This window comes from Budorcas taxicolor, chromosome 6 (genome assembly GCF_023091745.1).
Source record: "Budorcas taxicolor isolate Tak-1 chromosome 6, Takin1.1, whole genome shotgun sequence".
Classification (NCBI taxonomy): domain Eukaryota; kingdom Metazoa; phylum Chordata; class Mammalia; order Artiodactyla; family Bovidae; genus Budorcas; species Budorcas taxicolor.
This window is the reverse complement of record NC_068915.1, coordinates 80,753,817-80,825,905: the sequence shown is the minus strand read 5'-3', so window position 1 is coordinate 80,825,905 and position 72,089 is coordinate 80,753,817.

Genomic DNA, 72,089 nt, shown 5'->3' with positions numbered 1-72,089 from the left:
TTACTGTGTTTTAAAAGCTGAATGAAGAAAAGTGTATGAAAGATGAAGTAGCGACTAACTATATCAAATATTGCTCATAGGTGAAGTAAAGTAAGGTCTGAAAATTGGCCATAGATCTAGAAAGGTGACTATGAAAAGAATTACGATTAAGTTTCTGAGGAGTGATGGGTTTCAAACTCCAGTGCAGGTGAGTTCAACACAGAATGGAAAGGGAAACATTGGATACAGTAAAAAAATGAAAATTTATTTCAAGAGCTTTGGTAAAAAGTAAAGAAAATAAATATAGCAGTAGTTCAAGTGGAAATTGGTTCGTTAGGTATCTAGCAATGAACTTCAATCTCTATTTCAAAGTTTCTTGCAAAGATTTTACTAACCATGGGACCAAAAATGTCAAGAATAATCTAACATGTATAACACTAATAGTAAACAACATGTGTTAATTTGACTGGGCAAAAGACTGTCCAGCCAGATTGTAAAATATTTCTGGGTGTGTCTATGAGAACATCTCCAGAAGATATTAACATTAAGATTAGTAGACTGAGTAAAAAAGATTGCCTTCTTCAATACAGGTGGGCATAATCCAATCTCACTAAAGCTCTGAATAGAACGGAAATGCATAAGAAAGGCACATTTTCTCTTTCTGTTTGAATTGATATATGCACCTTCTGCCCTCAGACATCTTTGCTCCTGGTTCTTGGATCATCAGACTCAGACCAGGACTAAGACCATGGGCTCCTCAATTCTTGGGTCTTTGGACAAAGACTTACACCATCACTTTTAATGATTCTCTGGACTGAATAGCACTATTTGCTTTCCTGATTCTCCAGCTTGCCAAAGGCAGATTTTAAGACTGCTCATGCTCCATAATCTTGTGAGCTATTGCGTAAAATCAATCAGTTAATCCATCTATCAGTCTCTGATTGATTTTATTTTTTCTGTAGAACACTGGCTAATGTCAGTACAATAACTAAATTTGAGAGATGCTTCAGGGAGAAAAAGCAGAAATTGTGGAGCTAGAATTTTTTGTTTCAACTAACAAATATCTTCTGCAGTAATGTTAAATGTGTTATATGGGTACTTGGTACAAGTACAAGGGAGAACTGTTCATATGAAAAGATACATTCCGTATTCAAAATAAATGAATATGCTGTATTAAGAATGGTTCTTGTCAGAACCTAGTCTTAGCCAGTAGAAATGGCTGATATTCAGAAACAAAAACAGTCTCATTAGGCTAAGGCAGACAATCATGAGAATCAGTAACAAAAAAATGCTGAGAAATCTTATCTGTTAAATATCTGAATTGAGAGGCCAAACATAAACAGCAGACAACACTCTGGAGGGTAGTAGTCCTGTCGAAAAGGTATGAATGATGGCATGAACAACCATGAAGATGAGGATTGAAGGGCTGAAGTATTAATTCAAAACTCCAAAAAACAAGGTGGGACCTTGACCTTAATTCCAATATTTAAGGAAGATCCTGGCTAATGAACCAAAAGAAAGGTGAACCAGATGATAAGAGTCTAAACTATCAGAATCCTTCTGTTTCTGCAGGAATCCTTGTTTCTCTTCCTGTGGGAGACGTGGGAATATTAAAGGCAGAAGCACTGTCATATATTTCACTCTTCTAAGAAGAATGTTACCTTTGTAAAACAACTCATTTTCTCCATTGGGACTGTCTTGCTCTGTCTTTCTTCCCCCTGGAGGGCAGAGCAATGACTGTGTGTATCATCTTGGTATCTTTTGAAATTGTTAGCAAGCTTTAAACAGAGTAAACTCTAAATGAACATTTTTAAAAGCACTTTTAACATAGTTCTCACACATATACATAGTATATACATCTAATGAATGCCGTGTCATTAGATGTCATTATAACTTCTAATTTCATAAAGCTGTGAATAGATGATTATATGGAACATGAAAACTATGAACAGCCTACATATATTATGGAAGTTCCCATTGAAGTCAGAAACTTTTATTTTTCCACCTCTTTTTTCATTTGATGCCCTCTCTGCTTCATTTTTTAATCATTTCCAGCAGTTCCAAAGTTCCCTCCATACAGTACCTTCTTCATCTTATTCTCATCACCAGCAGCAATGCCATACACTCAGCCTAATGCAAGATTCAAAAGTGTCTCAAAAAGTGAAATTTTTACTCCCACAATTTCTCCAGTCCCAAGACTTAGAGATGAAATTCCAAATATCCTAAATTTTGATGGATTAGATCAAGAAAATCTTGTGCTGAAGTAATAGTTCATGTAAAGAGATGATAAAGTGTGGTAGGCAGAATAGTAATTCCCAGCAAAATGTTTATGTTCTAAGTCCTTAAATCCCAGAACCTGTGAAGATGTCAGGTAAGATGGCAAAGGGCAGAGATGTCAATAGGCAGAGAGAATTAAGGTTGCTAATCAACTGACCTTGAATAGGGAAATTATCCCGGATTTTCTTGGTGGACTCAATGTTACCTCAGGGTCATTATAAATGAAAGAGGGAGTCAGGAGGGGAGGTAAGGGTGATATGAGATCAGATGATTTGGCCTGCTATTGTTCACCTTGGTGTTAGAGAATGAGGTCCACAAATCAGAGAAGGTGTGTGGCTTCTAGAATCTGAAAACTGTTGGCAATCCATTATTCTATAGAGCTTCCAGAAAAAAATACAGCCAGGAGGAAATTTGGTTTTACTTCAGTAATTCAGAGATGTATTTTGAACTTTTGAACCATAAAATTGTAAGATTAATAATGTTATATAGTGTTAAATGGCTAGGTAAGCATCACTATGAACAAAGTTACTCGAGGTGATGGAATTCCATTTGAGCTTTTTCAAGTCCTAAAAGATGATGCTGTGAAAGTGCTGCACTCAATATGCCAGCAAATCTGGAAAACTCAGCAGTGGCCACAGGACTGGAAAAGGTCAGTTTCCACTCCAGTCCCAAAAAAGGCAATGCCAAAGAATGTTCAAACTACCAAACAATTTGCACTCATCTCATGAGCTAGCAAAGTAATGCTCAAAATTCTCCAAGCCAGGCTTCAACCCTGTATGAACCATGAATTTCCAGATGGTCACACTGGATTGAGAAAAGGTAGAGGAACCAGTGATCATATTGTCAACAATCGTTGGATCATCAAAAAAAGCAAGAGATTTCCAGAAAAATATCTACTTCTGCTTTAGTAACTATGCCGAAGCCTTTGACTGTGTATCACATTAAACTGTGGAAAATTCTTAAAGAGACAGGAATACCAGACCACCTGACCTGCTTCCTGAGGAATCTGTATGCAGGTAAAGAAGCAAGAGTTAGAACTGGACATGGAAAAACAGACTGGTTCTAAATCAGGAAAGGGGTTTGTCAAGGCTGTATATTGTCAACCTGCTTATTTACCTTATGTGCACAGTACATCAAGAGAAATGCTGGGCTGGATGAAGCACAAGCTGGAATCAAGATTGCCAGGAGAAATAGGCATAACCTCAGATATGACACCACCCTTATGGCAGAAAGCAAAGAACTAAATAGTCTCTTGATGACAGTGAAAGAGGAGTGTGAAAAAGGTCGCTTAAAGCTCTACATTCAGAAAACTAAGATCATGGCATCTGGTCCCATCACTTCATGGCAAATAGATGGGGAAACAGTGGAAACAGTGACAGACTTTATTTATTTATTTATTTATTTAGGCTCCAAAATCACTGCAGATGGTGACTGCAGCCATGAAATTAAAAGATGCTTACTCCTTGAAAGAAAAGCAATGACCAACCTAGACAGCATATTAGAAAGTAGAGGCATTACTTTGCCAACAAAGTTCCATCTAGTCAAAGCTATGGTTTTTCCAGTAGTCATGTATGGATATGAGAGTTGGACTATAAAGAAAGCTGAGCACCAAAGAATTGATGCTTTTGAACTATGGTGTTGGAGAAGACTCTTGAGAGTCCCTGGACTGCAGGGAGATCCAACCAGTCCATCCTAAAGGAAATCGGAAGGACTGATGTTGAAGCTGAAAGTCCAATACTTTGGCCACTTGATTCAAAGAACTGACTCATTTGAAAAGACCCTGATTATGGGAAAGATTGAAGGCAGGAGGAGAAGGGGATAATAGAGGATGAGATTGTTGGGTGGCATCACCGACTCAATGGACATGAGTTTGAGTTAGATTCAAGGGTTGGTGATGGACAGGGAAGCCTGGCATGCTGCAGCCCATCGGGTTGAAAGAGTCAAACAGAACTGAATGACTCAGCTGAACTGAAATGTCTATGTTTACATTAATTTGTTTCAGTAGGAATAGTAATCTAACACAAAAGGGAATAAGACAGCTAAAAATTAACTGAATACACAGTCCATGCTAAACAATACTGTGCAAACTATTTTTAAACACTGAGGAAGCTATGGTACATATGCTCAGTTCAGTTCAGACTCTCAGTTCAGTCTGACTCTGTGACCCCATGGCCTGCAGCATGCCAGTCTTCCCTGTCCATCACCAACACCCAGAGCTTGCTCAAACTCATCAGTGATATCATCCAACTACCTCATCCTTTTCATCCCCTTTTCCTCCTGCCTTCACTCTTCCCCAGCATCACGGTCTTTTCCAATGAGTCATTTCCTCATATAAGGTGGCCATAGTATTGGAGCTTCAGTTTCAGCACCAGTCCTTCGAATGAATATTCAGGACTGATTTCCTTTAGGATTGACTGGCTGGATCTCCTTGCTGCCCAAGGGACTCTCAATAATCTTCTCCAACACCACAGTTCAAAAGCATCAATTCTTCATTGCACAGCTTTTTTTTATGGTCTAGTTCTCACATTCATACATGACTACTGGAAAAACCATAGGTTTGACTATATAGAGCTTTCTTGGTAATGTAATGTCTCTGCTTTTTAATATGCTGTCTAGTTTGGTCATAGTTTTTCTTCCCAGGAGCAAGGGTCTTTTAATTTCATGGCTGCAGTCACCATCTGCAGTGATTTTGGAGCCCAAGAAAATAAATTCTTCACTGTTTCCATTTTTTCCCATCTATTTGCCATGAAGTGATGGGGACCAGATGCCATGAATATGGTCTTAGTTTTTAAATGCTGAATTTTAAGCCAGCTTTTTCATTCTCCTCTTTCACTTTCATCAAGTGGCTCTTTAGTTCCTTTTTGCTTTCTGCCACAAGCGTGGTGTCATCTGCATAGCTGAGGTTATTAATATTTCTCCTTGCAATCTTGATTTCAGCTTGTGCTTCATCCAGTCCAGCATTTAACAGGATGTACTCTGCATATAAGTAATAAGCAAGGTGACAATATACAGCCTCGACATATTCCTTTCCCAATTTGCAACCAGTCCTATGTTCTATGTCTGGTTCTAACTGTTGCTTCTTGATCTGCATAAAGATTTCACAGGAGGCAGGTAAGGTTGTCTACTATTCCCATCTGTTGAATAACATGGTACATGTACTATGCAGTAGGTTTAGTACATAGTTATCATTACCTGAGTTTAGCAGATATGAGGATTGGAGACAAATTGTGTCTACAATGTGTGAAATCCCATGATAAGGGCAAGAGAGATTCAAGATCAAAATAATATAGGAAAGAAAATGGAGCCAGAACTTTGAAAATGCCAGTCTGAAGTGTGAAAGCAGGAAAGTAGCTATGAAAATAGACTAAGACAAGAAAAAGTGGGATAAAAATCAGCTATTTCAAAGGTCACTGTCACAAATAGGAATAAGGGCAGCAAGAGGAGCATGTATCCAGCCACACCAAGTACTTCTGAATCAGAAAAGTACTGGTAAGTGGAAGGCCATTTTTTAAAATAAATAATTATTATAGTTGTTTTAAGATACTGTGTTTCTGCTATGCAGCAAAGGGAACCAGCTGTATGTATACATATATCCCTTCTTTTTTGGATTTTATTCCCATTTAGGTCAATACATCACTGAGCACAGTTTGCTGTACTATAGAATAGGTTCTCATTAGTTATCTATTTTATACATAGAACCAATAGTGCATATATGTCAATTCCAGTCTCCCAATTCATCCCATCTACCTTTTCCCTCTTGGTATCCATACATTTGTTCTCTACATGGTGGCCATTTTTTATCCTTATTCCAGAATTTTAGTAAATTATTTATAAAGGTGGGACTTTCCAGGTGGCACTAGTGTTGAAGAACCTGCCTGTAATGCATGAGATGTAAGAAATTCAGGTTCAATCCCTGTGTGGGAAAGATTCCCCTGGAGGAGGAAGTGAAAACCCATTCCAGCATTTTTATAAACAGAGGAGGCTGGTGGGCTATGGTCCATGGGTTACAAAGAGTCAAACATGACTGAAGTGATTTAGCACACACATTTACAATGACAATGATGGCTGGTACAGAAGAAAGGGTAAGGAAATGGGTTATGGATTGAAAAGACAGTGGACAAGATAACACTGAATTAAAAATATTTACATAAAACATTTATTCATGTTTGTTAAATGTTAAATAAGATTTCAGTGTTAAGTGTTAGATTTGCTAAATGTTAAATAAGATTTCATAAAATGGCTGAGGGGCAAAACTCTCATCCTCAAGAATTTCCACCTGAAATTTTGTTGTGTAATTTGTAAATAGCTATAGAGACTTGGTACAATGAGATACTGCTTACAAAAATTAATGTCACAGCTAAGGGAAGGCACTTAAGTATTGGCAAATTGAGTAGGCAAGGGAATTTTTAGAATGAACAGAGTTTTCAAAAGCTCCATGATATAAACCTTCTCTTGTAATGTATCCAATTTATGAGTCATATCCAAATACAAAAGACTTCTTAGAAATAAGAAGGTAAGGAGACTTTTCTTTGAGAATCTTATCTTGACCAGTTGTCTGTGAATGTTGACAAAACAAATCTGCAGGCTGTCCCACTGATGTGCATACAAGGGCCAAGTTTGTCCAGATGTCTAATATGGCACAGATGGACAGGCAAGGCATTTGGCTGTGATTTTCTTGTAAACATCAGAGAAAGCAGTACCCAAAGCTAACTTTTGAAGACAGTAGCCTTCCAACTGGGGAGATGTACCAAACTGGCTGACTGTCACAGCTCTAATTGCCATCAGCACCCTGCTGGTTTGCTACTTGGCATCTGGAGAGAGGTGCAACCCCTAGGCACACAGCAGAGCTACAGCCAGGAAAAAGAACAGCTGTCAAAACCTACAGCCACTCACTGACTGGGTTCCATGACCTAGTTAAGAACTTAGACAATATTTTCCTCTTACGCATAGGCCTTTTATGTGTAAAGTATCAGATATGGAAGGTTAACTTCTGTGGTATACAGCACGAGAGGAAAAGCAGAAAGAAAGTGAGAGGAAGGTATTCGCATTGAGAGTTCTGCATGAATTTCTATCTCATTCAGCTAGGAAGACAGAACAAATCACTGGAAGATAGATGTAAGTATTTCCAAACTTTGAAGTCATGCTCAGAGTTGAAAGGTTGTTGTTGAATTACGACGCCAGGATTCTTGGCCCCCAGAGGAGAAGAATTCAATCCGGGGCCAAAGACGAGGCTTGATCATTCATAGCTTTTGTAATAAAGTTTTATTAAAGTATAAAGGAGATAGAGAAAGCTTCTGACATAGGCATCAGAAGGGGGCAGAAAGAGTACCCCCCTGCTAGTCTTTAGCTGGATGTTATATAGTTACCAGCAGTCTGTTAATGAAAGAAAGGAATGTCTCAAAACTTAGAAGGGCACCAGGCCCCTCACCCATAAGATGTATTTTGGGATAATCTTGGCTTCAAATGGTTCATCTTGGGCCATTAGAAGATTAACTTGAATCTTGAGGAAGGACAGAGCACCATACAAATAGTGTTATTTACATAGATTAGAGGAACAATATTGGTGTATAACATCAGAGTTTGGGGTAAATGCATAGTACATTAGCATAGCCTAAGATAAACATTTCCATAAGAAAAAGGCATTTGTTAACTTCAGGTGAAACCAGGTGTCATGGCAACACAGAATTTTAAGAGAAACCTCCTTTTAAATTTGTATAGAGAAGGAAAAATATCGCTACTTTGTTTCCTCCTGCCTCTTAAGAGAGAAAAAAATGTCTGACACTTGCAGGCTATTTCCTCCATTTGGAGACCCCTGGCCTTCCTGCCTGTTACCCTCTCAGAGTGAGTGTGTGTGTGTCTTTTGGGCCGGAGAGGCGGGGGTTTGTGAGGGGGAGGGATGTATTTGCTATTGGTTTGTTACCTTTTTACTCCTAAAATCATCCCCCCCCACCTCCGCACCCCCTCCCCCCACCCCCCCACCCTCCTCTCCCCACCCCCCCACCCTCCTCCCCCCACCCCCCTCCCCTGCTAATGGAAAGAGAAACAATATTTATCACTCTTTAACATCTAAAGTCATTTAATTTTGTTGTTGTTTAGTTTCTAAGTTGTGTCAAACTCTTTGTGACCCCTTGGACTGTAGCCCACCCAGCTTCCTTGTTCCTCACCATCTCCCAGAGTTTGCTCAAACTCACGTCCATTGGGTCAGTGATGCCATCCAACCATCTTGTCCCCTGTCATCCCCTTCTCATGTCTTCAATCTTTCCCAGGATCAGGGTCTTTTCCATTGAGTCAGCTTTTGGCATCAAGTGGTCAAAGTATTGGAGCTTCAGCTTCACCATCAGTTCTTCCAGTGAATATTCAGGGTTGTGGGAAGCAAAAGGTATTACGTGTATAGATATATTTTCCCAGGCTACTTGCCAAGATATTTACCTTAAATAAAAGTAGCTTTATCTAGAAAACAACAATACATTTGTAAATAAGAGTTGTAAATTTTCATTTTTTGGATAGTTGTAGTTCTGAAAGAACCCTTATTTATAGATTTTTTTTACCCAGCTTATTAGAAAATAGAAATAAAAACATCATAAGAAGAAACATCAGAATACTAGTGAAATAAATATAGTTATAAAGTTCTCAAATTTTAGTGTCCTTCATCACATAAAGTAGCTATTAAAGCATTTGTTTCCAGAAATGTACCTTGAGGAACAAAAAGGAGTATAATTGAGGAGAACCTCTGTTAGAAGGCTCTTTTTCTAACCAGGACCATGTTTTGTCTTGTTTGGTTTTTCTTTACTTGGAGAATTAGCAGGTTCTGTTTCTTCAAGCATTTCATGTTTATCACAGTCACTTATTACTAAATCCAGATCTTGTCACAGAAAATGACATACACTTCCTTGATTTCACATTAGATAATTAGAAGAATTTAAAATTAGGTAATTTTTGATTAGATATATTTCCAACTGTGTACCCCTATCAGATGCTACAGATAATAAGGAATGTGGAACAGGCAGGAAAGACAGAGAAGCAGGAGCTTCATATCGCAAAGAATGCGTTATTGTATTTCCAGAAAACTGGGGCCTTGGAGAAATTGTGCTGTTAAATGGAATAAACCCCTATACAGTGTTCTTCAGTATCTGAGATTTTTGTCTTTCCAGTTAAATATAGATATCTTTCTTATTGTGGTTAAGAGATGCTATCTTTTGTCAATAACACTTTTCAATACATTTAAAAGAGGATTTACATATGTGTAAATTTAGGATTATGCAGATATTTTTATTTTTATACATTGTGGATAACTGTATATTAAACATTACTTGAAGAAATTATTTGGGGAAGTAAAGGCCAGGAAATAATTCAATTTTACCTTTATCTATATTATTTTATCAGTGTATTTACTTACATATTCAAACCTACTTTAGCACAGTAAGATTTCAAAATTCCTTTTTAAAATTAGCTTAGAATATAAAATATATACTTATGATCCCTTATACACTTAAAAACATCTTTGTGGTGTAAGTTTTTCAGTAATCTAGGAAGGTCATATATACCATAGAATGGGATTTGCATAAATTACCCATATTAGATGATTACCGTGTTTTAGCTGGGTTTTGAAAGGCAGAAGAACCAGAGATCAAATTGCCAGTATTCATTGGATCATACAGAAAGCAAGAGAATTCCAGAAAAGCATCTACTGCTTCATTGACCATGCTAAAGCCTCTAACTGTATGGTTCATAACAAACTGGAAAATTCTTAAAGGGATGGGAATAACAGACCACCTTACCTGTCTCCTGAGAAATCTGTATGCAGATCTAAAAGCATCAGTTAGAGCCAGACATGGAACAATGGACTGGTCCAAAATTGGGAAATGAGTACGTCAAGGCTGTATATTGTCAGTCTGTTTATTTAACTTATATGCAGTGTACATTTTGTGAAACACTGGACTGGATGAATCACAAGGTAGAATCAGGATTTCTCCTAATGGAGAAATATGAACAACCTTGGATATGCAGATGACACCACCCTAATGACAGAAAGAGAAGAGGAAGTAAAGAGCCTCTTGATAAAGGTGAAAGAGGAGAGTGAAGAGGCTGGCTTGAAACTCAACCTTCAAAAATAGGATCATGGAATCTGGCCCCATTATTTCATGGCAAATAGAAGGGGGAAAAGTGGAAGTAAAGTCAGATTTTCTTTTCTTGGTCTTCAAGATCACTGTGGATGGTGACTGCAGCCATGAATTAGACATTTGTTTCTTGGAAGGAAAGCTGTGACAAACCTAGATAGTGTATTAAAAAACAAAGATATCTCTTTGCTGACAAAGGTGCATATAATCAAAGCTATGTTTTTTTCAGTAGTCATGTACAGATGTAAGAGTTGGACCATAAAGAATGTTGAGTGTTGAAAAATTGATACTTTCAAATTATGGTACAGGAGAAGACTGTTGAGAGTCCCTTGGACTGCCAGATCAAACCAATCAATCCTAAAGGAAATCAAACATGAATATTTACTGGAAGGACTGATACTGAAGCTGAAGCTCTGATACTTTGACCATCTCTGCAAAGATCTGACCCATTACACAAGACCCTGATGCTGCAAAAGATTGAAGGCCAAAGGAGAAGAGGGCAGCAGAGAATGAGATGGTTAGATAACATCACTGATTCAATAGACATGAATTTGAGCAAATTCCAAGAGATAGTGGGGGACAGAGGAGATTGGTGTGCTGCATTTCATGGGGTCGCAAAGAGTCAGATAAAACTTAGCAACTGAAGAACAACAACAACAAAAGATAGTGACGTACTAATTGAGTCTATTGTTTTGCACTAATTGTTTTTTAAGTTACTCTGTTATCTAGTAGAACTACTGTATAATCTTGAATTTTCACTTCTGTTTATTTATCTAAAACAAGTGAAATCAAGATATCAAAGAGATATTAGCATTTCCACGTTCATTGAGAGCTATCACAATAAGCTGAGATGTAGAAATAACCTAAATGATCATCAACAGATATATGATTAAAGGAACTGTTCCATATACTTACAATGGGATATTATTCAATCTTAAAAAAACAGGAAGTTCTGGAAAATGTGACAATGTGAAAGAACCTTTAGGATATAACATTTCACTTATTTACTAAGTGAAATAAACCAGTCATAGAAAGGTAGGTACAGACGATTCTTCTAATAGGAGGTAGCTAAAAGAGTCAAAATTATAGAATCAAAGATCAAATTGCCAACACTGGTTGGATCACCGAAAAAGCTGGAAAATGCCAGAAAAATATCTACTTCTCCTTCATTGACTGTGCTGAAGCTTTTGACTGTGTAGATCACAACAAATTGTGGAAAATTTTTAAAGAGATGGGAATACCAGACCACCTGACCTGTCTCTTGTGAAACCTGTATGCAGGTCAAGGAGCAACAGCTAGAATGGAACATGGAACAATGGACTAGTTCAAAATTGGGAAAGAGATAAGTCAAGGCTGTATATTGTCACCTTGCTTATTTAACTTATATGCAGAATACATTGTGTGAAATACTAGGCTGGATGAAGCACAAGCTGGAATCAAGACTGCAAGGAGAAATATAAATAACTTCAGATATGCAGATGACACTACCCTGATGGCAGAAAGCAAAGAAGAATTAAAGAGACCCAATGATGGTGACAGAGGAAAGTGAAAAAGTTGGCTTAAAATTCAACATTCTGTTAACGAAGATCATGGCATCTGGTCCCATCACTTCATGGCAAACAGATGGGGGAAAATGGAAACAGTGAAGACTATTTTCTTAGGCTCCAAGATTACTTAGGATGGTGACTGCAGCCATGAAATTAAGAGACATTTGCTCCTTGGAAAAAAAATAACATAGACAACATTTTAAAAAGCAGAATCATTACTTTTCCTAGAAAAGTATGTCTAGTCAAAGCTATGGTTGTTCCAGTAGTCACGTACTAATGTGAGAGCTGAACAATAAAAAGGTTGAGAGCTGGAGAATTGATATTTTGAACTGTGGTGTTGGAAAAGACTCTTAAGAGTCCCTTGGGAGCAAGGAGATCAAACCAGTAAATCTAAAAGAAATCAGTCTAAATATTTAGTGGAAAGACTGAGGCTGAAGCTGAAGGTCCAAATCTTTGGTCACCTGATGCCAAGAGCTGACTCATTGGAAAAGACCCTGATGCTGGAAAAGACTGAAGACAGGAGGAGAAGGGGAGGACAGAGGATGAAATGGTTGGATTCCATCACCCACTGAATGGATATGAGTTTGAGCAAATTCTGGGAGATGGTGAAAGACAGTGAAGCCTGGCTTGCTGCAGTCCATGAGGTTGCAAAGAGTCGGAAACGACTGAGCAGCTGAATGATAACAAATAGAATCAAAAAGCAGAATGTTAATTTACAGATGTTGGCAAGAGAGGGGGAAATCTCTAGTTTCTAAAAAAATAGGCATAAAATTTTAGTTATGTTAAGAGGAATAGTACCTAAAGATTTACAGTACAACATTATACCTAAAGTCAACAATAATGTATTGTATATTTAAACATTTTTAAGAGGGTACATCTCATATTTAATGTTATTACAAAAATAAAATACAATTTAAATAAAGAAATAGGGGTACTTGTAGAGTGACAAAAATTGTGGTGCTCAAACAGAAGGAAGTTTGACCTTCATAAAGATGTAGCAGTCTTTCATTTTGAGAGATTGCGTCTGGGGACATTGAGTCTTTTTTAATTAGTCATAGACTAAGACTGGGAGTGTTCATGGAAATCAGTGTCTCCCAATTTCTCTCCCTCCAAAACAAGGACTCTTAATTTGAGTAAATTTTAAAGTATAGGCAAATATCAGATTGTGAATAGTATAGATTTAAAAATAAAATTTAAAACCTTAAGAGAAGTGGAAGTGGGCTAAAATATACATTGGTCTTTTCAATTTATGATATAACAGAAGGAGATCTTGGCAATTTCAACTTTTTTTTTTCCACTTCTAAAATGCTTATGTCAACCTTTGCTTTCCTGTAACCTCTAATGAAGTGTTTTAATCTATGTACAATATTTTATTTGTCAGAAGTTCTGTGAAAATGAAACAATAAAAAGTGACCTTAGCTTAAATAAGCTGAGTTACACCTTATAGTCACAAAACTGAAAAACATCTGACTAGTCTAGAATAAGAGGAAATCAGTAATAAATTGAACTTACAATATTTATAGACATTTTCCAAGTACATTTTTAATATGAAGCTTTAATTTACTGGATATCATAAAATATTGTTTTTACTTCCCCTTGAGGATGATTTAAAGAAACTATTCTCTGTAGTATATTTTGGATTATTGCTTTAAAAAAATAATGTCTTTGAAGACTGTAACTGTGTTTGTTTCCCCGGTAATGATTTGATTATATTGGATTGTTTGTTGAGAACTTTCATGATTGACATTCATGAGGAAATTTATCTTTTGATATTCAAAAGCTATCCAATATAGCTCACTCTACGAGAAATTGAATCTTTTCATGGTAGTGTGGCTTCTTTGTTGCTACCTGACATTATGCAACATTTACTAACTTGGTATTAATAAAGATTACTAAAGTAATATGTAGCACACTGACACCAGAAAAAAGCTCACTGTCATATTAAAATTTGTGCAAATGAATTATATATTATATATAATATAATTAGCATTACATTGAATTATGTTTAATTAAAATTTTTGATAATGGTTCACTAAAGTGCATGTTCAGTGGTTATTATTCATCTGTTATTAAGAGATTTCTGAGTGCCTAACAGTACAAGTTATAGGCTAGGTATTCAATAAAAACGACTTGGAAATATAAAACAGAAAATAGTGGTTTACAGTCCAAAATACCATGTCTCAGTAACTTACCTAGTTAACAAATACTGAAGGAGCTTCTTTTACCTTTTTATTCTGATATAAATTTAGACTTTCAGAAAAGTTGCAAAAATAGTACAGAGTTCTTTTCTACCCTTTAATCTGCTTTCTATTCTGCAATCATCTTACATAATCATAGTACATAACTGAGAAGTTAACACTGGTACAATATTATTAACTAAACTACTGACTTTATTCAGATTTTACCAGTTTTCCCAAATATATATATATATATGTGTATATATATATATATTTTTTTTTTTCCTGTTACAGAATCCAATCCAGGATCTTACATTGCATGTAGTTGTTATGTCTCCTTAGCCTCCTCTAATCTGTGAAAACTCCTTCATTTTTTCTTATTTTTCATGGCTTTGCCATTTTGAAGATCAGTTATTTTGCAGAATGCCTCTCAGTTTGGATTTGTTTCTGGTTTTTCATGATGAGACTAAGTAATGAACTTTTGTGAGGGTACCAGAAAAGTGATGTGCCCTCCTCAGTTTATCCTTTCATGAAGTGCACAACATCTATATGCCATATTACTGGTCACGATACTTCTGACCACTAGGTTAAGGTAATAGTTCAGGGTTCTCCATTGTATGAGGATTTTTTATACATGGTTCTTGTCCTCAACTAGCTCATTGTCTGATAGAAGAGGAAAAATATAATGCATCATCAATTTGATAGTGATATGATTATTGTTAAAGCACACGTAACTCTCTATTAGAGTTAGTCAACATTTCCTGGAGGGTGTGATGTGTAATCTGAGATTTGATTTGAAAACAAAGTAGGAATCAGGCAAGTGAAGGTGGACTAGAAAGGAAAATAAGTCCCAGCCATAGGAAATGTAAAGCCAGGGATGTGATGTAGAACCATAATTAGATAAAATAACCTAACATACATAAATTATTTATTGGCAAATCTAGGTGATTAGGTTGAAGAGGGTGTCAGAAGTCAAATCTTGAGTGTACTGTATGTTCTTCTGAGACTTTGGACAATATCTTATTGTTTTCTCATTTTCAGCAAAAGAAAAAAATCTAATTTTTTAAAACAGTCTACACAATTTCTTGAACAATATTATATCAAACTAATTTTCCAGACTCGTTGTCTATTAGATACCACTGTGCATGTTGCGGGTGACAATACTTATAGCACTCAAAGTTACCACATCCTTTAGCACTTTGTGGTGTTACTCTGTCCAGGGATATTACTTTTTCCTGCCTGGTAAAATGCTACTTATTTAATAAAGTTCAGAAAAAAAATCAATTTCTCCCTGATAACACCCATTCTTTAAAATATGTTATTATGTTTCTCAGTTCAGTTCAGTGCAGTTCAGTAGTTGTTGTGTTTGACTCTTTGCAACGCCACGGACTGCAGCACACAGGGCCTCCCTGTCCACCCAGCTCCTGGAGTTTACTAAAACTCATGTCCATTGAGTTGATGATGACATCCAACCATGTCATCCTCTGTCTTCCCCTTCTCCTCCCACCTTCAATCTTTCCCAGCATCAAGGTCTTTTCAAATGAGTCAGTTCTTTGCATCAGGTGGCCAAAGTATTGGAGTTTCAGCTTCATCATCAGTCCTTCCAATGAATATTCAGGACTGATTTCCTTTGGGATGGACTGATGGATCCCCTTGCAGTCCAAGGGACTCTCAAGAGTCTTCTCCAATACCACAGTTCAAAAGCATCAGTTCTTCGGTGTTCAGCTTTCTTTATAGTCCAACTCTCACACCCATACATGACCACTGGAAAAAACATAGCCTTGACTAGAAGGACTTATGTTGGCAAAGTAATATCTCTGTTTTTTAATATAATGTCTAGATTGGTCATAACTTTCCTTCCAAGGAGTAAGTATCTTTTAATTTCATGACTGCGGTAACCATCTATAGTGATTTTGGAGTCCCCCAAAATAAAATCAACCACTGTTTCCACTGTTTCCCCAACTATTTGCCATGAAGTGATGGGACCAGATGCCATGATCTTCGTTTTCTGAATGTTGAGTTTTAAATCAACTTTTTCACTCTCCTCTTTCACTTTCATCAAGAGGCTTTTTAGTTCCTCTTCACTTTCTGCCATAAGGCTGGTGTCATCAGCATATCTGAGGTTATTGATATTTCTCCTGGCAATCTTGATTCCAACTTGTGTTTCTTCCAGTCCAGTGTTTCTCATGATGTACTCTGCATAGAAGTTAAATAGGCAGGGTGACAATATACAGCCTTGATGTACTCCTTTTCCTATTTGGAGCCAGTCTGTTGTTCCATGTCCAGTTCTAACTGTTGATTCTTGACCTGCATAGAGATTTATCAAGAGGCAAGTCAGGTGGTCAGGTATTCCTAACTCTTTCAGAATTTTCCACAGTTTCTGGTGATTCACACAGTCAAAGGCTTTGGCATAGTCAATAAAGCAGAAATAGATGTATTTCTGAAACTCTTGCTTTTTCGATGACCCAGCAGATGTCGGAAATTTGATCTCTGGATCCTCTGCCTTTTCTAAAACCAGCTTGAACATCTGGAAGTTCATTGTTCATGTATTGCTGAAGCCTGGCTTGAAGAATTTTGAGCATTACTTTACTAGTGTGTGAGATGAGTGCAATTGTGCAGTAGTTTGAGCATTCTTTGGCATTGCCTTTCTTTGGGATTGGAATGAAAACTGACCTTTTCCAGTCCTGTGGCCACTGCTGAGTTTTCCAAATTTGCTGGCCTAATGAGTGCAGCACTTTCACAGCATCATCTTCTAGGATTTGAAATAGCTCAACTAGAATTCCATCATCTTCACTAGCTTTGTTCATAGGATGCTTCCTAAGGCCCACTTGACTTCACATTCCAGGATGTCTGGCTCTAGGTGAGTGATCACACTATCATTATTAACTGGGTCATGAAGACCTTTTTTTAATAGTTATTCTGTATATTCTTGCCACCTCTTTTAATATGTTCTGCTCCTGTTAGATCCACATCATTTCTGTTCTTTATTGAGCCATCTTTGCATGAAATATTCCCTTGGTATCTCTAATTTTCTTGAAGAGATCTCTAGTCTTTCCCATTCTATTGTTTTCCTGTATTTCTTTGCACTGATCACTGATGAAGGCTTCTTATCTCACTTTGCTATTCTTTGGAACTCTGCATTCAAAGGGTATATCTTTCCTTTTCTCCTTTGGTTTTCACTTCTCTTTTTTCACAGCTATTTGTCCTTACAAATACACAAATACAAAAATACAAATACACAAATATACAGCTATTTGTCTCCTCAGACAGCCGTTTTGCTTTTTTCATTTCTTTTTCTTGGGGATGGTCTTTATCCCTGTCTCCTGTACAATGTCACAATCCTGCATCCATAGTTATATTATATTATATATGTTATATTATGTTTCTATCACACTGGATTAGAACACTCATCATTGTATGATTTTTGCATATATGTATGCTGACCCATCATATTATGAGCAATTTGAGTGTAGGAATAACACCCATATATTTTTCTATTCCCTTTCTCCATTTCAGTATTTGGCTTATGGTCAGAGTCCAATAAATAACTGATGAATAAATGAATAAAATATAAACAAATAAACAGTACTCAGTTGACTGAGCCAGTTATTTTTAGTCATTATTGTAAGAGTTAATAAAATAATTCAGTTCAAGAGCATTATTCATGTTATTACTGTGGATAGAAACAGCACAGAGAGAGAAATTAATATGACTCCTAATTTCCTGTCATAAATATTCAGTGACATTTGGTGAGACTGCAAATGCTTTTTAGTTTCCTTCATAGTTTAAACACTAAAATCAACATTTATAATTATAATAAAATAAATATGCAGTACGGTATTACTGAGGTTGTTACATAGCTAAAGCAAGGAAGTGTAAAACTTTTTTTTAGTTTTCCCTAATTTTTTCTGTACTTTAACATAATAATCATCATTAAAATTTAGGACTTAAACTCTTTTCAACTGATGAATGAGGTAATTTATCTGATATAAAACCCAAGAAAGAAGCAGTCTTACATGGAGGATATAAATCTGTACATTTAAGCAGTAGTGCATCAATAGTAAAATAATATTGATCTACTTAGAGGTTTGAGTGAAGTGTTTATTTTGGGCAGTTTCTGGAAATTTCCCCTCAAATTAAAGAAATAGATTAGCTCAATTTGTCTCTGAACTCTCTTAAATTTTTTACAGAACTGGATTTGAATTAATGTCAATGAGTTTCTTATGAAACTTTATATTGTTAGGCCAAAAATTTCATTTGGATTTTCCATAAAGTCTTACCTAGTATTATCCATGTGGGCAGACATTAAAATTAGAGATGAAAAAAAATGAATCTGTTGATCAAAATTCCTACAGATCCTATAAATGTCGCTTCTTAAAATATAGATTGGCATAGAAGTGACAAGATAAGAAATTTACATGATACTTAAAATATTATTAGAACTATAAACCTGTTTTTGCTAAACTGACTTAACAGCATGTCTCAAAAACTTTGTTCTGTGTTAATTATTCTTGCAGGGAAAGTCAGAGTACTAATAATGATACTAAAAGACTCAGGGCCAAGGAAAAATGTTGTATCATATCACTGTTTACAGTAGGATAACTAATATGTAAGGAAAGCAAATAATGAGGGAAAGCATATGACAGAAAAAATAAATATATAAGAATCATTAAACAATCAGGAAATGATGTCATTATTTCCAATGGTACAAACAAAATATTCTCAGGCTGGCAGAATCAAAGAAAGGCTAATGGAATAAGATAGTTATCACAGAGCAAAAATACTGAAAAATAAAAGTAAAATAATGCCAAGTAAAACAGGAAATCCAAGGCAGAAACTACATAAAAAGACAGTAATAATTACTGAATTTTCATCATCTTGGGGGTTCTTAAACAGAAGATGAGTGTGGTCTGTACTTAACTCCTAAGTTCAGTTCAGTCACTCAGTCGTGTCCTACTCTTTGCAACCCCATGACTCACAGCACACCAGGCAGCCCTGTCCCTCACCAACTCCCTGAGTCCACCCAAACCCATGTCCATTGTGTTGGTGATGCCATCCAACCATCTCATCCTCTGTCATCCCCTTCTCCTCCTGCCCTCAATCTTTCCCAGCATCAAGGTCTTTTCAAATGAGTCAGCTCTTCACATCAGGTGGGCAAAGTTTTGGAGTTTCAGCTTCAACATCAGTTCTTCAAATGAACACTCAGGACTGATGTCCTTTAAGATGGACTGGTTGGATATCCTTGCAGTCCAAGGGACCTTCAAGAGTCTTGTCCAACACCACAGTTCAAAAGCATCAATTCTTCAGCACTCAGCTTTCTTTATAGTCCAACTCTCACTTCCATACATGACCACTGGAAAACCATAGCCTTGATTAGACAGACCTTTGTTGACAAAGTGATGTCCCTGCTTTTGAATATGCTATCTAGGTTGGTCATAACTTTCCTTCTAAGGAGTAAATGTCTTTTAATTTCATGGCTGCAATCACCATCTGCAGTGATTTCAGAGCCCAGAAAAATAAAATCAGTCACTATTTCCACTGTTTCCCCATTGTTTTGCCATGAAGTGATGGGACCGGTTGCCATGATCTTAGTTTTCTGAGTGTTGAGCTTTAAGCCAACTTTTTCACTCTCCTCTTTCACTTTCATCAAGAGGCTCTTTAGTTCTTCATTTTCTGCCATAAGGGTGGTGTCATCTGCCTCCTAGAACAAGCAAAAATCCATCCACATGCCACTGTTCTAATAATAAAGACATGGTAATAGAGTTCTAAATAAAGGAAAAGAAAGCAAAATGAAAAAAGATAAGCTATGGTAGGTCTCTAGGGGAAAAAATAAACCCTGAGTTGAAGACACAAAGCAGAACAAAAAAAGGAGCAAACTTACAAAGGTTATGACTCCTTCTAGACTGTGTATTCTGATAGGCATAAACAGCATGCTTTATTATAGGTTTGACTGTTCTTATAGAGGCAGTGTTCAAGTAGCACAATTAAAAAAGCAAAAGAAATAATTCAAGCTTTTGTAGAGAGAACTTATTTACAGAAGATAATTGTTTTACAGTGCCTTCCCACAGAAAATATAACTGCATGAGAATTTTCTGTGAGGCATGCTTGAAAGGTCAGGAAGGGAAAACATAATGATGGTGATGGATATGACGATTCTATGTATTAAGTTGCAGGTAAAGGAGAATATAAAGTTTCTCCCTTATGCCCAATTCCTTTAAAATATATCTAAAAAAGAATTTATTTTAGATTACCTTTATAACCATTTTCCATGAAATTAAAAGATGCTTACTCCTTAGAAGGAAAGTTATGACCAACCTAGATAGCATATTCAAAAGCAGAGACATTACTTTGCCAACAAAGTCCGTTTAGTCAAGGCTATGGTTTTTCCAGTGGTCATGTATGGATGTGAGAGTTGGACTGTGAAGAAAGCTGAGTGCCAAAGAATTGATGCTTTTGGACTGTGGTGTTAGAGAAGACTCTTGCGAGTCCCTTGGACTGCAATGAGATCCAACAATTCCATTCTAAAGGAGATCAGTCCTGGGTGTTCATTGGAAGGACTGATGCTAAAGCTGAAACTCCAGAACTTTGGCCACCTCATGTGAAGAGTTGACTCATTGGAAAAGACTCTGATGCTGGGAGAGATTGAGGGCAGGAGGAGAAGGGAAATACAGAGGGTGAGATGGCTGGATGGCATCACCGACTCGATGGAAGTGAGTTTGAGTGAACTCCAGGAGTTGATGATGGACAGGGAGGCCTGGCATGCTGCGATTCATGGGGTCACAAAGAGTCAGACATGACTGAGCGACTGAACTGAACTGATAACCATTTGCCCAGAACATGCGATTTTGATGAAAAAAACCACATAGTGACTATTTCTTAGGTTATTCCAAACTGTGTTAAATAATCAATGAACATTAAATAGTTACTTCAAATTATGTTTGGGCTTAAGACTATGTGGTAGAAATGTCAATGCCCTACAGAGGAGCTTGCTCAAATAAGGTATACTCAAAATACATCATTTTTGTCACACAAAAAAAGAAATGAGAAAAGGAGTCATTTCCTCGTTTAATTTTAATGCTCTCCACCACAGGGCTTGAAATTAGGCTAAAGATGTCAAAATATAAACTGAATATTGCATTATTTCTTTTTCATATAGTAGAATTTGGGCATGTATATAGACAAAGGAGTACATCAGTATGAGATTTTCATGTTAACACATGAATAATGAGGTGTTATAAAGTATAATTGTGTCAATTTGATATGACAGGTTTCTAAGAGATAGTCTCCTGACATCATTGACTATTTCCATCCTTTAGTCGAGAAGTTATGGATAATTTCAAATATACCTAATTTTCAATTAAAATGAATTTTTTTTACAAGTTATGTATTTTAATCTTTTGCCACCTTTTCCTGTTGATATTTTCCTCAGTTGGCTTCTATCTTTTGTTTAAATATTTTTCTTTTTTCCCCAGTACTCAGAATCAGAGCCAGGGCACCTGTGAAAGGAGCTTATAGCAAATTACAAAAATAGAAAATACAAGCAGAGTATGAAGTATTTTTGATGATAGTTAATATGCATTTTATGCTTCATATATGCCGAGAGTTTGACAGTTTTGTCTGTTCTATATTTCTCTGTTGTCATTTGAGATACCAGCTTTCTTTCTATTTTATAGGTTAAAAAACAGGCTTAGAAAGCTTAATTGGCTTTCCCAAACAAAATATGATAAATGATGAAGTTAAGATTCAATTGTGGTCCACCTGTCTCCAGAGACTGAGTTCATAGCCACAGCACAGCAGAGAGGAGGAAATAAATCTGAGGAGCCTTTGGTCATTTTCAAGGCTTATATATTTTGGAATGTGAAACTGGATAAAAACTTCTCCAAATATATTTGATACATTTGGCCATCTACAAAAAGAAACTCAAAGGCAGATTTTCTGCATTGCAAATCACTAAGTTGAAGATTGTCTTCAAAATACTCCTTAGGAGAGCCAAACTGATTCATCAAATATTTCTTAGGAATTAAGTAAGTTTAAATAAATTGCTTCAACCTGTAGACTAAAGTTCTGCCTAATATTTAGGATAGTTCTAAATCTGCAGGGACCTCTATAAAGCATGGAAATTTAATTGCTGTTCTTCTTAAATGGCAAACCACTCCAGTACTCTTGCCTGGAGAATCCCACAGATGGAGGAGCCTGGTAGTCTACAGTCCATGGGGTCGCAGAGAGTCGGACACGACTGAGCGACTTCACTTTCACTTTCTTCTTTCTCAGAAGATGTTTTAATAGCCTTTGGAAGTGCCAATGAGTACTAATGTATCTGGAAATAACTGTACTTTTGGAAGTAGGTCAACACTGCTTCTTTGGCTAATCATTAGCAAACTCCCTCAAGCCCAATCTACATTCTGATATTAGTCTTTGCATATAATCACATGATCAAGCCTTGTGTGCCCACCTCCAGAGATATTTGTATTGAGTCTATCTCTAAATTTTTTTTCAAGTTGACAGACTCCTTTCCATCTTCTCCTCCTCATCAGCTCTTGATACAACTTTAGAGAGTCACTTGTGCTTATTTGCTCCTGCTTTAGTTTTTTGTATAGCTCAGTGAAGGAAAACATAGTTAACAGTCAGCGTGGTGTTTAAGAGTAGTGACTCTAGGATCAGAATGTCTGGGTGTGAAGTCCAGCTCTGTCACTTACTAGCTGTGGGACCTTGGGAGAGTGACTTCCCTCTTTGTGTGTAAGTATCCTGTTGATATTAATATTACCCATGCCAAAGGCTTGTTATGAGGATTGAGTGAGTCAATGTATGTGTGCTAAGTTGCCTCAGTCATATGCGACTCTTTGCAACCCTATGAATTGTAACCCACCAGGTCCCTCTGTCCATGGGATTCTTCAGGCAATGCTGAAGGGGCTTGGCATGTTCTCCTCCAGGGGATCTTCCCAACTTGGGATCGGACCCATGTCTCTTATGTCTCCTGCATTGGTAGGTGGGTTTTTACCACTAGCACCACCTGGAAAGCCTGAGGTAATACGTATAAAGTGCTTAAAATTTTGAAAATAAATAAATACAATTTAAAATTTTGTTTTATGCTAAATTAATTTTAGGGATCTATCAATTGGTCTGGGAAAGTCTTTCCTTTAATTTAGAAATCATTCATATCAAGCCAATCTAGGCACCTGAAAGTCTCCAAAGAGAGAGAGTAAGTGTGATGAGCAGTTAGTTTTTGCATGTATGTGCAAACGAGGATGAAAATTAAATAAGACGAGAAAAACAAACAGGTCACAATATATGATTTTCAATCTCATTGCTATTTTAAGTGGAAAAATTTCCAGATCTAGAAATTCAATGAGGTGCTAAATCTCACATTTCCATTATGCAGAGTTCCATCTTGGCTCTGTTTTTAGTTTTGGTTTCCCCTAAGTTCTCTACTTGTTGAATGACCCCTACATGTAATTCAAACTATCAATATTCTCCAAAATATCTGATACTATGCAAGATCTCCACATAAATAATCTGCTGTTATCAGTATCACATATAAAATCTGAACTCCTCATCTTTCTTTAGTTTTTTTTTTTTCAATTTTTGTATATTCAACATTTGTCCTATAACATAAGTATTAATATTTCTTGGAAGTAGACCAAGAAACTTTTCAATAAATGCCTACAGATTATTCTGTGTCTTGCAGCTGCCATGAGCATGCGTGATCATTCTTCCCAGGAGATGTCTACAAAGCCATTTGGAGAGTCATAGTTGCCCTTACCCACCATGAAATTGGCAGCATAATTATTAAGATGATTTTTCCAGTGCTACCAGAGTCCATGAAATCTCTCTTATGTCCAAGGCTTGAATATTCTCCCAGGTGCTTTGTCTGTACTTTCTCCAACAGGCTTAAAACTATTCCAAGTGAAAATGTTCTAGGAAAAAGTCTCATTCTATTCTCCTCTAAGCTCTGAATCTTTATCACTTAGCTCCTTCCTCAGTAAAGTTCCTTCCAGTTTTCCCACTCAATTAATCTCTGTGTATATGGATGGAATCAAACACCCAGTAGAGTTTGTGGGGTTGGGGGTGGGGAATAGAACAGATTAACGGGTGTTTCTCTTTATGCTTACCATATTATCAATCTTCATAAATGTCACCATCATCAACCCAGTTATTTAGAAAGTAAATTGGTAATCATCCTAGATTTCTCTTTACAAAATGTTGGCATTTTGACTGCTCATTATATCTACTAAGTCAACCTATTACATGTTTTTCAATCCATCCCTTCTTTCTCAGGACTTAAGTTCTTACTTAGATTACCCTCGTTAGCTTTTAAGCATTTCCATATGTTCAGTCTTTTTTGTGTCCACCTGGAATCCATCATGCCACACTCTGCCAAAATGATCCTTATTAATATACAAGTTGGGTCATGTTTTTACCCTTTACCAGGTTTCCCTTGATTGCTTCCTATTGTTTTCAGGGACATCAAATCCTCCTATTTTAACAAGATATTGTTTAACAGTTATGTAAGTCAGGGTCTGGCAAAGTAAAGGTGACAAGGTAACATAATTACAAGCTCCAGTGAACACTGAACAGCATGCCTTGAAGTTTCTGAAGACAAAAGTCTTTTAAAATATAGTGCCGTATGGGAGAGGGTCACAGGTTTTCTTGGTGTAGTCAGCATGCTTTCCTGGCTGTCACTGGAGGTCACTTGGTTAGTTTCCAGAAGTTTGTTACTTGCAAGACATGCATTATTTCTACAGTCATTGCCACTACTCTAGTTTATAAAGCATCAACATTAGTTTACTGACATACGGGAACTAATTACACCAGAAACTCAGCTACAACATTTGCAGTGTTCCTGCAGCATCAGCTTTAGTTGGCAGGTCTTCTCTCCTTATAGTAGTGTAGGTTTGTTTTGTTAGTTACTAAAATTTTATCTCATTGACTCTATAATTGAACTATTCTTGACATTCACTTGTATACCTTTCATGTAAATGTTTATGTCAGGATCCTCTTGTTATTCTTCACTATTTTTATTTTTGAAGCACGTGATTTCACCATCTCTTGCATACCTCTTCCATGGTCTGAAAAGTACTAGTTGTCCTCATTGTTTATAGAAGTTCATTATATCACATTCACCCATATATATATAATTATATCTTTAACTTAAAAATAAGGATAATAATATCTTTCATTTTCTAGGTGAACAGTTTAATATGAAAAGTGCTTAAGCAGATAAGTTTTAGCACTTAACCTCCCTGTCAATGAACAAAAGCTCCTAGAACAGACATTAGGCCAGAGTAAGTTTAACAGTTTGACCCACGTGGATATTTGACAGGGGTTAGTTGATCAGTCTTTGTCAGTAAATAGTCTGACAGCCATTTTTTTTTCAAACGAGTTATATAGGAAAAAACTCCCAAAATTCACAAAGTCTAATGAACAGAGTTTTGATGTATACCTCCATTGTAAAAAGATTCACTACTCTTTTTCAAGTGTGCTCAAACATTGGTCAGTTCACAGGTATGAAGGTTCATTCAGTTCATTTGAATGAAGGAAAGTTGGTACACATGAGAAAGGGCTATCAACTCACAGGCATACAGCTTCCTCCTGGTCTGTGAAGAGTTCTATAGATACTGGCATTAGGTTGACCCTATTCTCTAAACACCTATAATGCCAATGTGGCCCACTCACCAGTTTGAGGGATTAGGGAAGTCAAGGGATATAAAAGGAATTTGGGGTTGAGTCTGTCTCAAAGAATAATAAGGACAGTGGTTCCAGGAATATATCATATATTTCAGATACTTTAGTTGGCGTATTTATATTTATCACAGGCAGAATTCTCACATTGTTTTTCTTATTTGTGAAATGAAGGTTTATTTTAGTAGGAAGAGCTACTTTCTCCCTATAGAAAGAATAATTAAAGGTATAATTTCCAGGGTCACCAGAGAGATTAATGTTACTACCAAAGATCTGAAAGATGCAGGAGTGTTGATCTCTATCACATACTTAGATAAATTAGCTGTTTGTTATACATAGGACAATATACATAGGATAGATGCAACCTAAAGAATGAAATATAGATTATAAGAGCATGTAATCAGGTGGTGACACCAATGGTAGCTGTTCTTATAGAGACGTGATCTTTTCACTGGTGGTCACTTCTAATATGTAACTACAGATAATGATGAATGTTTTCACATTATTTTCTGTATATTGCTACTTGGTGCATACTGTGTAGAATCTGCTTGTTTGCAACTGAGTAGGAAGCAGTATGCTTTCACTAGTTTTGTGAAATATAACTCCTGTTTCACTTGACGCTGCAATTTATTCTGGAGAAACTTTGATGATCTCACCATCCCAGGGCACTGTACATTAATATAACAAACTGATGACAACATAATGTTTGGACCTGCTGAAGCAGGAAGTAGCATGCTCTTCTGTGTCTTGTGCACACTATTAGGTGAGGAAGACAGGCAATGTTCTTGCTGACAAGCTTCATCATGGAATAAGCAGTTGCTTTACAGTGATGGGTTTTTTGTTTTCCTATCAATGATGAGAGTACAATCTCAATAGATTACCTGGGTGGTGAGTGGCAGAGCACAGGCTCCTTTTTGTTATCCTGGATCATGATTGAAGCAGCATGTACCTGGGGACAATATGTTCAGGACTGTTTTCCTTCAGATTCCTCAGTTCTGAAAGGGATGGTGGTATGATCTATACACAGAAATGCAAGCAGAAGTTCCCCAGGTCTCCAATTTCCTGATCATGACAGAAGCGGCAACTTGTGATTCAGTTCTGTGGATTGTTCTAGGGATCACTTCTAGAAAGCTAGTATGGAGCTTGCTTCTCTGTGCTTTGTTCAGCAAGAACCCAATTTTCAGGATTAAATTCTTTCCACATTAACTAGCAAACTTGGCTCATGTCATCTGCCATTAAACCTTAACTGACATAGATCTGCACATTTAAGTCATATGCATACATTAGGAGTAACAGTAGGTCTGGAATTGTGCTGAGATGGTATTTTATCCATATTTTTCTTTTTCAATCACCGTTATCTCTCTTTGGTATACATCTCCCACTTAGGGAGCTCTTAAGGGAGCTATACATGATAAACTTGAGGCAATAACTCATCACTAAACAAGAGCTTGATAAACCCAAATACAGATAATGTGTAAGGATTGATAGGAGCACCTGATTTAAATGAGTGACAGAAGAATGTCCTTAAGAGCTTACCTCTAAATCCAAGTCTTTTTATCATGCTTTGTATGGCTCCATGTTATAAAAATATATATCAATAAGAACTTCCCTGTCAGTCCAATGGTTAAGATTATGCACTTCCACTGCATGTGGGTTTGATCCCAGGTTGGGAAACTAAGATTCCCCATGCCATGCAGCGAGGCCAAAAACACAAAACAAAACAAAGCTATCAACAGTCATCCTCTGTACATACACATATAAAGAGCTGGAAAAATTACCATTGTCAAATAATTTGAGTTTCTTTATTTCTCCGAAGACTAATGATGTGAAATCAGAAGAAAGAAAACCACATATAGGCAAATGAACCTTTTAAAGAATACTCATCTTTCTCAGTAGTAAATATGAGCTAACTAACGACCTCTGAACATAATTCTATTAGTCATTCCTCTTCCCTGGGGAATGTTTAAAAAAGATAAAGAGGAGGGATCTAAAACTTTCTTCCACTATGCTGTGAAACAGTTACATAACACAATATAAAAACTTTAATAAAATACACAAATTTTAACAAGCTGCAGCAAATTAGGGAGAGTAAGCCTCATTGGCAGAAGTTTAGGGAATACAAATATGAGTTTAATTCTTGCTTTAATTTAGCTTTTGAACAATATCCAAAGCAAATTTTAACCAGGAACAATTTTTATCCATTGTTTATCTCCTAAGTATTGTGTCTGACTTTTCTCTTAAACACTATGAGATTTAGACATTTTTTTTTCATTTTATAAATAAATATACTGAGCTAGGGCAAGATTTGGTAACTTATCTAGGGATCAGAGTTGCTTTTTTACTTAGAAAAAGAGAGAATAGATAAATATAATCAGTACATAATATACTGATTGGCTCCATAGCATTGAAAATTAAATGAGTAAAATATGTATACACCCAGGAGTTATGGTCTTGGACTTCTGAAAGGTTGGGAGTGTCAGAAGGATTTAGTAAGACAGAAGACTGTTAATGGATATTGTTATTTAGATGAGAATCCAAAGCTCTATTTAATCATTTTAAGGTTATATAAATCATTGCAACATGTAATTTTCTTAATTGATTTATGTGAACTTCTATATGCATCTCCTTTATGTAATTTATATACATTTATATTGGCTTCATTCATATAAACAACCAAAGTCTTAGAGACCAGAAAGAAAAAATACACATTCTCTTTGCAGAATATTGAGAAAGACTGATTTGAGAGTGAAATTAATTTGAAATATTTTACACTTTCCTGATCCAGTGGTGAATTTGAGGAGAATGATGTCCAAAAATTCTGCTTTTCCTTCCTGCTTATCTTTGTTATCAGATCGGGTCTCAGTATGGAGAAAGAAAATAAGTAATGGATTTTTAGAGAACTATAGAGTATTGGGTTGCCAAATGTGCATATGTGTTTATGATGAAGAAGGAAACATTAAAAGGGAAAATGGAACTCAGATTAGGACAAGAAGAAAAGCACATGAAATGTATATTTGGCTTTGTCATTATATATTTGTAAAACATTACATATAAATTTAGATAGCAAAGACTGCAAGATTTCTTTGGGACATTTAATTGTTCATGTCTACTCCACCGATGAAGCTGGGAAATTAGTAATGCAATATTTTTGTGACTTCAGAAAGAACCTTTTTCTTTTCATTCCTTCATTTTCTATACTGGATGGGCTAGGCAGCTTATCAACCAAATATTGTATTGCACATATAAAAGCAGGGCCTCTTTCTTAACAACATATCAAATAATGTCTGTGCCCTTGATGGCCGGAAGTGTGAAAATGTCACAGCTTTCTATTAATAAGGGATCATTTGAAATCGTTTTCAGACTGCTAATCACAAGTATGGTGAACTTGGAACCATAAAATTTCCTCAGATGCATAGCAAGTAGTTGATGTACCACCTCTGTTTTCTTTGAGGTCATGGATCACTGAGAAATTAATTTAGTAGGAAAATTACCATGTATTCAACAAATGCACTTGGTAAAAGTTATTTCGAGTTTCACCGTCTGATGTAAGAGCTGTTTGTTTAAGACACTATTCCTTCTTGGAGTAAGCATAAAAAAAACTATTCTTCATGAAGTGGGTCATCCACTGACCACAGTTTTTTGACAGGTCATAATTTTATATGAGTAATCCTAGAAATAAAAACTGCTATTACATAGTCAATATAAAATTACTGCTATTTTGAAACCACCAAATGATTAATATTTCCCAAATCCAATATATTGTAGTTCAATTTTGTGAGGCAAAATAGGATAATATTTAAATATTCAGTACTAATATTTCAGTTACCCACTAACTATTTGTAGAGGGATGATTTAATAGAGGATATTTGCAAATAATCTGAAGCCAAACAATGTGATACACTGAATTGTTTTAATTAATTAATTCATTAATTAACTTTACCCTTTTCAGCCAGGTTGATATAATTATGTAGATATAGCCATAAGTCTTTACAGAAGCCAGAGAAATTTACAGTGTTGGGTGAAGGGAGAGATAGGTCATACAATAATTAAATGATTTTTCCAAATACATACATTTTTTAATAAAAAACATTTCAGGATTGGGGCCTTTGGGATATAGGGGACATTTTTGGTGCCCAGCCAAGTTGCTGTGGTCATTAGATCCTAACAGCTTACAGCTGACCTCTTCTATGAGAACTGGCTCTTGCCTGAATGTTGACTAGGAGTCAGGTTGTCAGGTAAGTTGCACATGTCTACCCGCAACTTCAGGCACAGTCTGCCACTGATGACTGACTAGCAGGGCTACAGCAAGCCAGACCCTGTTACTTCAAGGGACTAAATTTGTGGTGCAATTCATGTTACAGAGATCCCTGGGGTAATAGTCCATAGCTACAGCCTCTGAAACACATCTATTTCTTGTTCCCTTTCTCTTGAGAATACTCCCTCAATAAGACATGTGCAACAAATTTATGTTTCAAGTTTTGCCTCTAGGGAACCCAAACTGAAACAATGGGTTTAATCGATTATTCCTGTAAATAAAAATAAAATTTGTTTAAAGTTCTGAATGCATATGTTTCTTTCCTAAAAAGAGAGGTGAATGTTAACATAGTAAGTTTGCATCTACATACAAAACTGACTTGCCTGTTTTCCTTGAAGATTGTTAGTAACTCAGTAGTATAATACACACATTTTATATTTTGACATTGTTTTCATTTTTCCATTGAGTAAAAACTATTGAGCATATAAGGTCATTTAAAGTTTGTTTCTAAAGATATCATTATGGAAGCCGAAAGCCAAGGGGAAATAAAGGACAGAAATGGTAGGGACCATTAATGTTAGGTAAGGACTTAACAGAAGTAGAAGATATTAAGAAGAGGTGGCAAGAAGACACAGAAGAACTGTAAAAAAAATCTTCACAACCCAGTTAATCACGATGGTGTGATCACTCACCTAGAGCCAGACATCCTGGAATGTGAAGTCAAGTGGGCCTTAGGAAGCATCACTAAGAACAAAGCTAGTGGAGGTGATAGAATCCCAGTTGAGCTATTTCAAACCCTGAAAGATGATGCTGTGAAAGTGCTGCACTCATTAGGCCAGCAAATTTGGAAAACTCAGCAGTGGCAACAGGACTGGAAAAGGTCAGTTTTCATTCCAATCCCAAAGAAAGGCAATGCCAAAGAATGCTCAAACTATCGCACAATTGCACTCATCTCACACACTAGTAAAGTAACGCTTAAAATTCTCCAAGCCAGGCTTCAGCAATACGTGGACCATGAACTTCCAGATGTTCAAGCTGGTTTTAGAAAAGGCAGAGGAACCAGAGATCAAATTGCCAACATCCACTGGGTCATCAAAAAAGCAAGAGAGTTCCAGAAAAACATCTATTTCTGCCTTATTGACTATTTCAAAGCCTTTGACTGTGTGGATCACAATAAAGTGTGGAAAATTCTAAAAGATATGGGAATACCAGACCACCTGACTTGCCTCTTGAGAAACCTGTATGCAGGTCAGGAGCAACAGTTAGAACTGGACATGGAACAACAGACTGGTTCCAAATAGGAAAAGGAGTACGTCAAGGCTGTATATTGTCACCCTGCTTATTTCACTTATATGCAAAGTACATCATGAGAAACGCTGGGCTGGAGGAATCAGAAACTGGAATCAAAACTGCCGGGAGAAATATCAATAACCTCATATATGCAGATGACACCACCCTTCTGGAAGAAAGTAAAGAACTAAAGAAACTGTTGATGAAAGTGTAAGAGGAGAGAGAAAAAGTTGGCTTAAAGCTCAACATTCAGAAAACGAAGATCATGGCATCTGGTCCCATCACTTCATGGCAAATAGATGGGGAAACAGTGGATACAGTGGCTGACTTTATTTTTCTGGGCTCCAAAATCACTGCAGATGGTGATTGCAGCCATGAATTTAAAAGACACTTACTCCTTGGAAGGAAAGTTATGATCAACCTAGATAGCATATTAAAAAGCAGAGACATCACTTTGTCAACAAAGGTCCATCTAGTCAAGGCTATGGTTTTCCAGTGGTCATGTATGGATATGAGAGTTGGACTATAAAGAAAGCTGAGTGCTGAAGAATTGATGCTTTTAAACTGTGGTTTTGGAGAAGACTCTTGAGACTCCCTTGGACTGCAACGAAATCCAACCAGTCCATCCTAAAAGAGATCAGTCCTGGGTGTTCATTGGAAGGACTGCTGTTGAAGGTGAAACTCCAATACTTTGCCCACCTGACTCATTTGAAAAGACCCTAATGTTGGGAAAGATTGAGGGTAGGAGGAGAAGGGGATGACAGAAGATGAGATGGTTGGATAGCATTACTGACTCAATAGACATGGGTTTGGGTGGACTCTGGGAGGTGGAGATGTACAGGGAGGCCTGTCTGCTGTGGTTCCTGAGGTCGCAAAGAGTCAGACACGACTGAGCAACTGAATTGAACTGAAAACATTTTTAAAACCTGGATGGTATACAGTCTTTACTCTTGGTAAGTATTGAAATACTAACCTTTATAAAATTATGACTTTTTCAAAAATATATTTTTCTCCATTAAGAATCCTTGAGTCTTATTAGTCACAGGTATTTCTCTTGAAAGCCAGAACTTTGTGAACCAAAACATGTAGAGAATCTAATGGTTATAAATACATAAATCCTAATCCTCAGAATCTATAAATGTTACTTTATATAGAAAAAGGGACTTTGCAGATGTGATTAAATTAGTAATAAGGTAAAATAAGTAAAAATGTTGGGATAGAGGGAGCATTTATATTAACCCTACATGCCTTTAATGTAATTACAGTTGTCCAACAACAAAAAAAAGGGAGATGGGGTTTTTTGACTACAGATGATGAGACCGTGATACATGGCAGAAAGATAGGTTGGATTAATGTACATTGAAGCAGGAGGGGGCCACAAGCCAAAGACTAATGGCAGCCATAGAAGCCAAGTGTGAAAAACTGGGCTAACCTACAAAGAGCAAACAGCCAACAGCCCTGCCAACAAGTTGACTTTAGCACATTGAAACTGATCTTGCATGGACTTTTGACTTCCAGAACTGTAAGAGAATAAAGTTTCATTGTTTTAAGTCACTAAGGTTGTGGTAATTTGTTACAATGACAACAGAAAATTAACACAGGACCATCGAATGCAGGTCTCCTGCATTGCAGGCAGATTTTTTACCATCTGAGCCACCAGAGAAACCCTACCTATTTTCAAGTTAGACTTAAATAATACCGGGCACATATAGGCTGAGAGCTATGGCTATGATAGTAAGCATTCACTAAAAATGAGAGCAAAACATTTACACTTCATCCTGCATGACAGCATTTTGGATATTTGGTGTGCTCCCTCACAGCACCAAACCGATGCAGCAGAGCACACACACAATAAAATAATCACTCAAATGAAACTGAAATGCTGAACTACCAGTATTTCAAGAAAATTACAGAGATTCATTTATTATTTTTATCTGTATGTAAATTATGCATGTGTGTACATGCATGTTATCACTTCAGGCATGTCTGACTCTTTGCCACCTTGTGGACTCTAGCTGGCTAAGCTTCTCTGTCCATAGGACTTTCCAGGCAAGAATACTGGAGCAGGTTGCCATGCCCTCCTCCAGGGGATCTTCTCCACCTAGGGATCTAATCCTCTTATGTCTCCTGAATTGGCAGGTGGGTTCTTTACCCCCTGGAAGCCCTAAACTATGCATAACACCAAAAAAAAAAAAAAAAAAAGGAAAGCATAAAACATTACCTTTCATAAAAAGTGCACAGTGCCAAGCATTATTATTGTAGAACTCATGTAAATCTTTTAATCTAATCAATTATTCTTACTTAAAGCATGCTTTCATGCATCCATGGTCAAAAGAGTTGCATTTTTTCAAATAAATGAATATATATGTTTATATACTTATTTATAAATAAAATATTATATATATATATAAAAACTTTCAAAGAACTGAAGGCTATAGATGTTCACTGCCAAACTGGATAAAAATCATGTATTTTTTTTCATCTTTACTTTTTACCTCCTTCTTGTTGGAAAAAAGAAAAGTATTAACAAAAGACAATGGCATACAAAAAGACAATGACATAAAAAAATGGGTTCTGGCATAGGTTAAATAACCCAAGTGTCAAATCTGCCCCTTTGTTTTGTCTAGGATATACTATGTCATTTCCCTGAAGAATGAGTCAAACTGAATGAACTCACTTTTATAGTTCTCCTTCTATTTGGCAATATTACACCTATCGATTCAGTGGAGAGCAAGATGTGATGGTATGCATAAAAGTTTACAACCTTATAATTTGCAGTAACAAAATAATTATTAGTGTATACTTTTGCAGTGGAAGTTTAAGTTCACAAATTGCAAAATGTTCTAAGTATCTGAAGAGAGAAAGCATAGGTGAGGAACAAAGGAAAGAAGTAGAAATAGACATTTCCTATCTACTATAAATCTAAAATTAATTCTGTGCTATTTGTGAGCTTTTCAAATCTCTCTAAAAGTGAAAAACCACATATTAGAAGTGGGAAATATTATTGCTTTTATTTTAAATATACATGAACATATAGACTCATCAGGGAAAATGAATTATGAAATGTGTTCATAGCAAGCTACCTGTAAGCACTCCGTTTCTAATCAAAAATTACAGGAAGATAATTTGTATTCTCTGTCAACCTAGCTCAGTGTGTGGCTGGACCTGACTCAGTGGTGGAAGTCATGTGAGGAGGACGATTTAGATGTGACATTTACTTTGCCACAAGTTTGGATCCATGCTCTGGTTTTCCTCCAGATGGACTAGCTCCATGTCCACATAGGTCTGCCTCTTAAATCAACTACTGATATTATGGAGCATCTCTGCAGACATCCTGGAATGTGAAGTCAAGTCGGCCTTAGGAAGTACCACTAAAAACAAAGCTAGTGGAGGTGATGGAATTCCAGATGAGCTATTTCAAATCCTAAAAGATGATGCTGTGAAAGTGCTGCATTCAATATGCCAGTAAATTTGGAAAATTCAGCAGAGGCCATGGAACTGGAAAATGTCAGTTTTCATTTCAACCCCAAAGGAAAGCAATGCCAAAAAATACTAAAACTACCAAACAATTGCACTCATCTCACACACTAGCAATGTAATGCTCAAAATTCTCAAAGCCAGGCTTCAGCAACATGAGAACCATGAACATCCAATGTTCAAGCTGGTTTTAGAAAAGTCAGAGGAAGCAGAGATCAAATTGCCAACATCTGCGGGATCATGAAAAAGCAAGAGAGTTCCAGGAAAACATCTCTTTCTGCTTTATTGACTATGCCAAAGCCTTTGACTGTGTGGATTACAATAAACTGTGGAAAATTCTGAAGGAGATGGGAATAGCAGACCACCTGACCTGCCTCTTGAGAAATGTGTATGCACGTCAAGAAGCAACAGTTAGAACTGGACATGGAACAACAGACTGGCTCCAAATAGGAAAAGGAGTACGTCAGGGCTATATAATGTCACCCAGCTTATTTAACTTATATGCAGAGTACATCATGAGAAACACTGGGCTGGAAGAACAAGCTAGAATCAAGATTGCTGGGAGAAATATAAATAACCTCAGCTATGAAGATGACACCACCCTTCTGGCAGAAAGTGAAGAGGAACTAAACAGCTTCTTGATGAAAGTGAAAGAGGACAGTGAAAAAGTTGGTTTAAAACTCAACATTCAGAAAACTAAAATCATGGCATCTGGTCCCATCGCTTCATGGCAAATAGATGGGGAAACATTGGAAACAGTGGCTGACTTTATTTTTATGGGCTCCAAAATCACTGCAGCTGGTGATTGCAGCCATGAAATTAAAATATGCTTACTCCTTGGAAAGAAAGTTATAACCAACCTAGACAGCATATTAAAAAGCCAACAAAGGTCCATCTAGTCAAGGTTATGGTTTTACCTTTAGTTATGTATGGATGTGAGAGCTGGACTATAAAGAAAGCTGAGTGCTGAAGAATTGATGCTTTTGAACTGTGGTGTTGGAGAAGACTCTTGAGAGTCCCTTGGACTGCAAGGAGATCCAACAAGTCCATCCTAAAGGAGATCAGTCCTGGGTGTTCATTGGAAGGACTGATGTTGAAGGTGAAACTCCAATATTTGTCCACCTGATGTGAAGAGCTGATTCATTTGAAAAGACCCTGATGATGTGAAAGATTGAGGGCAGGAGGAAAAGGGGATGACAGAAGATGAGATGGTTGGATGGCATCACCAACTCAACGGACATGAGTTTGGGTAAACTCCAAGAGTTGGTGATTGACAGGGAGGCCTGGCATCCTATGGTCCATGGGGTTGCAGTGAGTCAGACACAACTGAGTGACTTAACTGAACTGAACTGCAATAGTACATGAGCAAGAGAAGCCAGAGAGATCAGAAGCAGGCATCAACAAGCTTTTCCCCATCTACTTTTTTCCTAGTGCCTGGGTGGTTTGCAGAGACCCTGCTTTACCTTACAACAAGTCTGAGAAATTTAGCTTCTGAATAAATTATGTCTGCCCTTGGCTGTTGTATCAGCATAGGGCTTGTGGTATGATAAGAATTCCTGGTGAATCACAGAAGGATATTCCAGGATTGTCAAGCTGCATCAAATAACCAGATGAATTTCCCGAAGAGCAATACCTTAAATGACTAAAATGAATGTTTTCATTTTAGAATTTTCAAAGAAATACTTAGTGGGGGAATGAAAGTATCCTTGGATTTAGGCTGCTAGACTGGCACCTCAGTTCATAAAGTCCTTAAATGAAGGCAGAAAAACTAACATATTAAGGTCGTTGTCTGGAAGTATAAGATAAACGAGTAACGATGAAAATAATACTGCAAATCAATTCATGGTTAAACAATAGGTGATTCCAGAATACAGAAAATGAGTCTTCCCAGGTGGCACCAGTGGTAAAGAATCCACCTGACAATGCAGGAGATGTAAGAGACACAGGTTCCTGGGTCAGGAAAATCCCCTAGTGGAGGTCATGGCAACCCACTCCAGTATTCTTGCCTGTAGAATCCAATGGACAGAGGATCCTGATTGGAATATAGTCCATAAAGTCCCAAAGAGTCAGACATGACTGAAGTGACAGCACACACAGAAAATATTGCTATAAGTTTAAGAATATGAGAGATTAGTTTGGAGGAGGATATGTTGTAGGCAGAATGATGGCCACCCCCAAAAGTCTAAGTCTTAATTCTAAAAATACGAGTATGTTATGCCACCTCTTAAAGGGGAATAATGGCTGCTAATCAGATTTAATATAAGGAATTTACCCTGGTTATCCAAGTAGATGCAATATGTTCATAATGATCAATTAAAGTAAGATTGTGAAATCAGAGGGAGATAGAAGACCCTACATTAAAGATGGAGAGAGGGGCCACAAACAAGGAAGAATGCAGCCCAATGAGCTAGAAAAGATAGGATGATAAATTCTCCCCTAGACCTTCCAGAGGAAAAACAACCCAATGGACACTTTTTTTTTTTTCCTCCAGTACATTGAGACCGATTTCAGACTTCTGACAATCAGAAGGGTACGGTATTAAATTTGTGTTGTTTAAACCACTAAATTTACAGTAATTCATTTAAGAGCAACGGGAAACTAACACATAGTCCTAGAATAAACATATAGGAGTATAAATGTCCAGTGATATTTAGTTAACCAGAATTTTAGCTGACTATAGGCTTTGTGTATTTCTATGTCAAATCCTGGAAGATGATGCTCTGAAAGTGCTGCACTTAATATGCCCGCAAATTTGGAAAACTCAGCAGTGGCCACAGGACTGGAAAAGGTCAGTTTTCATTCCAATCCAAAAGAAAGGCAATGCCAAAGAAGGCTCAAACTACTGCACAGTTACACTCATCTCACATGCTAGTAAAGTAATGCTCAAAATTCTCCAAGCCAGGCTTCAACAATACATGAATGGTAAAATTCCAAATGTTCAAGCTGGTTTTAGAAAAGGCAGAGAAAGCAGAGATCAAATTGCCAACATCCGCTGGATCATGGAAAAAGCAAGAGAGTTCTAGAAAAACATCTATTTTTGCATTATTGACTATGCCAAAGCCTTTGACTGTGTGGAACACAATAAACTGTGGAAAATTCTGAAAGAGATGGGAATACCAGACCACCTGACTTGCCTCTTGAGAAACCTATATGCAGGTCAGGAAGTAACAGTCAGAACTGGACAGGGAACAACAGACTGGTTCCAAATAGGAAAAGGGGTACGTCAATGCTATATATTGTCACCCTGCTTATTTAACTTATATGCAGAGTACATCATGAGAAACGCTGGGCTGGAAGAAGCACAAGTGGGAATCAAGATTGCTGAGAGAAATATCAATAACCTCAGATATGCAGATGACACCACCCTACTGGCAGAAAGTGAAGAGGAACTAAAAAGCCTCTTGATGAAAGTGAAAGTGGAGAGTGAAAACGTAGGCTTAAAGCTCAACATTCAGAAAACGAAGATCATGGCATCTGGTCCCATCACTTCATGGGAAGAGATGGGAAAACTGGGAACAGTGTCAGACTTGATTATTTTGGGCTCCAAAATCACTGCAGATGGTGACTGCAGCCATGAAATTAAAAGACGCTTACTCCTTGGAAGAAAACTTAGGACCAACCTAGACAGCATATTGAAAAGCAGAGACATTACTTTGCCAACAAAGGTCCATCTAGTCAAGGCTATGGTTTTTCCACTGGTCATGTGTGGATGTGAGAGTTGGACTGTGAAGAAAGCTGAGCGCCGAAAAATTGATGCTTTTGAACTGTGGTGTTGGAGAAGACTCTTGAGAGTCCCTTGGACTGCAATGAGATCCAACAGTCCGTTCTGAAGGAGATCAGTCCTGGAATTTCTTTGGAGAGAATGATGCTGAAGCTGAAACTCCAGTCCTTTGGCCATCTCATGCGAAGACTTGACTCATTGGAAAAGACTCTGATGCTGGGAGGGATTGGGAGCAGGAGGAGAAGGGGACGACAGAGGATGAGATGGCTGGATGGCATCACTGACTCGATGGACGTGAGTCTGAGTGAACTCCGGGAGTTGGTGATGAACAGGGAGGCCTTGCGTGCTGCGATTCATGGGGTCACAAAGAGTCAGACATGACTGAGCTACTGAACTGAACTGAACTGATAGGTTTTGTGTAAGGGTGTCCTGAGAAATAAAGCATGTAACATTTTGGTTGGATCCCTTTAAAAGCAAAACTGAAAATGTTAGTTGTCTTTCAGTGATATGGAGAAGTAGAATGAGCAAGGTAGCTTACTTATGCAATGCTCTATGGATATGTTTTATTGCAGTCCTACTAGCTTTCATACCCCTTCTTTTTTTCTTGTGCAAACCATCTCATTTTACCTAGACCCTTGTGCTACAACTTTTGAAATATGTTTTCTTTCTTTCCCCTGGCCCTCCATCGAAAATATTCCATTTTGCCCATCTAGAGAAGGTTAGGAAAGAAGACTGGAAGAAAAAACTATACACAATATTATATCTATATAGCAATAACCCAACATTTTGGAATCATATCAAAGTAATAATTATTAATGTATGTGCTTTTTAAAGGCTACTTCTTTCTCTGTACCCTCTAGATTTTGTATGGGTAAACATGGAATTATTTGGATTTTAATAGAGAATCTTTGCCTATGCATCAGGCTAAAAACAATTGTGTGTCTAAGTTTTGCTTAGGTTTTCCAGCATTTGTATAGCCAACACAAAATTTTATTACAGCATTTTATAAGACAAAAATGTTTTTATATGTGTTATCTCATTGAATCCTCAAGGCAATCTGAAAAATTATATATTATTATGATCATGTTCATCAGTTCAGTTCAGTCACTCAGTTGTCTCTGACTCTTTGCAACCCCATGGACTGCATCATGCCAGGCCTCTCTGTCCATCAACAACTCCTAGAGTTTACACAAACTCATGTCCATTGAGTGGGTGATGCCATCCAACCATCTCATCCTCTGTCATCCCCTTCTTCTCTTCCCTTCAATCTTTCTCAGCATCAGGGTCTTTTCAAATAAGTCAGCTCTTTGCATCAGGCGGCCAAAGTGTTGGAGTTTCAGCTTCAACATCAGTCCTTCCAATGAACATTCAGGACTGATTTCCTTTTGGATGGACTGGTTGGAACTCCTTGCAGTCCAAGGGACTCTCAAGAATCTTCTCCAACACCACATTACAAAAGCATCAATTCTTCAGCACACAGCTTTCTTTATACACCAAAGCTAATAGAGTTCTGCCAAGAGAATGCACTAGTCATAGCAAACTCCCTCTTCCTACAATGCAAGAGAAGAGTCTACACATGGACATCACCAGATGCTCAACACTGAAATAAGATTGATTATATTCTTTGCAGCCAAAGATGGAGAAGCTCTATACAGTCAGCAAAAACAAGATCAGGAGCTGACTGTGGTTCAGATCATGAAATCCTTTTTGACAAATTCAGACTTAAATTGAAGAAAGTGAGAAAAACCACTAGACCATTTAGGCAAGATCTAAATCAAATCCCTAATGATTATACAGGGGAAGGAGAAATAGATTTAAGGGACTAGATCTGATAGACAGAGTGCCTGATGAACTATGGACAGAGGTTCATGACATTGTACAGGAGACAGGCAGCAAGACAATCCTTAAGAAAAAGAAATGCAAAAAATGAAAAGGGCTGTCTGAGGAGGCCTTACAAATAGCTATGAAAAGAAGAGAAGCAAAAAGCAAAGGAGAAAAGGAAAGATAAACCCTTTGAATGCAGCGTTCCAAAGAATAGCAAGGAGAGATAAGAAAGCCTTCCTCAGTGATCAGAGCAAATAAATCAAGTAAAACAATTGAATGGGAAAGACTAGAGATGTCGTCAAGAAAATTAGAGATACCAAGGGAACATTTCATGTAAAGATGGGCACAATAAATTGTATGGACCTAACAGAAGCAGAAGATATTAAGAAGAGGTGGCAAGAATACATAGAAGAACTACTCAAAAAAGATCTTCATGATCCAGATAACGACAATGGGATGATCACTCACTTAAAGCCAGATATCCTGGAATGCAAATTCAGGTGGGCCTTAGGAAGCATAACTATGAACAAGAAAGCTAGGGGAGGTGATGGAATTCCAGTCGAGCTATTTCAAATCCTGAAAGATGATGCTGTGAAAGTGCTGCATTCAGTATGCCAGCAAATTTGGAAAACTCAGCAGTGGCCACAGGAATGGAAAAAGTCTATTTTCATTCCAATCCCAAAGAAAGGTAATGCCAAAGAATGTTCAAACTACCAAACAATTGCACCCATCTCACATGCTAGCAAAGTAATGCTCAAAATTCTCCAAGCCAGGCTTCAACAGTATGTGAACCATGAACTTCCAGATGTTCAAGCTGGTTTTAGAAAAGACAGAGGAACCAGAGATCAAATTGCCAACATCTGTTGGATCATTGAAAAAGAAGAGTTACAGAAAAAAAAACAAAAAAAAATCTACTTCTGCTTTATTGACTACTCCAAAGCCTTTGACTGTGTGGATCACAACAAACTGTGGAAAATTCTGAAAGAGATGGGAATACCAGACAACCTTACCTGCCTCTTGACAAATCTTTATGCAGGTCAAGAAACAACAGCTAGAACTGGACATGGAAGAACAGAGTGGTTCCAAATTGGGAAAGGAGTACTTCAAGTTTGTATATTGCCAACCTGCTTATTTAACTTATATGCAGAGCACATCATGCACAATGTTAGGATGGATGAAGCACAAGCTAGAATCCAGATTGCCAGGAGAAGTATCAATAACTTCAGCTATGCAGATGACACCACCCTTCTGCAGGAAGGGAAGAAGAACTAAAGAACCTCTTGATGAAAGTGAAAGAGGAGAGTGAAAAAGTTGGCTTAAAGCTTAACATTCAAAAAATGAAGATCATGGCATCTTGTTTCATCATTTCATGGCAAGTAGATGGGGAAACAATGGAAACAGTGACAGACTTTAGTTTGGGGGCTCCAAAATCACTGCAGATGGTGACCGCAGCCATGAAATTAAGAGAAACTTGCTCCTTGGAAGAAAAGCTATGACCAACCTGGACAGCATATTTAAAAGCAAAGACATTACTTTGCTGACAAAGGTCTGTATAGACAAAGCTATGGTTTTTCCAATAGTCATATATGGATGAGAGAGTTGGAGTGCAAAGAAAGCTGACCACTGAAGCATTGATGCTTTTGAACTGTGGTGTTGGAGAAGACTCTTGAGAGTCCCTTGGACTGCAAGAGGAATCAACCAGTCCATCCTAAAGGAAATCATTCCTGAATATTTATTGGATAGACTGATGTTGGAGTTGAAACTCCAATACTTTGGCCACCTGATGCAAAGAAGTGACTCATTTGAAAAGACCCTGTTGCTGGGATGTGGGAGGAGAAGAGCATGGCAGAATATGAAATGGTTGGATGACATCACCAACTTTGTAGACATGAATTTGATCAAGCTCCGGGAGTTGGTGATGGACAGGAAAGCTTAGTGTGCTGTAGTCCATGGGGTCACAAATAGTGGGACATGACTTAATGACTTAACTGAACTGATATATAAAATTATACAGATACATATCTGTATAATTATACTCCTGTTTAAAAAAAAAAAAACAATGCTTATTTCACAGTAGTTGTTCAGTACACGAACAGCTTTTGAAAAACAATTTTTGGATGAATCATGATTTTATATATTATGCATAAAATTCAGTATGTTGAATGTCAGGGAATATTTCTAGTCAAAATAAAATTTAGCCTATTTCTCTGTCTCACATGGAGTACAGTGAGGTACTGCTTGTCTTGAGAAGTTAATTTCACTTTCAATTATTTCAAATAACATACATCAAGTGCTTTTTATTTATTTATTTATTTTTTAATTTTTATTTTTTACTTTAGAAGTTTCAAGAATCAGTCACTGTGGTGTATGTGTTTGGGCTTGGTTGAGCAATCTTATAATTCTAGAATTCTGTAAAATAATTATATATTTAAATGATTTTTCCTGTGATAAGTCTGCATGTATAGTTTTCATCAATTCATTAGAGAGAATGTGACCAAAAATATAAATTTAGGAAGTAGTGTTTCACTTGGCAATTAAGCCCATAACAACTTTACAGGGAATTGGGATCTGGATATTAAATTTGGAGAAAAGAGAAGGAAAAGAAGGAAGGAGGAAAGGAAAAAAAGAGAAGTAGGAGGGAAGAATTTTGATTGATACTATAATAGAATGGGAAAATAATTTAATTTAATTACTTCATTATGAAATCACTTATTGATCTAACATTTTGTAAGACGTTTTGTTTCAAAATCCCTTCAGTGGAAAGTTTGTGAAACTATAATTTCAACAATATTTCTAATATGCATTAAGCCTGAAAATGTTGGAACCTACAGTTAACCACTTTTTGATTTATGTATTTAATATAGTATGGCTTAGCATGCAGTATTATGATGAGATAACCAGACCTAATTTAGGTGAGATATATGAGAGAACATTCTGTTCTGAGTCAAGTACCAGAGACTAATTTCATGGAGTAGGAAGCTCAGAGGAATTTAAATAATCAGGAGTTGGAAATGAATGTATAATAAGAAAAATCACATTATCAATACATAAATGTTTTGCATACACAAGAAGTTAAAATTAAACTGTACTACAATCAGGAAACTGAATTAATCTGCTATACATGAAAAATAATGGATTTTTTATTTACTAGGATAAAGAAGCATTATTATTCAAATGCTACTATTGAAAATAGTAGATGTATGACTTCTGGTTTTAGTTTGATGAGTCTTTTTTTTTTCCCTTTTCTTCATACTAAATTTTTCCTCTTTACTATTAAAATCATATTCTGAATATCTTGCAGTTCACGTTTCTGACAAGTTTGGGGAGTAAAGTAGGCTATAAATCACTGCTATGCAAAACATTTTCTCTTAATTTAATTTTATTCTTCTTAGAACCGATTTGCAATTAGATTAGTGGACTATTGTGCTCTGGAATAAATACATGGCCATACTGCTTAGCCCAAATTGTCTTGACAACAAGTTTGTAGAAATGGAACACAGTTAAATTGTGTTTATTTGAACACCAGATGCTTGAATCTTGGAATCTCAACTACCCTCCAGTCATTTCCTAAGTCATTTGAGCATATTCACAGGAAATTCATCATCATTTCCCCACAAAGAGGTGGCTTAAGCTAAGTGGTAGACATTCTGTGCTTTATTCATTTTATCACATGAGTCTCTGAGATATGGATGCTCTCTTCTGGTTACTCTTAGAAATAACATTCAGAATCTGCAACATGACACTTAGTACTCAAAGCCTCAGGACAGCATGTAACCTTTGATCTCTAAGGCTCTCACTGACATCACAGAACTAAAAAATAATTCTGTATCTTCTTAAATATATGAACTTGAAAACAGTTACTGAATAGCATTTATTTTTATAGCTCTTTGGGGAGTACCATCAGTTTAATTATGTATGATCTCTACAGATGTCTGCACTAAAATGTTGAAGTCTCTAGTACTTTTTTAGAAAGTTCATGTAAAGGAAATTTACATGAATATGTTCCAGAATCCATGAATATGTTAGGTCTAATTTAGAGAAGGTGGAAACTTAAAATCTTACCATTTTAATATTTTCTTATATGGTGGTAGTGGTGATTTACTTGCTAAGTTGTGTCCAACTCTTATGACCCCATGAACTGCCATGGGGTCATGGCAGAGGCCTGCCATGTTCCTCTGTCCTCCAGGCAAGAATACTGGAGTGGGTTGCCATTTCCTTTTCCAGGAGATCTTCCAGACCCAGGGATTGAACCTGGGTCTCCTGCATTGCAGGCAGATTCTTTACCGACTTAGCTACAAGGAAAGCCCTTGATATGGTGCATATAGTATAACCTTATAAATATTACAAATGAATAGTAAACTAAAATAGCTGTAAATAAAATACTTAAGTATTTACAAAATTTAAGGTTACATATAAGTCACCATTTATGATTGCTGGTCTACTGGATTTAAGTGTTAATGTTAGTAATATATGCATGGAAGTGTTAACTTAGTTTTAAAACAATATAATTGTTTAGAAAAATATATTGAGGGAAGAATTAACTGTATATTCTTAGCACACACACATTTGTGTTATTTGCTTAGTTATGTCTGATTCTTTGTGGACTATAACCATGGACTATAACCCACCAGGCTCCTCTGTCCATAGAATTCTCTCCAAGAATACTGGAGTGAGTTGCCATTTCCTTCTCCAGGGGAATCTTCCTGACCTAGGGACTGAAACCAAGTCTTCTGTATTGCAGGTGGATTATTTACTGTCTGAGCCACCAGGGAAAACTGTATATGATTTCCTACATAATATTCTATTTAATATATATCTTATTAAAGTATTATTAAAATGAGCTCAGATAATATACATTTACACTTATTGTATCTCTATTTTGACCACTTCAATATTTAATTAGGAGATTATTTAAATTCTTAATTGAAAGTCATCAGAAGAATGGTCCAGGTTTACTTTTCCTGATATCCTATAATATTTTATACTTCATAGTGAAATATATTAACAAATGTGTTTCCTTTCTGGTATCCAGGCTGTGATACAGATTTCAATCTCTCTAAACATTATTAAAAATAAAATTACCTTTAATATGTTTTTCCTTTGCTACTCATACTTAATTCTGATCTTAATGGTGATTACACAATCTGTGTAGAAAATAAAAATACTACTAAAGTTATATTTTTCTTCAGTAGGATATGTCAAAAGTTTTGGCAGGTGAATGTCTTCTATAAAATGCTTTCTGAGGTTACTTGGAAAAAATAACATTTTCCTCTCTCAGACTGGCATTGGGAAAAAGACATTTGTGCTTAATCTTTTGTACTGTCTCCACTTTTTCAGTCTCTTTACTCAAAAATATTTCTATGACATTTTTATTTTTTGCCACAACAGATACCCCATTGTTAAGCATGTATTTAGCAATAGTAACTCTTATTAAAACTTTTGCTTTACTTTCAGTGTTGTATTTGGAATATAATACTGTAAGTCTCCTTGAAAACAGCTTCACTATTTTCATTTTTTTTCCCCTAAAAGTAAAAAGTGGCACTATATCATAATTCCAGAAAAAATGATGTTATATTCTTTTAGGCAAATTATCATATCGGCAAAATGAAACATAAAACAAACTTGCATTTATTTGTTTTTTTAACTTTTCCAGATTAAATATTTCAAAGTATATGCAATCAAATCAAGACATATCACCATTGTTCATACTCACTAAAGGGAATATAAAGAATGGGAAACATGATAATGGCTTGGATTGAAAGTAAAAATGAAACACTAATACAGAATTGAGGTTTTCTGAATAATTATAATTAAAGTTCATTATGTAGGACATGTATCTGGAAGAGATCAACTAGGTTTTCTGACTCACTAAGTTTGTTAAATGAAAATAGGAAGAATGAATTTTGGGGAAAAGTCAAGAATTGTTTTTCCTTCATTACATATGCTCATCAGTGTGGCCTAAAAATATTTATCTTCCACACTGGTAGCAAAACTAATCTCCCACAGTCTGATGGAATTTTTATCTCATTGCTTTTTCTTAATTGGCAGTGAAGTACTGAAAATGTAGAATTGAACACTAGTACAATCTGTCCTTTAATGAGGTTTTTTCCCTTTTCTTCTGATACTGTTTTTCTGAACCAAAGTGTCTCTTGAAAACTTAATAACCATAGCACTATCATTGATTTTGTTTCTGATGATCAATAGCATATATTTTCTAATTCAAAAATATATAGGTACTTTCATTGTTCTCCAAATTCAAAATGGTTATTTAATTGCTTTTGCCACCTTTATTACAAGATAAAGATGTTGCTTTCTACTAACTTTACACACTATTATAAAAAATTTAGGTGTAAAAGACAACATGATTTTCTTGTACCATGAAAATATCAAGATCTAAATCTTGAGTAAATCTTTTTACTTCTTCTTTCAAATTTGTGACTCTTAAGACAATCTTCCTTTGTAATCAAACAGATACAGAGTTTGCCTCTTAAAAATATGTCAGAACAAGCAAAACAAAGAGTGCGAGAAACTAAAAGCAAAGTTGAAGAATGATAAACCAAAATATCCCTTGCTAAAGAAGATGTTCTCAATAATAATTAAGTTACAATATCCAAATATCCTTAATAAACCCCCATACTTCTATAATTTCTTTATTTCTATTTGTTCCTACCATTCCTTTCTACAATACTATTCTTACATTCTAGAGTTTGGTCTTCATGAATCTTGTTGTCATCCATGGCCACTGACTTGGATATTCTCCTTAACTCCATGTAAAAACAGAATCTGATATTTCCTTAATATTTCCATAGTTATCGTCCCTCCAGGCTTCTGCTCTTTGTTTTACAAGTCTATAACATTGACTATTATAACAAGTCTATTACTTTGCCAACCAAGGTCCATCTAGTCAAAGCTATGGTTTTTCCAGTGGTCATGTATGGATGTGAGAGTTGGACTGTGAAGAAAGCTGAGCGCCGAAGAATTGATGCCTTTGAACTGTGGTGTTGGAGAAGACTCTTGAGAGTCCCTTGGACTGCAAGGAGGTCCAACCAGTCCATTCTGAAAGAGAACAGCCCTGGGATTTCTTTGGAAGGAATGATACTAAAGCTGAAATTCCAGTACTTTGGCCACCTCATGCAAAGAGTTGACTCATTGGAAAAGACCCTGATGCTGAGAAGGGATTGGGGGCAGGAGGAAAAGGGGATGACAGAGGATGAGATGGCTGGATGGCATCACCGACTCGATGGATGTGAGTCTGAGTGAGCTCCGGGTGTTGGACAGGAGAGCCCTGGTGTGCTGCGTTTCATGCGGTTGCAAAGAGTCAGACACGACTGAGCAACTGAACTGAACGTTGAACATATTTGTTCTTTTTGACCTTTTTTCCTGCTCACTTACTTGTCTTTCCCTGTATACTTGTGCTGGGGGAAAAGGTATGGGGTGTAGGAGAGATTGATGTAGTGCTGAAAATTGAATTAAGAAGAAACACAACCCTTTATCAAGTTAAAATTGTGTCTAAACTATAAAAACACGTATGTTTATTTTTAATATACTTTTTGAAATGTAATTCTACTTCCAAATCTGATATTTATATGAGTCTATATGGTCATTATACCTTTTAGGCTATGTTGTACTTTTTGTCATTTATCTACAGTATTACTCTAGATGATCAAGAGACTTTTTTTTTTTTAAATATCATCTTCAAACGTTTAAAAGATATTGTATGTTAATAAAGAAGTATCTTGAAAAATAGCTGTTTCAGCCAGAATTCTTTTGGTTACAAGAAACAGAAATCCAAATAAACTAAGTGAAGCAGAAAATGGCATTTTTGGAAAGATCCTATGGTGACTCACAGAGTTAACATAAGATAAACAGGAATTATTTAGTACTCTCAAAATTCTCCACTCCCAGCTTTGCAACCTTTTTCATCTTTTCTCTGCTTGGCTAAATCCTTTTATATGGCAGTTGAACTTTCTCCTTCTCTCTCTCTCTAAACTCTGTTATACTGCATTCCAGGGAAGGTCTATGATTGGCCTGGATTCAGTAATAGGTCTGTCTGTAAATTATTTTTTCTGACTATAGGCATGAATGAAATATTTAGCCAGGTCTGGGATATTGATTCAACTCTTTAACTAGATTGTCTGAGCATTATAACTGGAAGTCCTTCAGAAAAGTATAAAGTAGAAGAAAATACTTCCCCCCCCCCCCCCCCAGAGAGAAGAGGAGTATCTATTAACATTAAAAAGTTAAAAGACCAAATTTTGGAAAGATCAAACCAACGTCAGGAAATCTTAATATTATAATAGTTCACACTTTATTAACTATTTTTTTTTCAGTAGGCAATTACTTTGGTCAGAAAATGAGATTTAGAAAAAGAAGAAAGCAAATAAAGAAGATGAGTGATAAAATTGTTCTTATTATCTTATGCATTTATTAGATTGGATATAACTCTGTAAAGATATGTGATAGAATTGCTTCTCTATAGACATTTTCTTGCCTACAGCACATAAGACTTCAGACATATTTCAGTTCAATCTATCAAAACAAGAAGGATAACAAAATAATATATCAAATTATCTCCCAAAATCTTGATGTTTCTGTGTTGAAAGCTTCACAGCTCACCCACTTGCTCATCCAGTCTGTTGAGTATCAGGAACACTAGAGCATGACTTCAGTCATTTTGTGAAAATTACTACAAATACTGTGTTGATGAGATACTCTTTGGATATTTGTGTAGACTGGCTGCCCATCTTGAATTCTATTTGAGAATTAGATTGGTTCCTGTAACTCAAAATTATGGTTGGAGAATGAATAAAGCAAACAAAAACCCTTCCATTTACTGATTTGTATGACTCTAGTCATTTCTATTTAGAAGACTGTAGTTTAAAATAGAAGTATCTATTGGTGATATCAATTTATATCTTCAATCATTTAAGTGATTTTTTTCTTGTTCATAATAAGCAAAGTATATAGACAAATATGAAATTAAAATTTAATATCAGACTACTAGCTTAGTTTGCTGCTGATTAGTCACTTCTGTCATGTCCAGCTCTGTGCCAACCCTATGGACTGTAACCCGCCAGGCTCCTCTGTCCATGGAATTCTCCAGACAAGAATACTGGAGTGAGTTGCCATGCCCTTCTCCGGGGGATCTTTTCAACCCAGGGTTCGAACCTGGGTCTCCTGCACTGCAGGTAGATTCTTTACCACTGAGTCACCAGAGAAGTTCCAAGTTTAGTTTGGCCCAGTATAAATTGTGATACATCATCACTTTCAACATACTGTGGTTTTGTAAGACTGAAAGAAATAAAATCCATTGTTTCCTCATCATATATACATGATATTTCTTATTTAAATAAAGTCAGATTTCTCTTCAAGGTACTGAAATGATACTTGATAAATCTTGGATCATCTGCATTATTCAGGGATCAGTTCAGTTCAGTTCAGCCGCTCAGTCATGTCTGACTCTTTGTGACCACATGAATCGCCTCATGCCAGCCCTCCCTGTCCATCACCATCTCCTGGAGTCCACTCAGGCTCACGTCCATCGAGTCCGTGATGCCATCCAGCCATCTCATCCTCGGTCATCCCCTTCTTCTCCTGCCCCCAATCCCTCCCAGCATCAGAGTCTTTTGCAATGAGTCAACTCTTCACATGAGGTAGCCAAAGTACTGGAGCTTCAGCTTTAGCATCATTCCTTCCAAAGAAATTCCAGGGTTGAGCTCCTTCAGAATGGACTGGTTGGGTCTCCTTGCAGTCCAAGGGACTCTCAAGAGTCTTCTCCAACACCACAGTTCAAAAGCATCAATTCTTCGGTGCTCAGCCTTCTTCACAGTCCAACTCTCACATCCATACATGACCACAGGAAAAACCATAGCCTTGGCTAGACAGACCTTAGTTGGCAAAGTAATGTCTCTGCTTTTGAATATACTATCTAGGTTGGTCATAAGTTTTCTTCCAAGGAGTAAGTGTCTTTTAATTTCATGGCTACAGTCACCATCTGCAGTGGCTTTGGAGCCCAGAAACAAGCTCATTTTGTCTTTTTTGTACAACTTATGAAGTCTAATATTCATTTAAAATTTGTTTAGCTTCAAGATATCTTTTATGAGGGCGGGAAGCAAAACAATTTGCTAACGTTTGTGAAAAGTTTCTCATTTACTTATTGTGAGTGAAGTCGCTCAGTCGTGTCCGACTCTTTGTGACCTCATGGACTGTAGCCCACCAGGCTCCTCCATCCATGGGATTTTCCAGGCAAGAAATTTTCACAAATGTGCAGGAGGGGTAGTATTTGTAGTAATGCTACACTGCCATCTTGTGGAATGACTGGATGTAAACCAGTTAATTAAATATCCCTGGCCTGATTCCAGCTCTAGGGCTCAAATAATTCTCTTGAAGATTTACTTAAGGGCTTTTATGTAGGTAATTCATCAGTGCATAAATGGGTACAATGTGGTAACAGATTATATCAGTTGTAAGTGAATTCTTTTACGGAATTAGTCAAATATAACCAATTTCTTTTTAGAAAGATTTTATATAATTATTACATTTTAGTCAGAGAACAGAAAATATCAGAATTCAAGTTCTGCATCCACAAGTAATAGATATTTAATCTCCTTTGACCTCAGTTTTTCAGCCACTAAATCGAATTTATGCTTTTGTTTTCTAAAAAAATCAATACTATCATTCATTGTGTGTATAATTCCACATTTATTAATTATGTCATGAATATACATTCTGTGAAGTAGCCTTTGAAATTTTTTTTAAGTAAAAATCATTTACCAGGCAATGTAATTGATGCATAGAAGTTAGTAATCTGAAAAAGAAATCCAGAATACTATCTCTACTTATGGTGCCTATCATTTAATAAAAAGTTAATCAAATTTAATTGTAATAAAAGATCCTTATTTGAGAAAAGCTTAATTCTCTAAGTTAGAAGCATAATTTAAGTATATACTTCAAAATTCAATGGAATTATAATACTTTTTATTAAAAACCATAAAAGACAATTATGTAAGGTATTAGATAATTTATTTTAGTAAATTTTATAAGTAGTGGTTTGATTTCATAAAAGCTTTTAAAAACATTTGAAATAATGTAACTATTCTAAATAAAAGAAAATAATGAGCTTTATAAAATTCAACTTTTCACAAATTTTTATTACAATACAAACATGCCTCTATATTTGCTTAGGGAAAGCAAATACTGAATTAAATTTAGACTCTTTCTAAATCCTAAACTTTTCAAGTTTTATTAATATAACATTTACATAGAAATTCATAAAATTTTTCTATTTATGCTTTTACAAGTAGAACATATTGTAAAATATATAATTATACTTTAACTCATTTATAGAAACAGATTTATAATCACTGAAGAATCACTAAAATTTTTCTAATTAAATCTTAATAGAGTTACTTCAAAAATATTGTAATATAAACTAATGACAGCCTTCATACGTGTATAAGTGTATGTGTGAGTTTTTGAGTATATGTATATATGAGTATGTGTATATAATGTATGCTTGCTATACATAGGGTATTTCTAAGTACTATTAGCTCAAATTTTTACCCCTTTTATGCAAGGTACTGAAGTCCTTTGGCATCTATTTTTATTTCTCTACTGAATAATTGCACAATATTATGATGGCACATATGTGGCAGACGTGCCATCACTTCTGTTTCCCACCCTCCTGGTTAAAATCAATAATTAATCATATTATTTTTTTGTTAATTATCACATGCCTTTTCACTTCTCCTCCCAACTGAGTATAAAACAGCCTCTAGCAATTGGTCAGACGGGGCACACAAAATAAAATCCATTAGCTAAATCTAATAATTGTGTTCAATATTGAAAGGGCAATTTTATTAATCTACCCCACTTATTCTTATTGCATGGATATTGCATTTTAAAGAATTATTCTTATCTACATGTATTATCTTATAAGTATGTATTATTGTCCCTATGGATTATTTATTTGCATGTAAAGAATGTCATAGTTTTATCAAACTTAACTGAGCAAAAGAAAATATTAAAAAATACAAAGAGGGGCAATATTAAACCAAAAAAAGCCTAGAAATGATTGAAATTCTAGATTTATTGGCGTGCCTTGGGGAAAATATCTCATTTACTTGTCAATAAATTTATGGAAATATTTTAATAAAGTGAAACAAATATATACACATATCTAATTATTTTGATGATTTGTGATTTTTTAATAGATGTTTCAAAGTTGCTTAACTATTCAAAAGCATATGCCTCAGTGTTTTCCTTTTAGTTCACTATGCATTTGCACACTTAAAAAAATAGTTACTATCATCTATGCCCTGTGCAAAGTTTTTGATCATAGATATATAATAGTGAGCAAGATAAATATGGTCCCTGCTCTCATAGTGATTAAAGTTCAGCTAAGAAGACAATTTAAAAAGTATAATAAGTGCAGTGATAAGGGAAAGGCAGGATAGATGACATGGTAAACACAATAGGACCTAGCCTGGGAGGATAAGGAAAGCATCCTGGAAAAAATGGTCATCAATTTGTACCTGAATGATGCTTAAGAGTTGTCCAGGCTAAGAAGGGACATGGGGGCATATTGTAAGCAAAGCTATTGACAAATACAAAGACTTGAAGGCCAAGAAGAATAAGGTAGATTCAAAAATTAAAAGACAAATATTGCTGGAGATTAGAGTGGAGATATAACAAGAGATGAATCTGGAGACATAGACAAGAGACAATAGAAAATAATCTTGGAAGTTACAATAAAGAGTTTGAACATTATTCACAAGGACTTGAAGACACTGAAGGTAAATAGCAAGTAATGTGATTCATTCTTCATTTTGGAGAAATCACTCACTCTAGTTAGTAATTATATGGAATACGAGAAAACAGAAGGAAGGCAAAACAAGTAGAGATGGCAAAAAGTCCAGGCAGATGATTATGGTGGCCTAGACTCAGACAATTGTGGTGGATATAGAGAAAAGTATTCCTAAAGAAAATCAGTCCTGAATATTCAGTGGAAGGATGATGCTGAAGCTGAAACTCCAATACTTTGTCCAGCTGATGCAAAGAACTGACTCATTTGAAAAGACCCTGATGCTGGGAAAGATTGAAGGTGGGGGGAGAAGGGGACAACAGAGGATGAGATGGTTGGATAGCATCACCGACTTGATGGACATTAGTTTGAGTAAGCTCTGGGAATTGGTAATGGACAGGGAAGCCTGGAGTGCTGCAGTCCATGGGGTCGCAGAGTTGGACACGACTGATCAATTGAACTGAACTGAGCTGGTTCTTTGTTTGCACAGATAGTGGGACACTGAGCAGAATTTGATGTTGTAAAAAGAGCAAGTTTGTGTAGTTAGATGGGAATAGGAAAATAGCATGCATTAGTTCAAAATTAATTTTAGATGTGGTGAGTGTGTGATAAAGCCAATAAATATAACAGGTTGGCAGTTAGAAATAAAAAATACACCTATGCTGTCTCTTTGTACACACACTATATATATATATATATATATATATATATATATATATATATATACTTGTGGTTCTGGTTTTGTTTTATATATGCCTAAGAATCATTATATAAAAAGTAAATTAAATTACAGGAGTGGATACAGTTGCCTAAGTGTGAAGCAGGCCTAACAAAGAGTGTTAAAATATAGTGTCAAAGAGACATGAGAAAAACTGAAAATGTAAAGTATAACAGAAGACTTTACACCCAAAAAACAGAGAGAGAAAGAAAAGGGATATAGATTTAAGTGTATGTTAAATGGAATAGTGGGAAGCTGAGATAAATGACTAGAAATACTCACATGTAAATATCCATACTTAGTAGCCTACAAACAAAAGTAAAATTACCACTCAACAATATTGCTTTTTAAAGTACCAAGTATAAAAATGAGGGAGAGAATCATATGAATTTCTGGGAAGAACTTTCCCAAGAAAGCAAATATCAAGGGTGAAAGTGAAGTGAAAGTGAAAGTCGCTCAGTGGAGTCCGAATCTTTGCAACCCCATGGACTACACAGCCCACGGAACTCTCCAGGCTGGAATACTATAGTGGGTAGCCTTTTTCTTATCCAGGGCATCCTTCCAAACCAGGGATTGAACCTAGGTCTCCCACATTGCAGGCTGATTCTTTACCAGCTGAGCCACAAGGGAAGCCCCATGTATAAAATAAGTCCAATCAATTTAATACTTGGTAAAATATACAATAAATTCAAAATTCATGTATAACACTAGTTTATTCAAATTCTTGTCCTAGCAGAAACTGGATCATGATAACTGAGCATTGAATTCACAATATATTGCAGAAAATGGAAAGGTATATTTTCCCTCTTTTAACAATATTTCTAAATCTCTTCTGATTAGAATCAGGGGATAAATAAATGTTCAGAATCTATCCAGCAATCATTTGCCTAGAATCAATATGTGATATCAGAGTTTGAAAATAAGCTGTCTTAAAAATGTAGAAAAAAGTATCTAGAAATATTTCTGAACAGGAATAGTATGTAAGATTGTTTCAGTTTAACTAGAAAATGCAATAGAACAAAAATGTATGGAAATATAATAAAGGTACCTAAACTTCTTTCCTTGGTGGTTCATATCTTGATTTGAGCATAGAGATCATGAACTATTATACCAACCAAGATAGTAAGCTCACAGCATCTCATAGTTTCTTCCCTTACATTCTTTGTCAGTCAAGATACTAATTAACGTACCTCAGTGTTCTCATTCTCAAAGCAGATCTTTTGTCTGCCTGAGAGCTTTGGTATCGTGGGGAAAATCCTCTGTTCCTGTTTTGTCACCTGACTGAGACCTGTAATCATAAGCACCTCTCCCACTGCCATCCAACTCTGTCAGTGCTGTGAAATCTACTGTTTTTTTTTTTTCCTTGAAACTTTTGGGGAATTCCAGATTTTCTGATCTGATGCCAAGGAAATATGCCAGATGGGAGAAGGCTGGGAAGAAAGCATAATCAATGATGTAGAAGTTGCTGTGTAATATCTAAAATATACTTTTAATCTGTAGACCAAATGGGCATTTTTGAGCTCACTGTAGAGACTGACTTACCCACACCTTTGCTATTGTCACTATTTACAACTCTGATAATGTCAAGGGGCAATAGATACATTCACCAACATCCAGAAGCAATAATAAAATTATGATTATAAAATAATAAAATCCCATAGTTTTTTGTATTGGTTTATCCTGAAAAGTGAAAGATTTCATTATTTTAGTGTCATAAAGTATAAGTTGGGGTATTTTTTTGGGTAAAAAGGAAAACAGTTTTTCAAAGAAAAACATTTTTCTCCCGGGGCATATTTTAAAATGGTAAAGATAGAGAAAATGAATGGCAGTAAAGTGTCATTTCATGACTTGCATTCACTCATTTAAATTAGTGACTTACAGATGTATATTTAAACATCTAGTCAATAAACACATTTTGTTAAGCAATGGGTAGGAGAAACTATTATTTTCTTATTCAAGGTATTGCCTCAACATTCACATTGAGAGTTAATTCACTGTGAAAATTAAACAAAGCAAAATAGAAGAAAGCCAGTGTTCATTAAATTACATCAAAGGCCAGCTTTATGATTCCTACTCTTTTATAATTTTACTGGTTATTATGAGTACTTTTCTCTAAACTTTTTCTTAAAGAAATAAAACCTTTAAAATACAGTTGGAGGCCCCTGCCTTTCTACAGCTTTTTACACTAAGGTTGTCATTACCTAAAATTTTTTGCTTCTTTCATACAAGATTTTATTATAAATGTATAAATCTATAAACTATATACAGTTTTTATTTTCATCTTTGAATATTTATCTACAGTAATTTATATATATATATATATATATATATATATATATATATATATGTTTGTTAAGTACTTAGAATAGGAAAAAGGAGTCCAAAATGTTGGTGGTTAAAAGGCAAAGAAAGGGAAAAGCCCATGAAAAAGGAACAAAAGAAAATCTGCAGAACAGTGTGAGAACTTCAGTTGAAACAAATATGCCCCCTTCTTGGCTAACCCAATGTGTGTAGGGCAGGCCCAGGGAGGAGGAGACAAAAATTATGAAAAGAGGGAGCCAAGAAGGAGTGTGTCCTATCCTTTGCTGAAAAAAACTCTTGAGCTGTAACCAAGCTGTAACACTGGCCTGCTGTTTCAAATCTTTGCTGCAGTGAGACAGAACTGAGGAGATTACACACTTCCCCGACATATCCATTTGTATTATATATATATCTGTATATGTCCATTTATAACTTCTTATTTTGGCATGACTGCACAAGTTTTAATTATCTTTAACACATTTATATTAATGTACTTAATTACGGTTCACTTTATAAAGTTATAAAATGTCATGGTGCGTTTCCCTTTTGGGTGGACTTTGGGAAAGTTTCCACTAGGCTGACATCACAAGCATGCTGCATTCAATAATCATTTACATGACTCTTTTGCACAAAGGTTTGAGATTTTCTGTGCTTTATACCTATTATGTGTGAAATTGCTAGAGTACTGAATATATGCATGTTGAACTTTACTACATTTTGACATGTTTTTCTCAAAAGTACCAGTCTATATTCCAACCTGCAGTCTGTGAGAGTTTTCAGAGGGTGGAAAATTAATGTGTCAATACATACATGTGTTAGGATTTCTCAGAACTTTTGTTTTTGAGTCAGTTGTAGTAATTTACAAATTTCAGAAAAGTAATTTTATTTATTGTGGAAAAACTTCTTCACTTGATTTCAATCATCATCATCTGTACTTGTTTCTGATTTTTGTTTGTTCATCAGTTTAATATACAGTAAACATTTTTTCCATGGTTGTTCTTGTAGCTCAATTATTAATGCATGTGGATAAAATGGTGTCTATTTTAATTATGCAACATTTCAAGCCTAAAGGGAAGTACAGAAATTGGAAAGAAATTATCTATAATTTAAATTAATAAATACTGCATTTAAATAAAAATAACAGTTTATAAGGAAGAAATTATTTTTATATTTCCTTCATGTCATTTTCTAAGGGAGTAAGTTTACTCATAGAGTTGATATCCTGTTATACCCTTCCTTAAGAGTGTATTTTAAGTGTGATATTTCTTTATCATTCAACATTATTCTTTTGAGATCAATCTGTAGTGAAAGTGCAAATCCAGCTTATTAATTTCAAATGTTAAATATTATTTCGTTGTGTGACTATATTAGCATTTTCTTATCCATTTCTCTACTGATGGACAATGAGAGGTTCCTCAGGGTGTATAGCCCTGAATTAACCCATATTCAACTCTTGGTCTTGAACTTCACACTCAGCTGCAAAGGAAGTCAGTTCTTAAGCAGAGAGATTGGAGCCCTCTGTTGTATTCCTCGGAGAAGGCAATGGCACCTCACTCCACTACTCTTGCCTGGAAAATCCCATGGATGGAGGAGTCTTGTAGGCTGCAGTCCATGGGGTCGCTAAGAGTCGAGCACGACTCAGCGACTTCACTTTCACTTTTCACTTTCATGCATTGGAGAAGGAAATGGCAACCCACTCCAGTGTTCTTGCCTGGAGAATCCCAGGGACGGGGGAGCCTGATGGGCTGCCATCTATGGGGTCGCACAGAGTTGGACACGACTGAAGTGACTTAGCAGCAATTGTATTCTTGCTTCTCCCCAGAGCAAATCTCTGAACAATGGCTCAGTGTTCAGTGTTGGCTCAACATCAGTGTTGGGGCCAGGGGCAATAGATCTTGACTTACTAGTTGAGCACTTGGTAGGGACGGGCAATAGCTCAACTTATCCTTGGCTTGCTTTTTCTTGTGTAGAACATTCTAACCCGAGAGCTGTGAAAAGATGATCTGGGCTTCAGTGTTCAGAAGCACTGAACCCCATGAGTGGGTTTAGGTGATAGGGAGCCTTCTTGTTCACACTCACTTGGAACTTGGTTTCAGTAAGCAACTAGGAGATAGGGGCAGGATAAAAATGCTGACATCCTGCTTCTTCTAGGATGATAACCCTCCAACTCAGAGTAGGGGGTAAAGGAGTAGGGTTCTTGACCATAATAATGTGAGCAAAGTTTCCATATCACTGAGTTGGAATGAGGAGGAACAGAGCAGGTCTTGGTTCATTGACAATAAACTCTTTATTTCATTAAATAATTTTATTTACATTTCATTAAGCACACATTTTCATTTGTTATTTGCCCTTAGGACTATTTTCAGAGACATTAAATGTGTATGTTTAAATTTCACCAGTTTTGCTGGAGGTGTATAGGTCTACAGATCTCCTCATACTGTCATCTTGGAAGAAGTGAAACTTCTGCCTTATTAGCTTTTAGGTAGAATCTCACAGCTCTAATATATAGTGTTTTAATTGTTGTTTACTTATACATGTATTTATCATTGCCACATTATTCATTCTATTCCCAAAAATCCATTGAAAAGTCTGTTTTGTTTTATTGTATTATTTAATGGAGGTGAGTTTTACAGAGTTATTTTCATTGTCCATCATGGAATAATCTCATAATTGAATTCTCAATTATTTGGAGAACCATTTATGTTATTTTATTTTCCCCTTACAGTCCAGTTTCAAATTTGTATTTCTTCTTTACCATAAGCACTCATGTTAATAGATTTGATACAATTTTACTATTGATATAAACTCATCCTTATAAAACCTATATGTGACATTTTGAATGCATGAGTTTCTATTTTTTAAAACTGTATCATATTATAAATCTCACTTTGTTTCTTGAAATTTTCACTTGAAGTATGTTTTAATATCTACCCATGTGGCTTTATGCACACTAGTTTTTTTCTAAGAAAATATTCCCAAGTACACATGTAAAAAATGTTATTAGCTATTTTCCTAAAGATGAGAACCATTTCTAGTTTCTCCCTAACCATTTTTGGTTTCTCCCTAACTCTAGATATTTTACTAGAAAGATCATAATGCACACCGAGCAAGTTCAAATCTCAGCATATACATGGGGCATAATGAATCCCTTGATTTCTTCAAAATTACTTTTCATCCAAAATACTAGTGATGAGATAAAATTTATATTTTATGGCATGCCTAGAAAATTTTAAAAATGGGAAAAAATTATCTTCCCTTGACTTCCTCTTTCTCCTCTGCTGTGCATTGTGTATCTGCATGATGCATTGACCTTCTCTATCAATAGAAATATCTATTTATTCATAAAGAGTAACATTCTTATAGAACCAAGACAACTCTTAAAAAGATAACATTCCTTCTTGATCCTGAAATGGTCACAATGACTCATATTCTGTACTGATAAATCTGCAGTATATAAACTACTTATGTCATTTAATGTACAGTTCTCAGTTTCAAAAATCTATTTACCTGTGCTTGGATCTCTAACAGGTAGAACGGTTCTCAGAGCTTTGTCAGAGTTTGCTCACATGTAATAATCCTTATTTGATACAAATAAAATTCTCCATTTCTTAAAAAAATTTTTTTTTAACTGGAAGGTAATTGCTTTACAATATTGTGTTGGTTTCTGCCATACATCAACACAAATCAGCCATAGGAATACATATGTCTCCTCCCTCTTGAACCTGCCTCCTACCTCTTGCCCCATGCCACTCCTCTAGGTCGTCACAGATCACAGGGCTGAGCTCTTGTGTCAAACAGCAAATTCCCACTGACTATCTCTCTTACATATGGTAATGTGTATGTTTCAATGCTAGTTTCTCAAATCAACCCATCCTCTTCTTGCCTTGCTGTGTCCACAAGTCTGTTCTCTATGCCTGTGTCTCTACTGCTGCCTTGCAAAGAGGTTCATCAGTACCATTTTTCTAGATTCCATATATATGCATTTATATATGATATTTGTTTTTCTCTTTCTGACTTACTTCACTCTGTATAACAGGCTGTATGTTTATCTACCTCACTAGAACTGACATTCAAATTTGTTATTTTTATGGCTGAGTAATATTCCATTTTCTATATGAACCACATCTTATTTATCCATTCTTCTATTGATGGACATCTAGGTTTCTTTCATGTCCTGGCTATTGTAAGTAGTACTGTAATGAACACAGGAATACATGTGTCTTTTAGAATTGTGGTTTTCTCAGAGTATAGGCCCAATAGTAGGATTGTTGGGTCATGTAGTAGTTTTATTCCTTGTTTCTAAAGACATCTTCATACTGTTCTCCATAGTGGCCATGTCAATTTACATTCCCACCAGGTGATGCTAGTTGTAAAGAACCCGCCTTCCAGTGCAGGAGACATAAGAGATGTGGGTTCCATCTCTGCTTAGGAAGATCCCCTGGAGGAGGGCATGTAACCCACTTTGGTAATCTTTCCTGGAGAATCCCATGGACAGAGGATACTGGCAAGCTATGGTCCATAGGATCACAAAGCGCTGGACATGACTGAAGTGACTTAGCATGTGCAAGAGAGTTCCCTTTTCTCCACATTCTCTTCAACATTTGCTGTTTGTAGAATTTTGATGATGGCCATTCTGAGCAGTGTGAGGTGAAATCTATGTGTATTTTTGATTTATATTTCTCTATTAATAAGCAATGTTGAGCATTTTTTTTCATGAGTTTATAAGCCATCTGGATATCCTCTTTGGAGAAATGACTGTTTAGGACTTCTGCCCAGTTTTTGACTGGGTTGTTTTTTTTGTTTTTGTTTTTTTTTGATATTGAGCTGCATGAGCTGCTTGTATATTTTGGAGATTAATTCTTTCTCAGTTGCTTCATTTACAATTCTTTTCTCCCATTTTTAGTATTGTCTTTTCATCTCAATTATGGTTTCTTTTGCTATGCAAAAGACTTTAAGTTTAATCAGGTTCCATTTGCTTGTTTTTGTTTTTATTTCCATTATTCTAGGAGGTGGGTCAAAGAGGGTCTTGCTGTGATTTATGTCAAAGAGTGCTTTGCCTATGTTTTTCTCTAAGAGTTTTATATTTTCTGATCTTACATTTAAGTCTTCAAGTTTCAGTTTATTTTGAGTTTATTTCATGTATGGTGTACACCAAGAGGTGTTCTAATTTCATTCTTTAACATATAGCTGTCCAGTTTCCACAGCACTAATTATTGAGGAAACAATCTTTTCTCCATTGTATATTCTTGCCTCCTTTGTCAAAGATAAGTTGCCCATAAGTGCATGGAATTATCTCTGGGCTTTCTATCTTGTTCCATTGGTCTATATTTTTGTTTTTGTGTCAGTACCATACTGACTTGATGACTGCAGCTTCATAGTATAATCTGAAAATAGGAAGATTGATTCCTCTGGCTTCATTTTTCTTTCTCCAGATTGCTTTGGCTATTCAGGGTCTTTTGTGTTTCTGTATGAGTTGTGAGATTTTTTGTTTTAGTTCTGTGAAAAATGCCATTAGTAACTTGATAGAGATTACATTAAATTTGAAGATCATTTTGTGTAGTAAAGTTATTTTCATAATATTATTCTTCCAATCCTAGGACATAGTATTATCTCTACCCATATGTTTATGACATCTTTTATTTCTTTTACATGTGTCTTATATTTTTATGTATACAGCTCTTTTGTCTCCTGAAGTTCAGTTCAGTTCAGTCACTCAGTCATGTCTGACTCTTTGTGACCTCATGAATCGCAGCACGCCAGGCCTCCTTGTCCATCACCGACTCCCAGAGTTCACTCAAACTCACGTCCATCGAGTCAGTGATGCCATCCAGCCGTCTCATCCTCTGTCATCCCCGTTTACTCCTGCCTCCAATCCCTCCCAGCATCAGAGTCTTTTCCAATGAGTCAACTCTTCACATGAGGTGGCCAAAGTACTGGAGTTTCAGCTTTAGCATCATTCCTTCCAAAGAACACCCAGGACTGATCTTTAGAATGTACAGGTTGAATCTCCTTGCAGTCCAAAAGACTCACAAGAGTCTTCTCCAACACCACAGTTCAAAAGCATCAATTCTTCAGCACTCAGCTTTCTTCACAGCCCAACTCTCACATCCATACATGACCTTTGGAAAAATCGTAGCCTTGACTAGACAAACCTTTGTTGGCAAAGTAATGTCTTTACTTTTGAATATGCTATCTAGGTTGGTCATAACTTTTCTTCCAAGAGTAAGCGTCTTTTAATTTCATGGCTGCATTCACAATCTGCAGTGATTTTGGAGCCCCCCAAAATAAAAGTCTGACACTGTTTCCAGTGTTTCCCCATCTATTTGCCATGAAGTGATGGGACCAGATTCCATGATCTTCATTTTCTGAATGTTGAGCTTTAAGCCAACTTTTTCACTCTCCTCTTTCACTTTCATCAAGAGGCTTTTAGTTCCTCTTCACTTTCTGCCATAAGGGTGTGTCATCTGCGTATCTGAGGTTACTGATATTTTTTCTGGCAATCTGATTCCAGCTTGTGCTTCTTCCAGCCTAGTGTTTCTCATGATGTACTCTGCATATAAGTTAAATAAGCAGGGTGATAATATATAGCCTTGACGTACTCCTTTTCCTATTTGAAACCAGTCTGTTGTTCCATGTCCAGTTCTAACTGTTGCTTCCTGACCTGCATACAGATTTCTCAAGAGGCAGATCATGTGGTCTGGTATTCCCATCTCTCTCAGAATTTTCCACAGTTTATTGTGATCCACACAGTCAAAGGCTTTGGCATGGTCAATAATGCAGAAATAGATGTTTCTCTGGAACTCTCTTGCTTTTTCCATGATCCAGCAGATGCTGGAAATTTGATCTCTTGTTCCTCTGCCTTTTCTAAAACCAGCTTGAACATCTGGAAGTTCATGGTTCACGTATTGCTGAAGCCTTGCTTGGAGAATTTTGAGCACTACTTTACTAGCGTGTGAGATGAATACAATCGTGCAGTAGTTTGAGAATTCCTTTGCATTGCCTTTCTTTGGGATTGGAATGAGAACTGACCTTTTCCAGTTGTCTCCTTAGGTAGGTTTATTCCTAGGTATTTTATTCTTTTCATTGTAATGGTGAATGGAATAATTCCTTAATTTCTCCTTTTGATTTTTCATTGTTAGTGTGTAGGAATGCAAAGGATTTTCTGAGTATTGACCTTGCATCCTGAAATTTCACTAAATTCACTGATTAGCTCTAGTAATTTTCTGATAGAATCTTTAGGGATTTCTATGCATGATATCATGTCTTCTGAAAATAGTGAGTTTTACTTCTTTTCCATTCTGGATTCCTTTCATTTCCTTTTCCTCTCTAATTGCCATGGCTGCTGCTGCAAACTATGTTGAATAATAGTGATGAGAGTGGACAACTTTGTCTTATCTTAGAAGAAACATTTTCAGTTTTTTGCTATTAGAATTCTCCATTTCTTTATTAGATCACCTTATTAATATTTCACTGACACTGATCACTCTCCAAACTTTTTTATACTTGGCTGATGGAAAGAAATGTTCTTTGTTGTAAATTCTGAGTTAGGGAACACTGGAATTTTTTTGATGGTGGACCTTGCTGGGATTAAAAACAAGTTGCATGTCTTACAGTGAGCATTGGAAATCAAGATTCCTACTCCCAGATACTATTTTGACCTGAAACTTTCAAAGGATACCACAAAGTCAACTTGTCTTAAATCTCTGGCTTTATTTGGTCTCTTAACTTGGTACTTGAGGGTATTTGTTTCCTTTGAATTAGCTTCTTCTTTAATTGTTATGATTTAACTAGTCTTTCTGTGTGTCACAATGGGATAAGAGTGCTTGTCCATCACCTGTGTTTGTCATGATGCTAAAACTCTAAGCATTGCTTTCCAAAATTGAATTCATTTATACAGTTGGTAGTTGAGAATTTTGACTAATGAGAACATATGGTACTGTCAGTATAATGATGGCATGCTATTTAGAATAAAGTCAATTATCAATCAAATTAATCATTATTCTTTTAAGCAGAATGTGCACTACATGGCTCAGAACACAATGCATAATGTGCCTCCTGGAGTCACAAAATGCAAAACATCGTAGACAATGAAAAGAACTACTGGTAAAGCAGAAATATTCATAAAAAATAAACATTTTATAGAATCAATTTTTCCATGATCAGCTGGATAAGAATAAATCAGAGTAATTATTGTATTGTGTCTTAGAGGAAAAATGAGATATAAATAGCATTAACTTATTCCTGATGTCTATGTCTTATTTTCTTACCTTCAAAGCAAAATTAGGATGTCAAACATCATTTCAGAAAGAAAAAAAGTTCACAATGTATGCAATGTATCCTAATAAGTTCATTCTTGGTTTTATGATATATTTATTAAAGTACAATTGTTGGCAGATCATTTGGAGAATGAGATGGTGGAGGAAGTGTGTAAATTTGAAAGACTACTGGATTGCTATGCAGCAATTTTCTAAAACTATATTGACAGGAATATCATTTCAATAGTTTTATTATTTTTTGCCACTAATTGATACTAGCAAGGAGTGATGTGGCTAAAATAGAGGAAAACTAAATGGGGGTAACATTATCATTTGACTTTCAGGGCTCTGTCTGGATTTGCTGAGGGTGAGGAAGGAAAACTAAAGATGATTTTTATGTCTATAAGAATGTTTAAGTATTCAGTATTATAATAGTTCACTTGATTGAAGAAGAAAACATGTTCATTTAGATTTGCAGGTTTTCTAAACTAAATAAAGAATGTGTACCTTTAAATTTCATTTAAAATGACTTGAGGCCTCCAAAGTTCCAAATAAACAAGTTAGAATTTATAGTTTAACCATTTTAGGATGTCTTTCATTCAAAATAAAGTTAGATTTGGTCTAGAAGACATTGTTTCAAAATAGAGAAGTTTAATTTAACAATGCTAATCATATAAAAAAATTAGGAATATCCTTGGTATATCATGCTTTAGAAAATGAGAGTTCCCGGAACTTCATGAAGTTATATACTCAAATTTTATTTTTGATTGAGGAAACATAATAAACATTAAAATCAAATCAGACAGTTCATCCCTTAAAATTGATCTCATACCAATAAAAATGTTAAACTACTTATAAAAAGTAAAAGTCAGTTCAGTAACAGTTGTGTCCAACTCTGCAACCCTATGGACTGCAGCTTGCCAGGCTTCCCTGTCCATCACAAACTCCTGGAGCTTGCTCAGATTTATGTCCATGGAGTCAGTGATGTCATCCAACCATTTCATCCTCTGTTGTCCCTTTCTCCTCCTGCCTTCAATTTTTCCAAGCATCAGGGTCTTTTCTAAGAAGTCAGTTCTTCACATCAGCTGGCCAAAGTATTGGAGCTTCAACTTTAGCATCAGTCCTTCCAGTGAATATTCAGGTTTGATTTCCTTTAGGATTGACTGGTTTGATCTCCTTGCAGTCCAAGGGACTCTCAAGAGTCTTCTCCAACAGCACAGTTCAAAAGCATCAGCTCTTTGGTGCTCAGTTTTATTTATAGTTGAACTCATATCCATATATGACTACTGGAAAAACCATAGCTTTGACTAGATGAACATTGTTGACAAAGTAAAAAGAAAAGGAAAAAGAAAAATATACAATTTTCAAAGTTGATTTTTACAATAACACTTTATTTCTGTTATAAATAATCTAAGCAGAGAAAGCAACCAAAATTAATCAAAAATATGGTGATACTAGAAAAAGTACATATAAAAATCTAACTAAAGTATAGCTGTGTGTGTGTGTTTGTGTTTGTGTATGACAGGATAAACTGTAGAAATGTAGTGATTTGCTTTTTGCTTTTGACTTTCAATATCATGGAATGACAGAGTTAGTAGAGCTCTTGGAAATGATATGACCTAATCTGTAGTCCTGAAGCTCGTTAGTGACTCAGCTATATTGAATATATTTGTGTTGCATGTCACCACCTCAAAGAGTTTCAGGGATAATATCTTATTATCATAATAGTCAAAAGATGTTTTATTTTGTTGTTTCTATGTCTAGCTGAAATCTCTCTTCCTTTAACTTGATTTACTTTGGCTTGATTTTTTTCAGGATGGGGAAAACTTGTATTTTCCTTTTTTTCCACAAATGCAGAGACACAAATTGAGGCAAATGAGCCTGGTTTTAGTTATTTCTTCACTCTCTAGCTACCTGTTTTTCACTTAAAGTAGTGATTTGGTTTTTCTCATTTACCAATATTATTTTGCTAGCTCTTACTGAACTTTTAATGAAGTGTAATTCACATCCTTTTCCAGTTTTGCTGTATTATACTCATTTTTTCCCTCTATTCATTCTTTATTGTTAATGTTTGTCATTTAGAACTGTATTACAGAATCCTACCATTTACCTATTAAACACTCTCAACTTTAACAAATGTTACCTATAAAACTTAAAATTTATGTAAAACTGTGTAGATTAGAAAAATATATCATAGTGTCTGAAAGAGAAAAATTCAGTTTAATAATTGCAGGGTTCACCAAGGATGCTGATAATGAACTACAGTCAAAACTATATAAAAAATTATAATCAAAGTCTCACTTTTACTCTCCCTGTAGGCAGACATTTTTATTCATTTTTAATTTTCATTCTTCTACTTTTTCTTCATGAAAATACAAGCAAATGTGAATATACATTCTTATTTATCCTTTCTTACACAGAATTGTAATAGCTAATATTTCCTGAATTCTTATTACATGTCTACTCTATTTAACAGATCATCAACTCAAATTTATGAGGTAGGTACTATATTATTCTTATTTATCATGGAAGGAATTGAAGTGCAAAACATTTTAGTATTTTGCACAAAATAATATTGTTAAGTATGGGAGCTGGGCTTTGAATCTAGAAAGTCTGTCTCCTGGGCTTGAAATCTTAATCTATAAAATTGATGGAAGTCTATTTAAAAATTATAGAAGAATTCCTAGACTGATGTATTTAATCCTAACAGTAGATCTCATGATTTCATCAAAACATGCTCATTGACAGATGAATCAACAGTGAATTAAAAGTAAGATATTCTTGTTTAAATGCATCTACATACTTTTTAGGTATTTATAAAGCAAATATAGGAGCACAGCACAGACTCTGGCATTTACCAAGATATTGTCACCCTATGACAATAACAAAATTACTTCACTTCACTGAACTTAGATTTCTTGATCTCAATAAAGAGGGTACTCATAGCATATGCTCACTTCATAGTGTTGTTGCAAGGCTAAAAGGACATCATATACATATAGTTCTTAGTCCAGGACCTGTCACACTCTAGGTGCTCAATAAATGGCAGTTCAAAGTCTCATTTGTATTATGGTACATGAAATAATTATAGATTTTTCAGAAAATAAGGGACTAATTATTTCTAATAAATCAAATTACATCACTGATTTAAGTCTCTAATGAGGATGATGTATTCACAGATATATCATCTTTTTGAGCATAATGTCATATTTTTCTGTTCACTTTTAATTGTCACTCACATGGGTTGCTTCAATCTCATGTATATGCCTAAGAAATATCTTTGTAAATCTGACATCATTAGATGAAATTGAGGCAATGCAGTTTTTTGTTTGTTTGTTTGTTATTTGTCTGCTTCACTGTCTTGAAGTGAACAATAAGGCATAATACAAGTCACTTAAAATAACAGGTGGGAGCTCTCCTGTAACACTTCTCTTCCAAGGAAATTTGCAGAACTATCTTTGACTTTGAGTGTTGTATACAAATTCAGGCACATTTTCAGATTGGGCATTCCAAGTGGCTCTCCCTTTAAATTCATAAAGTTTAGCCTCTGACTTGAAATTTGAGAATTAAAATAAAAATATGTGACAGGCTACCACAAACCCGAGGTCAGGGGGGTGGCTGAGAGGAGCTACCCCATGCCCAAGGTCAGGGTGGTGGCTGAAAGGAGCTACCCCACGCCCAAGGTCAGGGATGGCAGATGAGAGGAGCAACCCCAAGTCCAAAAGCGGCAGCTGCAGGGGCGCAGGAGGGCCGAGAGGAGCTACTCAATCAATGTTCAAGGTCAGGAGGGGCAGTGGTGAGGAGATACACCTCGTCCAAAGTAAGGAGCAGCAGCTGTGCTTTGCTGGAGCATCCATGAAGAGATATCTCACGTAAAAGGTAAGAGAAACCCAAATAAGACAGTATGTATTGTGAGAGAAATCAGAGGGCAGACACACTGAAACCATAGTCAATCTAATCACAGGGACCATAGCCTTGTCTAACTCAGTGAAATTAAGCTATACTATGTGGGGACACCTAAGATGGGCAGGTCATGGTGGAGAGTTATGACAGAATGTGGTCCACTGGAGAAGGGAATGGCAAACCACTTCAGTATTCTTTCTTTGAGAACGCCATGAACAGTATGAAGAGGCAAAATGATAGGATACTGAAAGAGGACCTCCCCAGGTCAGTAGGTCCCAATATGCTATTGGAGATCAGTGGAGAAATAACTCCAGAAAGAATGAAGGGATGGAGCCAAAACAAAAACAATACCCAGTTGTGCATGTGACTGGTAATAGAAGCAGATCCAATACTGTAAAGAGCAATATTGCATAGGAACCTGGAATGTCAAGTCCATGAACCAAGGCAAATTGGAAGTGGTAAAACAGGAGGTGGCAAGAGTGAATGTCAAAATTCTAGGAATCAACAAACTAAAATGGACTAGAATGGGTGAATTCAAGTCAGATGACCATTATATCTACTATTGCGGGCAGGAATCCCTTAGAAGAAATGGAGTAGCCATCATGGTCAACAAAACACTCTGAAATGCAGTACTTGGATGCAATCTCAAAAACGACAGAATGATCTCTGTTCGTTCCCAAGGCAAACCATTCAATATCACAGTATTCCAAGTCTATGCCCCAACCAGTAATGCTGAAGAAGCTGAAGTTGAACAATTCTATGAAGACCTACAAGACCTTTTAGAACTACACCCAAAAAAGATGTCCTTTTCATTATAGAAGACTTGAATGCAAACGTAGGAAGTCAAGAAACACCTGGAGTAACAGGCGAATTTGGCCTTGGAATGTGGAATGAAGCAGGGCAAAGACTAATAGAGTTTTGCCAAGAAAATGCACTGGTCATAGCAAACACCCTCTTCCAACAACACAAGAGAAGACTCTACACATGGACATCACAAGATGGTCAACACCAAAATCAGATTGATTATATTCTTTGCAGGCAAAGATGGAGAAATTCTATACAGTCAGCAAAAATAAGACTGGGAGCTGACTGTGGCTCAGATCATGAACTCCTTTTTGCCAAATTCAGCCTTAAACTGAAGAAAGTAGGGAAAACCATGAGACCATTCAGGTATGACCTAAATCAAATCTCTTATGATTATACAGTAGAAGTGAGAAATAGATTTAAGGGACTAGATCTGATTAGATAGAGTGCCTGATGAACTATGGACTGAGGTTCATGACATTGTACAAGAGACAGGGATCAAGACCATCCCCATGGAAAAGAAATGCAAAAAAGAAAATGGCTGTCTGGGGAGGGCTTACAAATAGCTGTGAAAAGAAGTGAAATGAAAAGCAAGGAGAAAAAGAAACATATAAGCATCTGAATGCAGAGTTCCAAAGAATAGCAAGAAGACATAAGAAAGCCTTCCTCAGTGATCAGTGCAAAGAAATAGAGGAAAAGAACAGAATGGGAAAGACTAGAGATCTCTTTAAGAAAATTAGAGATACCATGGGAACATTTCATGCAAAGATGGGTTCAATAAAGGACAGAAATGGTATGGACCTAATAGAAGTAGAAGATATTAAGAAGAGGTGGCAAGAATACACAGGAGAACTGTACAAAACAGAGCTTCACCACCAAGACAATCACGATGGTGTGATCACTCACCTAGAGCCAGACATCCTGGAATGTGAAGTCAAGTGGGCCTTAGAAAGCATCACTACAAGCAAAGATATTGGAGGTGATGGAATTCCAGTTGAGCTATTTCAAATCCTGAAAGATGCTGTGAAAGTGCTGCACTCAATATTCCAGCAAATTTGGAAAATGTAGCAGTGGCCACAGGACTGGAAAAGGTCAGCTTTCATTCCAATCCCAAAGAAAGGAAATGCCAAAGAATGCTCGAACTACCGCACAATTGCACTCATCTCACATGCTAGTTAAGTAATGGTCAAAATTCTCCAAGCCAGGCTTAAGTAATATGTGACCATGAACTTCCAGATGTTCAAGCTGGTTTTAGAAAAGTCAGAGGAACCAGAGATCAAATTCTCCACATCCGCTGGATCATGGAAAAAGCAAGAGAGTTCCAGAAAAACATCTATTTCTGCTTTATTGACTATGCCAAAGCATTTGACTGTGTGGATCACAATCAACTGCGGAAAATTCTGAGAGAGATGCGAGTACCAGACCACCTGATCTGCCTCTTTAGAAACCTGTATGCAGGTCAGGAAGCAACAGTTAGAACTGGATATGAAACAACCGACCGGTTCCAAATAGGAAAAGGAGTGCGTCAAGGCTGTATATTGTCACTCTGCTTATTTAACTTCTATGCAGAGTACATCATGAGAAATGCTGGACTGGAAGAAACACAAGCTGGAATCAATATTGCCAGACAAAATATCAATAACCTCAGATATGCAGATGACACCACCCTTATGGCAGAAAGTGAAGAGGAACTAAAAGCCTCTTGATGAAAGTGAAAGAGGAGAGTGAAAAAGTTGGCTTAAAGCTTAACATCCAGAAAACGAAGATTATGGCATCTGGTCCCATTACTTCATGGGAAATAGAAGGGGAAACAGTGGAAACAGTGTCAGACTTTATTATTTTGGGTTCTCAAATCACTGCAGCTGGTGATTGCAGCCATGAAATTAAAAGACGCTTACTCCTTGGAAGTAAAGTTATGACCAACCTAAATAGCATATTCAAAAGCAGAGACGTTACTTTGCCAACAAAGGTCCGTCTAGTAGGCTATGGTTTTTCCTGTGGTCATGTATGGATGTGAGAGTTGGACTCTGAAGAATGCTGAGTGCCAAAGAATTGATGCTTCTGAACTGTGGTGTTGGAGAAGACTCTGGAGAGTCCCTTAGACTGCAAGGAGATCCAACCGGTCCATTCTAAAGGAGACCAGTCCTGTGTTTTCATTGGAAAGACTGATGCTAACGCTGATACTCAATTATTTGGTCACCTCATGCAAAGAGTTTACTCATTGGAAAAGACTCTGATTCTGGGAGGGATTGTTTGCAGGAGGAGAAGGGGATGACAGAGGATGAGATGGCTGGATGGCATCACCAACTCAATGGACGTGAGTTTGATCGAACTCCGGAAATTGGTGATGAACAGGGAGGCCTGGCGTGCTGCAATTCATGGGGTCGCAAAGAGTTGGACACGACTGAGCGACTGAACTGAACTGATGTAGTATAATAAATTGTTTACATTCGTGAACTTTTTAAGAGGAGAAATGTTATCTTTTTTTTTTTTTTTTTTCCCAACTCTGGTACAAAATAAATAAAAAATGAAACTCTTTGAAAGGGCTATTCAAAAAATTTTAAATTACAACAGTTTTCAAAGTATAGTTGGGTACTGTGGATAATGTGATTAGGTTTTTCTACTTCTTATAAAAATATTTGAGGCAACTGACAATGAAAGCTTCTGTTTGATTATCCACTATGTGACTATCATAAACTATCATAAATAACAGTTTTACTTCCTATGGTGAAATTCACATTCTAACTTAAACATACATAAATACTATGGCATTAGAATTTGTATTTTCTTAGAAGAAAGAAATACTATAAATGGAAGAGTTACATATGTAGTCAGGCATTTCTTATTCCAGAATATGATGAAACAGTATATTAGTTACAGGAACATTTACTCTTTTCTATTTTCCTAAATCTTAATTAAACAAAATAAAAAAACTTACACAAGTATCCCTACTAAAGAAGACC